This window comes from Alosa sapidissima, chromosome 13, assembly GCF_018492685.1.
Source record: "Alosa sapidissima isolate fAloSap1 chromosome 13, fAloSap1.pri, whole genome shotgun sequence".
NCBI lineage: Eukaryota > Metazoa > Chordata > Actinopteri > Clupeiformes > Clupeidae > Alosa > Alosa sapidissima.
This window is the reverse complement of record NC_055969.1, coordinates 33600128-33672216: the sequence shown is the minus strand read 5'-3', so window position 1 is coordinate 33672216 and position 72089 is coordinate 33600128. Positions and strand designations below refer to the sequence as shown.

The following is a 72089-nucleotide window of genomic DNA, read 5'->3' as shown; positions in this document are numbered from 1 at the left end:
GGAAAGATAGAGTGAGTCTTTTCTGCTGGGCATTGATGGGGTGTGTGGTGGTAGTAAACACTACTCAGCTGAGGCACCATTAGATCTAATGACTGATCTAATTACTATAACACTGCACATCCTTAGCCATCATTACCGCCCAGCTTACCTCCTGCAGGACTCAATATGTCAGTGGCACACACACACACACACACACACACACTCACACAGACACACACACAAATACACACTCACACACACTCACACAGACAGACTACAGATCCACATTTAGGGACTCCAGGACACACACACACACACACAAACACACACACACACACACACCACACACACACACTCACACTCCTTATTTGCGGGGTCTTTGCATGCAGTTAGCTCCCAGGTTTTACACCACTAACACTTTCTGCTGCTATCTAGGTGAGCTGGGGTTTGCAGTCTGCTACTCCAGACAGATCCATGAGCCTGGTTGGACAAGTCATGATGGGACTCACCATCCTTTACACTCTAGTGTTGATGCTCTTTCAGCACCATACACACACACACACACACACACACACACACACACACACACACACACACACACACACACACACAGACACACCCACACACACACACACACAGACACACCCACACATACACACACACACACACACACACACAAGCTGCTTTTAGACATGTCCTCCGCAGTATATGGGATATGCAATATATAACGGAGGTCCGACCCTTCGGGTGATTCAGATATGATGCTTACACGCTGACATTATGCGGTCATATGTGTGAACGACACTGACGCACATGAACAGAATCTCTGTGTGGTTTGAACAGGTTGAACGTTGTTGAACACGCACATGAACAAAAATCTCTGCATGTTCTTCACTTCATTCAGACACGAGCTCATTCACATAATGCCCATCAGAAATACTAGGAGGGGAGTAGGCTAGTGTAACAGCCGGCTAAGTTCGGAATTCCAAATGGCCGGTTATGCTGTTCGGATATACGGCCCAACCGCTTGATATCAGCAGAACATGCGGACTTACACATAGGTATTCAAGCAGCTATAGTGAACAGACACCAGGCCACGTTCCTGGGTGACATCCTGGCAGTGTGCCCATGGAGGAATTTGGCACACACACACACCACACTGCTACGATTAGCATGTTACAGTCCTCACACCCTGCCCCCCCCACCACCACCACTGTGCTGCCACGATGCCCAAAAAAGATAAAGAGACACACTTCCGTTCGTGGCCCAACCGGTAGAGTAATGGGGAGGACAAACTGTAAGATCATGAAGTACATATTGTCTGGAGATGAAATTATACACTGCTCAAAAAAATTAAGGGAACACTTACAGTTTTCCACAATTGTTAAAACACATTTTTTGAAACCTTCCACCCTTTTCTCAATTCTCAAACTACATTCACAGAATGTCTGACAGTTCTTGCAAAATAAAACACTCGCCTCAAAAGTTTTACCTGTGCTCAAAACCAAACAGTGTCAGAGTACCGATCCAGTGTCAGAGTAAGTGTTCCCTTCATTTGTTTGAGCAGTGTGGAAAGCTTTCAAACCTTTCCGTTTGCTTTGAATTCAGTGCAAACTTGAAAACTCACAAATTTTCTAAATATGTACTTCTTAGTTGGAGTAGGGTTCACTGTTTAAATAAAACGTTCTGGAGATAAACGTGTTTACCTGGACCACACAGTTCTTTTTGACCAATCTGGAGATAAACGTGTTCACCTGGACCACACACTTCTGTTTGACCAATTTGAGTGCACTCTCAGCAGAGCACTGTGTCTACCTTGACAGCACCGGTCTCGGCCCAGTTGAAGTTCTGACCCAGTTCTGTCGTGTCATGTTATCTAAAACTCACTTACATACACACACACACACACGCACGGAAACTCACACACACAGACACACACTCACACACTCACATGCACAGACAGCTCTGTGTCTGTCGTGTCATGTTATCTAAAACTGCAAGTCACCCTTCACACAGCACCATAGCAGCGCTGGTCCTGATGCTGGGGACTCTCATATGGTGCTGGCAGTCTGTAGGGAGGGTGAGACGGTGATGGAGTGCTGTGTGTGTGTGTGTGTGTGTGTGTGTGTGTGTGTGGTAGAAAGAGAGGAGCAGAGAAGAAGAGGAAGAGAGGAAGAGAGGAAGAGGGACAGAGAGAGAAGAAGAGGACTAGGGAGAGATGGAGGGAGAATAACAAAGAGAGAGAGAGAGGGAGAGAGAGAGGGAGGGAGAGAGAGAGAGAGAGAGGGAGAGGGAGAGGGAGAGAGAGAGAGAGAGAGAGAGAGGGAGAGGGAGAGGATGAGGATGAGAGACCAAGGAGAAGAGGGAGAGAGCAAAAGAAGAAGAACGAGAGAGAGAGAGAGAGGGAGAGAGGGAGAGAGAGAGGGAGAGAGAGAGAGAGGGAGGGAGAGAGAGAGAGAGAGAGAGAGAGAGGGAGAGAGAGAGAGAGAGAGAGAGATGAGGGTGAGGAGCAGAAGAGAGGAAAGAATGAAGAAGAAAGGATATGAAGAGAAGGAGAGAGGAAGAGAGAGACAGGGGGAGAGAGGAAGAGTGACATGCATAATTAATAGTGTCTGTGCAACCTAACAAGAGAGAGCAGGACTGGGCCTGTGTGCTACACTGGGTGGGAAAGCAGCACACACACACACACGCACACACACAGACACACACACTCACTCACACACACACACACACACTTACACACACACACACACACGCACACGCACAGACACACACTCACATGCATGCTCACACACACAGACACACACACACGCACACACACACGCACAGACACACACTCACATGCACGCTCACACACACAGACACACACACACTCACTCACATACACACACACACACACACACGCACAGACACACACTCACATGCACGCTCACACACACAGACACACACAGACACACACACACACACACACATACACACAAACTCACACACACACACCGAGGGATAGCAGGTCAGGAAAAGAACTGCCAAAAGAACTGACTGCTGTGGGCCCTGTGCAGCATACATGCTCATATATATATATATACTGTATACAGTATATCTCAATGATCATATACATATATATATATATATATATATATATATATATATATATATATATATATATATATATATATATATATATATATATACAGTATATCTCAATGCTCATATATATACAGTATATCTCAATGCTCATATATATGTAAGGGATAATGGACGACACGGTGGTCTGTTCACAGAAGTTAATGCACGGTCAGGGTTGTAAAACGGCCCCGACGCGAAGCGGACCACCGTGGAGTCCATTATCCCGCTTATTCCACTCCATTGCCACTTGCGTTCTGTTCATTTCCTGTTACAATTTAAACGTTTTAATCGCTAAAACTGTCTTGTTTGTAGAACTAATTTCTTCCGACACATATCAACTAATTTCTCAACTTGCAGGACAAACTGCCATTACTAGTTCTAAATGGATGGTTGCTATGGCCAAAGGCCAGTCGTTAGTTCTATCTCTCCCGTTGTCAAGCGGGCGTATCCCAAGATTCTGATGAACTTTAGCTTTGAAACATCGCTACTTTACTTGACCTGCTGTCATCGACCTAGCTAAAAGCCACCTCAGTCATATGCTACAATGTTGCCATGTTCTGAACGTCTGCATTTTACAGCTCGGATGCAACGTGACAGTTCATTTCAACTTCAAATTCATCAACTTCACAACGAGTTTGGCGAATTAATATACAAGTGTGACGTGCCAACAAAATGGATCTACTTCATAGGTGTGCAAATAACATACGGTTAATGGTCGTTCTAAATTACATAGGACAATGGGAAATTCAACCAAGCAGTGGAATAAATACAGTATATCTCAATGCTCATATATATATATACAGTATATATACATACATACATACATGCAATGCTCCAGTCAGCCACAAATGCTCTCTGTCCTCCGGAACTGAGATCATGTAGAGCACTTCAGGGAAAGCCGTGGTAACAGCATCAGGGCAACCTGCTGTGTGGCAGTATAGCCACAAAAACACATTACAGTGTGTGTGTGTGTTTGTGTGCTGCACAATGTTCGCCAATCTTACCTATTTTATTTGTGAGTGTGTGTCTGTATTATTACCCCTGTGAGCCTCACACTCACACTGACCACACACACACACACACGCAACCACACACACACACACGTATGCAAGCACGCACCCACGCACACACACACACATACACACACACACACACACACACACACACAGACACACACACAGTGTCAGCCGAACCCCTCTTTAGGCAGGCTGCTCATGCGGAACGCTGTGGGCTGCCGATGTAAAGGAGCGGGGGCAGTGTGATGAATAATCCATATTGTCTGCTCCCCTGCACTCCAGAGCCAGCAAGGTCCAGAAGCACACACACACACACAGTCACAGTGGCTAAACACACACACCCACACACACACATAGGGGCTAAACACACACACACACATACACACACACATTCACATAGAGACTAATCACACACACACACATAGACTAAACACAAACACACACATGCATACACACAAAATGGCAGTAGCAGACCCTGATGGGATCATCTTACATACCATATCACACACACACACACACACACACACACGCACATGCCTTCTTCCCATGCAACCAAGGACACATTAAACCATATCACTAAGCACACACGTAACATCTCAAATCTCTCACACAACTCAGACACACACACACACACACACACACACAGGCATGCATACGTCTCACAACTTATAGGGCACAAGCAGCATCTCACACACCTCACATCTCATAGAGCAACTCTTATCTATACCACACACACACTCACACACACACACACACTCCTCAGAGGCGCAGGGGACCGAACATTGGCTTCGGACTCTAAGAAGAGAGATGGGTGGCCACAGCGTTCTGTTCTGCTCTACTCCACAAATAGAGCTCCTTGCGCTTCATGTGCTTCTGGAGTGAGCTGGTGGCACAGAAAGTGTGTTACCGGGTAAAAAGTGATGAATTAGAGATGAGCTCCTTCAGGCTTGCTTGTGCTGTAGGGACACTCACACAGCAGGAGAGAGAGAGAGGCTCTGGGAGAGGAAGAGACAAATAAACACATGTACCGGCGTATGACAATCTTGTAGCTCGGCTTGTGTGTTTGTGTAGGCCTATTGATGTGTGTGTAAGTCTATAAGTGAGTGTGTGTGTGTGTGTTTGTGGAGTGTGTGGAGTGATTTAGTCATTCAATTCTGTTGACTCATTGTTGTTATCGTGCCAAGAGAACTAATGGTTGTGTAGCTCTCCACAAAGTGGCGTCATTTATTCTGATGATAATCATGTATTTGTGGGGTCATTTATTCTGATGATAATCATGTATTTGTGGATAATCATGTATTTGTGGCGTCATTTATTCTGATGATAATCATGTATTTGTGGGGTCATTTATTCTGATGATAATCATGTATTTTATCATTTATTCTGATGATAATCATGTATTTTATCATTGTTTTATCATTTATTCTGATGATAATCATGTATTTGTGGGGTCATTTATTCTGATGATAATCATGTATTTGTGGATAATCATGTATTTGTGGCGTCATTTATTCTGATGATAATCATGTATTTTATCATTGTTTTCACTGAAACTAAGGGCAACATTATACACACAATAGCATGTTAGCAATACTAATGACTCAGACATGAGACTGGTCAGTCCAGCCATCCTGTTGATTCACTGTAATGTTGGAGAACAGCCTCCTTTGAATGGCTGGTTCTGATCTGAGACTTGTCTCTCTCTACGGGTCCAGTTTTGACACTGACTGACTTCTGACATTTGCAGGAGAATATTTGGTTCCAGTTTTCCCAGGAGTTTCCCCAGAATCTTGTGGTGGAATGGAATGTCATCTTCTGTTCTGAAAGAAACAGCAGTTGAGAGGAAAGAACGAGAGGAGGAAGAATGGAGAGGAGAGGAGAAGGGGGGAGGAGAGGAGGAAGAATGGATAGGAGGAGAGGAGAAGGGGGAGGAGAGGAGAAGTGGGGAGCAGAACGAACAATGAACACAAGCAACTCACAGGCCTACATCAAGGGTGACATTTTAGTTTATTAAGCCGGCATTGGGTGCATTTATCTTTTCATATGAGAGACTGTTTATGCATTGTATGTGTATTTCACGTGTTGCATTTGAGTGTTGTTTGTCACTGTTAGGTATTACAAATCAGTCATTTGGGTTTAAATGTGTAAGAGAACTAGATGATTAAAAGACGTCTTTGCAATTTAAGGATTATTTGAGTTTGGTAATAATATTCCATTGGGGATTTTTTCCTTTAAACTAAAGTGTTTAACATTAGAAAATAAGTTGATTTCATGGAATTTAATTTATATTTTTTCTGAATATATTCTTCTTGAAGTGTCAATTAGAGGTATTCTTAGTTAATTAAAAGCAATTTACAAGTATATAGTACAGTAGTTTAAATCTCAAACCCTAAAAAATGATTTACATTTAAGTTAAAAGAACTCAGGGCATCCCAAAGGCAAAGAGTAAGATTTAGTATATTTATGTCACATGCCCATTACATTGGGGCGCTACACTCGGCTAAGTGTGGACATTACATTGGGGCGCTACACTCGGCTAAGTGTGGACATGTCCATTACATTGGGGCGCTACACTCGGCTAAATGTGGACATTACATTGGGGCGCTATACTCGGCTAAGTGTGGACATGCCCATTACATTGGGGCACTACACTCGGCTAAGTGTGGACATTACATTGGGGCGCTACACTCGGCTAAGTGTGGACATTACATTTGGGCGCTATACTCGGCTAAGTGTGGACATGCCCATTACATTGGGGCGCTACACTCGGCTAAGTGTGGACATTACATTTGGGCGCTATACTCGGCTAAGTGTGGACATGCCCATTACATTGTGGCGCTATACTCGGCTAAGTGTGGACATTACATTGGGGCGCTATACTTGGCTAAGTGTGGACATGCCCATTACATTGGGGCGCTACACTCGGCTAAGTGTGGACATTACATTGGGGCGCTACACTCGGCTAAGTGTGGACATGCCCATTACATTGGGGCGCTACACTCGGCTAAGTGTGGACATTACATTGGGGCGCTACACTCGGCTAAGTGTGGACATGCCCATTACATTGGGGCGCTACACTCGGCTAAGTGTGGACATGCCCATTACATTGGAGCGCTACACTCGGCTAAGTGTGGACATGTCCATTACATTGGGGCGCTACACTCGGCTAAGTGTGGACGTGCCCTGTGTCTGTGGCACGATTTCCTATCACTGGCACTGAGGGCTGCATGTGAAGGATCAGGAAGGCAAAACTTTCCAGTCATAGGGAAGTTTGCTCTTCATTCATTTATCCAGTTTTGCATTCTGACTTTTTTTTTTTTTTTGACTTTTTTAGTTCTGATTTATTCAGCAGAACAAAGACTGGTCTGTGTGTGTCTCTTATTGTGTGTGTGTGTGTGTGTGTGTGTGTGTGTGTGTGACCCAGAAACAAGGAAGTAATTGGCTAGCTGGTGAGCATGTTTGTGTTTCTGAGTGTACCACGATAACAACAAACGACACATGTGAGATGATTCAGGGTTCACCCGGTTTGCATGTGGTTTTGATTCTGTGAAATATCCATCTATCCATCACCAACGGCCAACACACTCATTGATCTTTCAAGATAGTGTTGATAGTGTTGCTTCAAATGCTTGTGTGTGACCTTGCTTTGCGGTCGGTCGCCTGCATGGGCTCTCATTGCCAGGTGTGAGCCCAGGGGCTCAGAGAACACAGCCGCACCAAAACCCACCGGTCAGAATCATTACGTGGAGGACAACAGGCTTAGGAGGAATGGATGGCTCACATCACACACAAACATAGCATAGTACATCACAACACCTCCAAACACAACACAACACAACACAACAAAACACAACAACACAACACAGCAAAACAACAGGACACAGAATGGCACAAACAGCATCTTACAACACAACACAACACAACAACATAGCACCTCACTACACAACACAACACAACAACATAGCACCTCACTACACAAACAACACAACAATCCAGAAACACATCACCAGCTGGATCAACAGCTCGGAAAGGAAGAGTGTTTCTACACCCCCCCCCCCCTCTACCCCCAACACACACACACACACACACTCACACACACACACACACACACACACACACTCCTGCTCATCTCCTTACAGCTCCATTCATTTCCCAACAGTATTGATCCAGTCTCCTGCCAGAGGAAGTTGCCTGGGGGCTGGGAAATAAATGCCCTCTCTCTGCCTCCCTCTCTCTCTCTCTTTCCTTCTCTCTCTCTCTTTCTTTCTTTCTCTCTCTCTCCCTCTCTCCCCCCCTCTCTTTCTCTCTCTCTCTCTCTCTCTGCCTCCCTCTCCCTCTTTTTCTTTCTCTCTCTTCCTCAGCCAGTGAGATGGAGACAAGAGAGGGAGAGTCTCAGTCTGTCTCCTACTCGCCCATTCATTACTGACTGCATCTGCAGTCTATATACAGAACGTATTATGTGACAGACAGACACACAAACACACACGCACTCACACCGTGTCTGTGTACTGTAACTTATAGACTCTTATATGAACTGGCCCTTAGAGATCCCTGTGAGAGGAAGTGGCGCTCTCTACAGCATCACTCATCATCCTGTGCAGGCATCACACTCAGTGGATGGGCATCTATTTACCATATTTATGTTATACACAGTGGGCATCTATTGGCCTTATTTATGTCATACACAGTGGGCATCTATTGGCCTTATTTATGTCATATACAGTGGATGGGCAGACATCTATTTATCACTTTTATTTATGACAGACAATGAATAAGCAGAGACATCTTCTCCATCATGTTGCCACTCTGCTTCGATGGATAGGTGGTCAACTTCTCTACACGTATTGATGTCAAACTGCACTCTCTACGCTGCATGCTTGCAGGTGCTTACACAAAATAGACAGGTAGACGTCCTACTAGCAGTGTGCTCAAAGTCACACACAATGTAGACATCTTTACACCAGGGCCGGCGGAAGGCATTGGCATTCTGGGCAACTGCCCAGGGCGCCAAACTACCAGGGGTGCCACAGCGTGGCAAGCTATAGGCTACAACATGGTAAACACACTGATTGTCAAATAATGACATAGACGGTTTAAATGCGGGAACAGTAATAATAATATGTTTATGTTGCGTGAAAAGCCTAATTGCTTAATTGCAGGCTACCATTTTCCCCATCAGGCCTGGTCGCAATTGTCCCGCAACATTTTTTTTTTTTTTTCCTTGCGGTCCAGTAGCGCTGGAAAGTAGCAATGTTGAGCTCCCCGACATTGAAACCAGCGCCGATCCGCACGCTGCAGCCAGGGGCTTCTGTGAAGGTAGCACACAGTCGAAAGTGGCACACAGTCTATGAACATGGAGGCGACATACTGTATTCCTATTTTGCCCAGGGCGCAGGATTGCCTTCCGCCGGCCCTGCTTTACACACGTGAGTCACACATAGGGTTGCCACCTGTCCAGGATTTTCCTGATTGTCCAGGATTTTCATGGTCTGTCCAGGAAAATAAAAATAAAAATCCTGGACACTGAATGTCCCGGATTTTTGTACATGATGCGCAAAATGTGTATTTCAGTTTAATTGAAGCGTGCCTACGTCCATAAACGTATGCACAGCCTTATTGGCTCTACAAAAATGACGTAGCATAACATGGGTGGTGGTGGTGGGGGCACGCACCGTGGAGGTTCATTATAAATGGTAAGGTGCAGACGGAGAGTGTGTGGGACAAGAAGAGACAGAGAAAGGAAAGTTTATTCCACATAAGCAAAAAAGCAGAACCTAATTATGTATTCCCCCTTTTTTCTCAATACTGCCCTCAGGTGTCCACAACTAAAAACTGTTGAAAATATAACAAAATAACAAAGGTCTGCTATTAAATAAAGCAATTAACTAAACAAATAACTAGAAATTGTCATTCTTACTAATTTTAGCTATGCAATTGTCACTTAGAATGACAGTTTTTATCTTGGGTTAGATGTGCGAAAGGCGCCGTTGCTTACAAACAAAAAGGTCGATTGGATGGTCAAAATGTCCAGGATTTTTGTCAGACACAGGTGGCAACCCTAGTCACACACAATGTAGACATCTTTACACACGTGAGTCACACACAATGTAGACTGTTTTTAGTGGCAGGCTAACACATACCGATGACTTGCGCTAGTCCACCTGCGAACTCTGCAATTAGAAGGACTGGATGAAACGTGTTGAAAACGGTCTCCACTGATAAATATCACACTTGCTTACTTGGAAATGAGGTCCTATGTCCAAAATCCTGAACCACCCCTTTAATTGATAAGCAGACATCTTCTAAACATCCGTATGTATGCCATAGAGAGAGGAGAGGTAGACATCTTGTTCTCACTACGTGAAACACATTGCCTGGATGTACAATGTATCTTCTAACAAGGCTTTGGAATGGAACAAATTTGAAAACCAGAAACAATTGATAGATTGCTAGGAACAAAAACAAAACCAGGAACTTTATTTTTATGTTTTTAATGTTCTGGAACAGAAACGTATATAAAAATAATGGTAACCGGTTCATAATGTTTTTTTTTTTCATTCTTTTATTATTACAACAATTAAAATATTTTCTGATAGATAACTGGTGCAGAGATTGCGCATGTCTAAATGGTGGGCTTCCTGGCTGCAGGCAACTGTCTCTATAAAGTTGAAATGTCTCTCCCTATTTGCAACCAGAGGAGGTAAATATTGTGCTTTGTAGGCCTACCTTATAAATGTTGGTCTTGGTTATTATCATTCTTTTCATTTTGTTCTAACCGGTTCGGAAACAATAATTTGAAGGTGGAACACAAAACCGAAAACGTAAAAATATACTGATTCTGCTTGGAACGAACCGATTGAAAAAAAAACATTTTATTTTAAGCCCTGCTTCTAACCACTAAGCTTGACGTAACACACAAAATGGACAGAAAGACATCTTCTAAACTCTTCTATTTATGCCACAGACATCCTTGGAACTCCTTCATTTGCAGAGAAGGATGCCTGTATATCATACATATCATAAATAATATGATCTGTCATCCGATCCTGTCACTGTGCCTATATCATACATATCATAAATATTGTGTATGATCTGTGATCCGATCCTGTCACTGTGCGCTGACAGATGACAGATGCTAACTGTGAGAGTCAGTGGTGAGATGTGAGCATATGTCCCGGCCTGGCCAGGGCTTTCTTTATCACAGTCCGATCAATAATCTATTTCAGGGGGCAGGAAGTCCCGGTCTTAATTGCTGGTTGGACGATTAGCCGCTTGTGTAAACACTGCTTTGAAACCGCCCGATGACCCTTCGCTGACCGGTCTCATCTCCACCCGTCACCCGTCAGTGGACGAGCAGCCATGGTCAATCAATTTCGTTGTCAGGTGTACCCACACGTTCTCAGTTCAGCTTGTTTATATATCTATAAAGAGCTCTTGTATGGCGTCAATTTAACGTCATATGTAATATTGAGAACCATGACGTCACGCCAGCCCAGAATACAAAGAAGCAGAACTGAGAAGGACCCGTGTGTAACGAAGCAGAACTGAGAAGGACCCCTGCATAACGAAGGAGGTTAGCTCATTGTGCTAGCTTATTAGCTTATTGGGTTAAATACAAAATGAAACAGCTACACATTAGGAATATTTTGTAGAACAGAACGGGTTTTGTTCCCCAATGCTTTTTCACGGCAATACCTCTCCCTCCACACAGGAAATACACACAGAGGCACTGACACCAGCACACACATGCACCTATTCTTCATCCTTTATTAAGAGTACTCGTGTGTGTGTGTGTGTGTGTGTGTGTGTGCAGGCGTCTTGCCTTTTCTTCATCCTTTATTAGGAGTACTTGTGTGTACTGTGTGTGTGTGTGTGTGTGTGCATGTCTTGTCTATCCTTCATCCTTTATTAGGAGTACTCGTGTGTGTGTGTGTGTGTGTGTGTCTCGTCTATCCTTCATCCTTATCAGGAGTACTCGTGTGTGTATGTGTGTGTGTGTGTGTGTGTGTGTGTCTCGTCTATCCTTCATCCTTTCTTAAGAGTACTTAGAGGTTCCAGGCTGCTCATCTCTCTGGGGGAGTTGAGTTTGGGCCCAAGACAGATGTGATGATGAGAGATTACTCCCATCGACCTGGCAGAGGAGGCGGCCGGGGGGAGTACTGGGGCCGGGCTGAGGGCTACACAGCGAGACTGCCCGTGTGTGTTTAGAGAGTGTGTGTGTGGAGGTCTGCCTGTGTGTGTTTAGAGAGTGTGTGTGTGGAGGTCTGTCAATAGGCTGCCACGCAACGCCTCAGGGGTGCTGTGCTTCATCTACTGTCAATGAGAACAAGGCGGGGTACTGTGTCTCCCTCGAGTATCTCTTCCACAATGAGAATTGATATATCAATCATCACACCTCTCCTCTCCTCTCTCTCTTCTTTACATCTCCCTCTCCTCTTATCTTCCTCTTCTCTACATCACTCTCTTCTCTACTTCTCTTTCTCTTCTCTTCATCACTCTCTTCTCTACACCTCCTCTCAAATGTGTCAGGAGCAGTGTTGTATAAAGTACTAGAAAGCAATACTTGAGTAAAAGTACAAGTATCGTACTAGAAAAAGACTTTGGTAGAAGTGAAAGTTACCTTTTAGAATATTACTTAAGTAAAAGTCTTAAAGTATCTGATATATACTGTACTTAAGTATCAAAAGTAATTTTCTGATATTTAATGTACTTAAGTATTTGAAGTAAAAGTAAAAAGTAAAAAGCAAGCGGTTTTATTTTGAACTTCTATTGTGAACTTTATTTTGGCTTTCTAGTAAAGCATAAAGCATATTCCCATATCTTCTTAATCTCACTCATCAAACCAAAATCACATTCTTTTCTAGGACTTTTTAGGCACAATTCTCTTAAAGGGACACCAGGCAACGTTTTCGTGTTAATTAATCATCTTCTTAAGTCGGTATATGGTTAAATGACTCATTACGGGGCGAATGAAGGCTCTCTCACCCGCCCCTACTGCCTGTAGGAAGAATATCCCACTTGCAAGTTCGGTGTATCCTACCCGCCGACCGAAGCAGGATCAGTTTACAGCACAGAGCCAGGCTAACGAAACGCTAGAGATTGTTGCAAACGTGTGTATAATGGCAGAGCCGACGAAGAAGCAGCGAAAACCCTTGACGGAAGACGCAAAGAAAAGGAAAAGAGCTTCAGACCGAGCGAGGGGGAGTTTCGTAGAGAAAAAGCATCAAGCTTGCCTGGTGTCCCTTTAAGTTCAAAGAACAAACAGCATATGTTTAGAGCTGACATCAAAGAAAAAAACAAACAGAAATGTCACTTTTGTATGAACTTCAGATAAAAATGAAAAATAAATAACTTATTTCTTTAAAAAAAAATGACCTGCTGGTAGGGAGACCATTTTGGTCATGTGGTATGAGCATTTCTAGGGCTTACTCCCCAGGTCACCATCTCACTCTCACACACACACACACACACAGGCCACCTATGTCCAGCAGCTACTAATATGCCAGTCATTAGTTGAAACTGAAAAGGTGTCTGTTCATCTTCAAAAGAAGCTGGTTTTCAAAGTTGCCAGAATTCAGTGCCCGGGAGTTTCAGGCCCAAGACCGGCCCACGTTTTCTATAGTGGTGGAAATTGGATAAATGAAGGAACATTTCAGCTCTTAGTATCCTGTAGTTTTTATTAGTACCATGGTTCAACAAATGTGTAAAGGTTATATAATAATTCACTTCAACTGAAAAGTTAACAAAAAATGTTCCACTATTCCACAAGTTAACAAAAACAGAAAGAAAGAAAGAAAGAAAGAAAGAAAGCCTTTGAAATGTAGCCTATCCCACGCTTCCACAAATAGGCATATTGAACTAATGTTTAGGCTACATGTTTTTGCATGGGTAGGCTATATTGTTGTTTGGTGATTTAGCCTACTCCTTTGCTACTCCCTCTACAAGGCATATAGGTGTATCATGTAGGGTAGTTGCTCTTTCTTACATTAAATAACTTTAATTTATCCTCTCTACTTGTCCCTGTATCTGAGAAAAGACGGGCTATATGGACCCAACCAACTCTTTTTGGGAGGGGAGAACTCCCTCACGTAGGCTACAACCAATGCAGAGGCATTGCATTGGTGTCATGCACAGAATGCGGAACGTGTCCTACTTTAAGAAAAAAAAATAGACTAACGTGACCAATGTCAATATTTTTTCCCTTGACCGGCCCAAAAGTGAAGCGGCCCACCGGGAATTCTCCTGATTACTCCCCCGGGCCCGATTCAGTCTTAAGGCTCTGGCATGCTCCTGCGTCACATTTGCGCGTGTCCAAGACGTGCGTCATTTTTGCCGTGGACGTGAAGCATACTCCAATTTCTGCTGTCCTGAATGCGCGTTAAATTGTTAAGGTTAGCGCCTGCGCACTACGGATTAACTGTGATACTCTGCCCCACCAACTGGGGGCGGTACGTCGAGCCTGAAAGTAGGACACAACCACCAAAGAAGCCTGAAACGCCTGAAGAAAAGAAGAACTTGGGATGTGCGAGCACTAAACGAAGGAAGAGCTGATGAAGGAAAAAGCACCACGAGTACGTTCGCCTGTCTGCTGGGAAGTTTGATAAGCTGGCCCATCGCATCGCTCCATTTATCATCCACCAGAACACACACAGCACACCTGTTGGTATAGCTGAGAGACTAGCTTAGCCTACTTGCTTATTAGGCTACTCATGTAGCTAAGTGACTCGGTGCTGCGAGGGCAGCAATATTGGTGCGATACAAAGTAAAGACATTTTTCTGAACACATGCAGCAGTGTCATGGTAAGAAAGAGTTGTGCGTACAGATGTCCTCAATTAAATTTGTATTGAGTCTTCACACCTGCCTCATACCAAAAAGTATGAACCAAAAACCTGTAAATATGACGTGTCAATAAAAGTTTTGAAGTAACTATTTGTGTTCATAATGTATGTCTCACTGTGATAATGGGTGTGTTTAGAGCGAGCGGTAGCCTAGGTTATTCCTTCAATTATTATTATGATAACATTATCCGGTGTTGACAGGCGAGTTTCGAGATTGAGTTCAGCATTGTTCAGGAGTAGGCTAGGTGATAATGATTGCACCTGGGAGAGGTAGGCTACATTCCCTTTATTATTATAATCACTATTGATAACGCATTATATAAGGAACAGGCGAGAATGCATCTCGATCAGCAAGTGTTACATGGGTTTCGCCTGAGCGTTGTAGATAGATACCTTTAATTGGCTCTGGGTTTTGCGATTTGATTTCAGCATACGCTCATTTTTAAAAGATGCATTTAATCCGAAGTCATGTCAGCTCTCTATGCAGGGAGTAGGGCTGTCACTTTTATTCGAACATGACGTGAAATATCCGTAGTCGAACTATAAATAAACTATTCGGTTTTTAGTGCTGTGTAGCGCATTTCCCGGTGTTGACAGGCGAGTTTCGAGATTTGAGTTCAGCATTGTTCAGGAGTAGGCTAGGTGATAATGATTGCACCTGGGAGAGGTAGGCTACATTCCCTTTATTATTATAATCACTATTGATAACGCATTATATAAGGAACAGGCGAGAATGCATCTCGATCAGCAACTGTTACATGGGTTTCGCCTGAGCGTTGTAGATAGATACCTTTAATTGGCTCTGGGTTTTGCGATTTGATTTCAGCATACGCTCATTTTTAAAAGATGCATTTAATCCGAAGTCATGTCAGCTCTCCATGCATGGAGTAAAGGCTGTCACTGTCTATGATTAGTTTTATTTTATTGTTTACCATCTCATTCAGTGCTATATGATCCAGGGCTCATGACCAAATCAAGCCAATATAATAGCCAGTAGCCACAATGAGCCCATGCAGCCACCCTGTTTCGACAATCAAAGGTAACGCACAGAACGACCAGCAGACAGATAATTACGTCCCCAACTCATCTAAAATGTGGTGTCTTGAAATACGTTGGGTTCTACACCATAGATGGTAAAGTGACCGTTAAATATAATGTTAAAGAATGTATCTGTGGATTGTGGCTTTACATCAGTCGAAGTTGACTCATGTCGTGGTGTCTCACGTAACTCAAAGCCAGGCAAGCTGAGGACAGGCGCTCTGTTCCATCGTCGTTATGGTAACCAAACAAGTCTTCTTCTGTCTAGGTTTGTTTCTACGTTTAAGTGTTGTTCTTCTATGTGGTCCACCTACTGGAGGGGAGTGTTTACAGCAGTTCCGTTTCACACATGCGCAGTCTACGCGTCACTTTGACGCGCGGTCTTAAATTTCGGTCGACTCAAAGACGCGACGCATGCTGTGAAAATGACGCAATTCTCGTCACGCGCTCACCAGTGCCGCGTGCGCGTGACGCAGACGCGGGAGCATACTTTGGGCTTTAGTCAGATCCTTGGACTGAAGACCAGTCCTGAGCTGCTAAATAGCCTTTCACAGGCCGCTGAGGCAGGTAGCGGGGTGTTCAGCTTCACAGAAGCTGCCAATGTACAGAAATATTTCTTGCAAATATGGCCACGGGTGTATGACGTTATCTTCACCCTTACCCTGTTCACCACTATCGTCGGGGTGGTCGTCTATGATAACGGGAGCTCCTCCAGTAGATGCTCGTGCTCATGGCAGTTTCAGTTGTGCGTCCTCCTCCTTTAGCAACAAACACGTGCTGAAATAGATCGCGCAGCGTGCGTAATAATTTAGGAGCATTGATTCGCAAAACCTCCCTTATTGCAGTAGCACACATTTCTTCTAATTTTATGTTTTAGTAACGAGTAACGAAGATGCTTAGTGGAAATATAACGGAGTAAAAGTATACATTTTATATAGGAAAATTGCCATAAATTGAAATAGCGAAGTAAAGTAGGCTACAGATACGTGAAATTTCTACTTAAGTACAGTAACGAAGTATTTGTACTTTACAACACTGGTCAGGAGCATAACGAAATATAAGATCTGCATTTAAACCTACATAGAATGAACATTTGGGTGATTCTTATGAAGCTGTAGAGAACATGTACAGGTCCTATTTTCCGAAAACAACATTTTATTAATAGTAGCCTAACTATGAGATTTTCTACAAATACGTTAAAGAGCACTAGAGCGTGTGTGAGCCCAGTGTTCATGGAGCACTGGATCTGCCTGGCTGCTTTAGCTTCTGGAACTAGCAACTCGATCTATCTTTATACGGCTCTGGGTAAAAACGATTGTTTTCGTACCAACAGTAGTCGGTGACCTTATGAAACGGAGATCTGTGTGAAAGAGCTGTGCGGTTCAACACAACGCAGGTTATATTTACATGTGCATGTTTTACATGTGTACACTATTGTTTACACTATATACACAAGAATCACCTCACCTTACATACCCACTGTATTAGCTGTCATTGCAGCCCTGTAGAGACATGAGGTCATAGTTCAGAGGTCACTGAGCATATTTGCTTGTGTCCATCAGGCAGTCATCAGGCCGGTATCCCCAGGTGGTCAGTCCTGGCGTGCTGAGAGCAAAGTGCTGCTGTGCAGTGTGTGTGTGTGTGTGTGTGTGCAGTGTGTGTGTGCAGTGTGTGTGTGTGCGCAGTGAGGGTCCAAGAGCATGCGGAGTGACCTGACCCCATCATCTCCCTCCATTAGTCTAATGGTACTCCGGCTCTGACCGTCCAGCCCTCGTCCCCTCCTCCCCCGGCCGGCTCTCCTTCCTCTCCTTTTTCCACCTGTAACCCCTTTTTAACGGGTGTGCACACTCAGCACAGTAAAGCTTAACTTAGTTACACTAAATAATGGCGCGACAGGATCCTGAATTCTCAGCGGTGGAATAGTGAATTGGCTGAGATTCCTGATACCATAAATATAAATGTATAGCTGTGTAGTAGGATTATAAATGGTAAATATGAATATGAGTAATTATAAATACAAATTTAGTAGCGCGGTGCCTCCACTGTAAAAATACTACACTTACCTTAGGCTAGTGTATTATGCACTTCTACAGAATTTAAATAACAATGTGAAAATAATAATCAGACTAGTGAATGTAGTTAAATGAATTGCCAATACACCCTGGATATAAAGAAATATAATAATTACATTTTTATTTGATAATAGCCACGTCGTGAACGTGACAACCCAAAAGCTGACAAATGTGGGAGCGAACAATTCACTCAAGGGTAACGTTAGGTTAAAACCGAACGTTAACAAATGGTAATGTTAAAGATTAACATTAAGACATATAATGCTATGTTAGCTTAAGCTAAACAGACACCAGTGTGGAAAGAAACAAACAGTCAGCGATACAAACAACATACCATATAATCACAAGAATAATCACATTAATATAGTATTAACCCCATAGAAGCTACTTATTAAAATAAAGATAGCCCCAACCCCCCTTTCGCTGGCCGTTGGAGCTCGGTGGTGCACAAGTGGCAGCTCTATGAGCTGCAGGCAGGACAGCAACCGCTGGGGGTTCACTCTTTATTACGACATCCCGTTATTACGACAACCCTCTATTACGACATACCGTTATTACGACATGCCCCTACTCCGATTTTTTTTAGTACCGCTATTCCGACATTATAGGCTACCCATCCTCATTTTCAATTTATCTCTGCAGTTCCTGTATCCTATCAAATTCCAACATCCTAGATGCATGGATGAGCTTTAGTCATGTCATCTGCACCTGCAGCTACATCAACAATCCACCCGCCATCCACTAAACAATGTTTTTTCCCAATAATTGATATCGGCACACATTTCAGTCAAAACCTTAGGTGATTTTGAACTGGCCATGTGAATAAATGTTAAACATTATGTAAAACACAGGTAGCTCTCCTCATTTTATTCTCTAAGCTCTCAGGGGAAAACGGTCTGAAACTCCATGCATCAAACAAACTCTGTGCGTGCAGGCCACCTATATTAATTAATTAGGGCCTAATGGCCGTCAATCAAAGACGGGCGGAATTCTTACGCTCCAGTAGCCTAAACCACTTCAGTGAACGTTCAAATAACCCCCAGAGTTCAGTGTCCATCAGGGTGTTCAAACTGGATGTGCGATATAGTTGCTTATATTGCATTTTAGAGGACAATGATAAAACCATGTGCAACGCATTTTGGCCTGCCAGCAGGTTGGATAAACTCAATTTACTACACAATAATGTAGGCTAGGCCTATATACCTCAAACAAGGATCCTCGACGTCAGCAGTGTAGCGGCAGGAGATGTCCGTGATGGTTGTCGACCTCCGGTGGGCCCAGCACCGGAGGAAGAAAACGAGTCCCGACAAGTATCAGGCAAGTCCCAGAGGTGAATTAGCTAAGGCGGCAGCAGCTATCTGCCCCCTAGCTAGCCGTCTGCCTTAGCTTGCCAACAGCCCAAAAAAACGCGAGCTTCTAAATGTCAACACTGCCGCAACACAGCAGTGGACAGAATAACAGTGATCCTGAGACCTCCGAAAAAACGTGATATACACAGATACAGATTCGCAATGGGCATAGCACTACACACCAGAATGGCATTGATGGAGTAGCCTATCAAAAACAGGACTTCGCTCCTCCGAACTTTGACTGGGACTGCACTCTCAGCTCCTCTCCTGAGGCGTTCGAATGTTCAGAGAGCTCACCATTTCGTGGGCATTAAACATTTATAAATTATCATTGGACGATATAAAATTCAAATAAAAACACAGAGAACAAACAAATCTGATTGGTCTGTACCGAATTCCATATCAACATATTGGATTTATATCAACGTAACAAAAATTAAACAGTGCGGTGATAACCACTATAAACATATTTTACAGGTGCTTACACACCCATTTTCCTTTGTGGCTCTCAGTCTTTCTCTCTTTTTACTTCCCTTCATTCTCTCTCTCGCTCTCTCGCTCTCTCTGCTCTTGCTGAGAGACAAAGAAAAGAAGAAAAAAACAGATGGGCCTTGCAGGAGGCTGTGCCTTTTTCAGACTCCTTAGCTCCCACACTCTCTCTCCCTCTCTCTCTCCCACACTCTCTCTTCCTCTCTCTCTCTCTCACACACACACTCTCTCCCTCTCTCTCTCTCTCCCACTCTCTCTCTCCCCCTCTCACACACACACTCTCTCCCTCTCTCTCTCTCTCTCTCTTTCTCTCTCTCCCCCCTCATACAGTAATGGCCTCAGAGACACAATAGATATCACACAAACATTACAGAGGAGATCGACAGACCAATGAATAGATGTCAGACTGGATATATAAGAGAGATATGGAAAGAGAGAGAGAGAGAGATGGAAAGAGAGAGAGAAAGAAAGAAAGATAAAAAGTAAGAGAGATGGAAAGTGAAAGAGAGAGATGGAAAGAGAGAGACCAAGGAAGAGGAATCCTGCCAATCAAGAGCAGTTGGGGGGAGAAGCCATGTGCAGAGATGAATTACACATCAGAGTTGGGTCAGTTAACTCAGAGTAAGTGGTAAACCACCTAATAGAAGAGCTTTATGGCTTCATTCTCCTAACAAAACAATGCCATAGGGCTCTTGTTGCAGGAGGTTTACCACTTACTTGAGTTAACTTACCCAAGTTTGTCACTAAACCACGTACTTGGAATACCCGCCAGGGCTGCAGAGTGTATGACTATGTCTGTATACTGCTCAGTGTGTGTGTGTGTGTGTGTGTGTGTGTGTCAGTGTTGTGCGTGAACGAGTTCAAAAGAACGCGTTCATTGAACACACTCATTTTTTCGTGTTTTCGCAACACATTTTTTAATAAAGAACTTGAACGTGAATTAATTCACATTATGTGTCATGAACGGCAGACATCACTGTAAATGAACGTTGGAATTTGTTTTCCATTGAAAACTGAGTGACATCTGTTTTCTCTTTTGAAACGCAACGAGAGAAAGTTCCTCCATCCTGTATTCTCGCTGGTGCCGCTTAAATCATGTATCACCAGACAGAAATGGTTTTGACATTGTGTGCGCAATGCATTGCGGGCAACATAGTGTCTGGCTGAGAATAGTTGAATAGCATACTGGCTTCCGCACAACGTTACCCGTGATGAATTGCAGCAGAGCGGGGTAGGCATAGCAACGCCGCGTAGCAGGCAACGACGAGAGCGCAGCGGGCTGGAGGAGCGAGAGAGAGAGACATACCAATGACGAGAGTGAGAGAAAGCGCTGCAATTTAAAAAAAAAAATGGCTAGTGGAAGTGATGGCACGGAGACTGGTCTACCTTGTCTGTACTGCTGCAAGTTTCATCACCTGATAAGAAACCCACAATTACAGTGTCATGAGCAAATGTCTACAATGAGCAGCTTCAAAGAACGTACACTGTATAGTGATTTCTAGCTCGTAGTGTGAAAAAAAGTATTTATTTGAATATCTCACGAAAAAAGTAAAATGAACTGAACTTTGAACTAGTTCAGAATTAAAATTGTGAACTTTGAACGTGAACTGTTCACTTTGAGCATGTATGAACTGAACTTGAACTAGTTCAGAAAAGCTTTGAACTGGCACAACACTGGTGTGTGTGTGTGTGTGTGTGGCTGTGAGAGTCTGTGTTTGTGTGTGTGTGTGTGTGTGTGTGTGAGTGTGTGTGTGTGTGTGTGAGTGCTACAAAGAGGCCCTCCAGCAGGCAAAAAACTCTTTTTTTTTCTCTTTTACTACTCCACCACACATCCATAACCAACAAAATCATCCCATAAGGCTCTTCTCAACTATCAACCGCCTACTCCACCCTCCTGATGCCCCCCAGCCCTGTGACGCAGCTGACCTGTGCTCCAGGGTCCTGGACTTCTTCCAGGAGAAAGTGGACACCATCCATCAGCAGCTTCAGCCGTCTGGTCCACCCTCCTTATCCATGCTACACCAGCAAGATGATAACCCCCGAGCTGCCTACCTACAGCTGCAGGACACCTCCACCTCTGCTGCCCACCCGCTGCAGTGCTGCCTGTCCTCCTTCTCACCCCTGGATGCTGACCAAGTCTTAGAACTGGTATCCAAAGCCAAGGCCTCGTCCAACAAACTGGACCCAATGCCCACCACCTTTGTGAAGGGTCTCCCCACTGTATGGCACATAATCAATAAGTCACTGGAGAGTGGAGTGGTGCCCGCCAGGTTTAAAACAGCCTGGACTCGACCCAGATGACCCCAACAACTACCGCCCAATCTCCAATCTCCCTTTCCTCAGTAAAATCCTGGAAAGAGCAGTGGCTGCCCATCTCCTCGAACCCCTCCACAAATGGCCTCATCGCCACTGACAACGGTCTCATCAGCATCCTCATCCACCTGTACCTCTCTGCAGCCTTTGACACAGTCTCCCACACCATCCTCCTCCAACGCCTCTCCGAACTCATTGGCCTCTCTGGCATAGCACTCTCCTGGTTCCGGTCCTATCTCTCAGACAGGAAACAATTCATCACCGTAAAGGACACCAACTCTGCCCCGGCACCAGTTAAACATGCCTTGCCCTAGGGATCTGTGCTTGCCCCCCTTTTTTTCACTATTTACAAGCTGCCCCTTGGCCAGATTATTCGTCAACATGGACTCAGCTTCCTCTGCTATGCTGACGAAACTCAGCTGTACATCAGCACCAAACTCTCTACCCAGCTCCCACTAAATAGCAAGAATACCAGCTCATGGTGGTGGCTCCTGCAAAACAACTAAAGAAGGTCAGTGACCTCCTACTGGATGTGGATGGCTGCTCCATCTCTCCATCCCCAGAAGTCCGCAACCTGGGCGTCATCTTGGACTCTTTCATTCCAGTGACATATTGAACACATCACCAAATCTACCTTCTATCACCTCAAAATCATCTGAAGACTTCGACCCTAACTCGGACTCTCGGACTCTGTCACTGCAACTCTCATCTACTCCTTCTGGACTATTGCAATGTTGTCCAGTCTGATCTGCTCAGCAAGACCCTTGACAGGCTACAATATGTCCAGAACCCAGTTGCCAGGGTCTTAACATGCACAAAACCCTGGCAGCATATCACCCCCATGATTCTCCTACAGCTTCACTGGCTGCCAGTCAAGTCACAAATCACTTTTAAAATCCTCCTCCTCACCTACAAATCCCTCCACGCACTTGCACCCTAGTATCTTACTGATCTCCTCCACGCACTTGCACCCCAGTATCTTACTGTCCTCCTCCACGCACTTGCACCCTAGTATCTTACTGTCCTCCTCCACGCACTTGCACCCTAGTATCTTACTGTCCTCCACGCACTTGCACCCTAGTATCTTACTGTCCTCCACGCACTTGCAGCCTAATATCTTACTGTCCTCCTCCACGCACTTGCACCCTAGTATCTTACTGATCTCCTCCACGCACTTGCAGCCTAGTATCTTACTGTCCTCCTCCACGCACTTGCACCCTAGTATCTTACTGATCTCCTCCACGCACTTGCAGCCCAGTATCTTACTGATCTCCACCCCTACAGGCAACCGCGGCCCCTGCGGTCCTCTGACAAGGATCAGCTTGCCATTCCCCGCACCAGACTCCTGACCTTTGGGGACAGAGCCTTCTGTGCTGCAGCCGCCGGTCTATGGTACAAGCTACCCCCCTATTTACGCGCTGCCCCCTCCCTAGACGTGTTTAAACAGCACCTAAAAAACACCTGTTCTCTGAAGCCTTTGGCCTCTGACCCCCATCCCATCCCCTACCCATCCCATCCCCTACTCATCCCATCCCCTACTCATCTACTCATCCCATCCCCTACTCATCTACTCATCCCCTACTCATCTACTCATCCCCTACCCATCCCATCCCCTACTCATCTACTCATCCCATCCCCTACTCATCTACTCATCCCCTACCCATCCCATCCCCTACTCATCTACTCATCCCATTTCCTACTCATCCCTTTGTTTGTCAAGCGACCTTGGGTATGCTGAAAGGCACTATATAAATTTAAGCTATTATTATTATTATTATTATTATTATTATTATTATTATTATTATTTATTGAGTGTGTGTGTGTATGTGAGCATCTATTATGAGGGGCCTTGCATATACACATGTAAAACCAAACTCATTGACACACTATAGTGAAAATCTCACTCACATACCAGTGAAACACTTGGATGTCCCCTCATAATCCCCTCATAAGAAAGGCTCAACCCATGCAGCCTCTGGCACAGCCTCAAATCATATGCCAAGCAACGCATGCAGGAGCTCATCACACACACACACACACACACACACACACACACACACACACACACACACACACACACACACTCACTCACTCTCTCCTCTCTCTCACACACACACACACACACACACACACTCACCCAAACACACACTCACTCACTCTCTCTCTCACACACACACACACACCCAAACACACACTCACTCACTCTCTCTCAGACACACACACACACACACTCACACTCACCCAAACACACACTCACTCTCACACACACACACACACATACACACACACACACACACACACACACTTACACATACACACACACATGCACCCACAAATGCACACATACACACACACACGCACACACACACTCAACTCTCTGCTCCACTCTTGGCCAGCCTGCCTCCTCATCAGAGTTTAAGGGAGTAATCAGTGCATTCTGTGCCATGGGCACAAGATTCAAGACATCTGGAGTGTGTGCGTGTACTTGTGTGTGTCTGTGTGTGTGTGAGAGAGAGAGAGAGAGAGAGAGAGAGAAAGGTAGAGAGAGATGGAGTGAAAGAGAGGAGCAGAAGAAGAGAGAGAGAAGGAAAGAGAGGCTCTATGAACCCCCTTCGGAAAGAGTAATCAGAGACCCCATCTCCAGCTGAGACTCCAGAATTACCCGCCAGCTGAGAAATACCCCCCCCCCTCTCTCTCTCTCACACACACACACACTTTCACTCTCTCTCTCATTTACAGACACACACACTTTCACTCTCTCTATCTCTCTCACTCCCTCTCTCTCTCTCTCTCACACACACACACACGTTCACTCTCTCTTTCTCTCTCACACTCACACACTTTCATTCTCTCTCTTTCTCTCTCACACACACTCTCTCCCTTAATATCCCACTCCCTCCCTCTCTCACACACACACACACTTTCACTCTATTTCTCTCTCTCTCACACACACACACACACACACTCTTTCACTCTCACTCACTCCCTCTGATTTATTTCTCTCTCTCAAATCAACTTGCTGTTTTAGTGAAGTTTAGTACATCCAGAGAATAGTGATTCGCCCTCAGTCAAGATTTATGCATGTAAGAAACTTTGAAGTACAAGGAAAGAATTGGGTAGAGAACACTTGGTTACCATGACCAACAGAGGGCGCAAGATCCCAGTTGTTTCACTAGATGGCTGTCCAGCACACTGTCCCTGGTGTGGTGGTCATATAACATGGCCAATCAGAGGTAGGTGAAGAGGTAAATACTCTGCTTATAGTCCTCATATCTAATCTGAGCGAAACCTCTCTGGATAATTTGAAGTCCCTCAGAATTACTTAACAATGGTTCCCACCCATGCATTACCACAGTGTATCAACAATGTTATCTGTGCTGCAGCCATGACCAGGGGCACTGTGCTTTTCCACTCTAACGTAATATTAAAGAACCTTTCATACACAGGATGCAGCTCAAAGTGCTTTACATTTGAAACATTTAACACAATAATAGAAAAGAAAATAGTAATAATAACTAGATGTACCGCATAGAGGTACAAAATATGGCCGCCGCTCAGTCCTGTACATCCTCTCCCACTTGTCACGCTTGTAAATTTCTCTCCATCTCCTACTCCAACCCCTACTTTTGACACGTGTGTGTGTGTGTGTGTGTGCGTGTGTGTGTGTGTGTATCTGGTTGTGTGGATGTGTGTGCATGTGTGTCTGTGTGTATGTCATGTAAATCAGGTTTCTAGGCCAAGTATATTTACGTAAAGGAATGTTGCAACCGATTTCGATATACCATAATAATTTCTTCATCCTCAGTGATATGGTTCAGGTAGTTATTTAGAAAAAACATCAGAGATTTAGAATTAAGTATTTCCCAAGAGATAGATACAACAACACATACATCACAAGCAGTGGAAATAGGAAGACCCTGTACATAGCAGCAGTAAATAGTATCAGTAGAATGTGAATTGATGTGAAGAAATAGATTACAAGTTCAAAGTGAGTTAACTAAAAGCTCTCATAGAGGTATGTTGTTAGGTCTTTTTTAAAGACGTTTACAGAATTTGCCTGTTTGATGAACCGAGAAATGGTGTTCCATCGCTTCGGTGCATAATGGATAAAAGTAGCTTTTCCACTTTGTTTGTGGAGCACTTTGGGCCCAATTAAAAGATTACCATTGGAAGATCTAAAGTTCCTTTGTGGTTGATAAGATATTAAAAGCTCAGCGATATACATGTCAGAAGGTGCTATGCCATTTGGAGCTTTGTAAGTCATTAACAGTAGTGCTGTCTACACTGTATATACTGTATGCACCACCTGTATACTAGTGCTGTCTACACTGTAACCACCTGTGACCTGTATACTAGTGCTGTCTACACTGTATATATGCACCACCTGTATACTAGTGCTGTCTACACTGTATATATGCACCACCTGTTTACTAGTGCTGTCTACACTGTATATATGCACCGTAACCAACTGTATACTAGTGCTGTCTACACTACTGTATATGCACCACCTGTATACTAGTGCTGTCTACACTGTATATATGCACCACCTGTATACTAGTGCTGTCTACACTGTATATATGCACCACCTGTATACTAGTGCTGTCTACACTGTAACCACCTGTATACTAGTGCTGTCTACAGTGTATATATGCACCAGCTGTATACTAGTGCTGTCTACACTGTAACCACCTGTATACTAGTGCTGTCTACACTGTAACCACCTGTGACCTGTATACTAGTGCTGTCTACACTGTATATATGCACCACCTGTATACTAGTGCTGTCTACACTGTATATATGCACCACCTGTATACTAGTGCTGTCTACACTGTATATATGCACCACCTGTATACTAGTGCTGTCTACACTGTAACCACCTGTATACTAGTGCTGTCTACAGTGTATATATGCACCAGCTGTATACTAGTACTGTCTACACTGTAACCACCTGTATACTAGTACTGTCTACACTGTAACCACCTGTATACTAGTGCTGTCTACACTGTAACCACCTGTATACTAGTGCTGTCTACACTGTAACCACCTGTATACTAGTGCTGTCTACACTGTAACCACCTGTATACTAGTGCTGTCTACACTGTATATATGCACCACCTGTATTTTTGCTGTTCTGTTTTATCATCTCTGTTTTATCATCTAGCTTTTAAAAAAATATTGCTTATCCACTGATTAATAGAGGCTAAGCATGCGAGAAGGGAGCAAAGGCCATCTGGGTTTGTTGGCTCCACAGAAATATATAATTGGGTATTGTCTGCATAACTGTGGAAGTTTACATCAAAGATCCTTAATATACATATACTATATCAACCGTCTCTGTTTACATTATGCTGATTATGATGGTTCCTAACGGAAGCATAGGGGGGAAAAGCACACAAAGCACACAAAGCAAAATAAAGAATATATATACTGTACAGCTATAGGAAACAATAAGCACACAAAGCAAAATAAAGAATATATATAGTGTACAGCTATAGGAAACAATAAGCACACAAAGCAAAATAAAGAATATATAGTGTACAGCTATAGGAAACAATAAGCACACAAAGCAAAATAAAGAATATATACTGTACAGCTATAGGAAACAATAAGCACACAAAGCAAAATAAAGAATATATACTGTACAGCTATAGGAAACAATAAGCACACAAAGCAAAATAAAGAATATATACTGTACAGCTATAGGAAACAATAAGCACACAAAGCAAAATAAAGAATATATACTGTACAGCTATAGGAAACAATAAGAGACCACTGCACATTTTTCTGATGTCATCCTACAGTTGCGGAGTGACATTCGAATGAATGATGGTCATTTTCAAATTTGCAGTGGTCTCTTCATACTCATATACACAGTATTAAGGTGATCCTTATTTTGATAGACATTATTTGCAAAGTGTTATGAGTTTTAGAGAATATTTAGAGGTAGCTAAATTGACTTCTATGGCATTTTCATGGGCAACATCAAAAATATCATTATAGTCTGAGGTAACATGAGGTACATGTTTTCTTTCTTTTGCTGTGTTTCTGACCTTCTTTTGGCGTTCTTTTTCAAAGTTGTCCATTCTGTGAATAGTTTTTCAACCTTTTTTATTATATCTTGCTTGTGGCACAGAGGAATTCTATCCCTATCCCAGAATTCCTCCACTTTCTCCGCTGTTCTAGTAGCAGCTAACCTAACTGTCTCCTTCTGCTGCAAATGACAATGGAGGAAGTAGCTAGGACCTGCTGTTTAGAAGGCAGCGTTGCTCCTGTGATATTATCCTGAGTGGTTATCAAATACAACTTTCCTCTATTTGATGCCATCTCACACAGGAATGCCCACCCACCACTTGGTGAACAGTTCTCTGAGTCAGTGTGTAATACTGTTCAATGTGCTCAACTTCAGCAGTAGGCTTCTTCTTTCTTGAGAAAGCTTAACAGTTTTGCTGTACTTTATGATATGAGACACACGTTAAGACATTTTCAGTGAAAGTTTAAACATAAGTACTATTATAACCAGGCAACACTTCATTTCAACAAAACTACTCATTGAGACTTGATAGAAGAATTAACAGTTTGACCATTATAAGAAATGTCAACCTCTTTGAGGTATCTCTAAATTTTAATTGATTTACACGAAACTTTTTCTGCTTACTTTTCTATGAAAAAGAAATAAACTTATATAATAATAATAATAATAATAAGTTTATTTTATATAGCACCTTTCTCAAACCCAAAGTCGCTTTACATAGTAGGAAGGCAGGGAAACATAATAACAAACAAACAAACAATACAACAGAGACAAAGGCAGGGAAATACAATAACAAACAAACAAAACAATACAACAAAGACAAGTTATCTGTAGGAACTATGTGTTGGGTGTGGAGGAGAAGTGATCATTAAACAGAAAGGTCAGGAGGTCGCAGATGTAGGGGGGAGCAAGGTTGTGGAGGGCATTGAAGGTGAGTAGTAGTACTTTGTGGCCCACTGGTTAGCACGCTGGAATTGTAACTGGAGGGTTGCCGGTTCGAGCCCCGACCAGCTGAAGTGCCCTTGAGCAAGGCACCTAACCCCTCACTGCTCCCCGAGCGCCGCCATTGAAGCAGGCAGCTCACTGCGCCGGGATTAGTGTGTGCTTCACCTCACTGTGTGCTGAGTGTGTTTCACTAATTCACCGATTGGGTTAAATGCAGAGACCATTGGCCAGGAAGGGGAGGTTGGAGATAGGGCGGTAGTTTATTAGTGATGTGGGGTCGGAGTCAGGTTTTTTGAGAATGGGTGTAACTGCAGCAGTCATTAGGGCATCAGGCACCACACCAGAGTTGAGGCAGGTGTTAACAATCAATGTAATGGGTTCAGACAGGGATGTGGAGCAGGCTTTAAGTAGAGGGGTGGGGGCAGGGTAGTGTCAGTGATAGTGAGGGAGTGAGTCAGTAGCGGTGAAATGAGAGAGCTGAGGGCCCAGATAAGGAGGAGAAGAAGAGAGAGAGATAGCATTGGGGTTGAAGGAGTGGTAGATTTGGCTAATTTTATCGTCACAGAAGTGTAAGAAGGCTTGGCACTGCTCAAGGGTCATAGGACAGGCAGTGACAGGGGGTTTTAGGAGTTTGTCCACAGTCCTGAATAGAGTTTTTGGCCTGGACACGGAGGAGGTTATGAGTGATGAGTAGTAGTTTGAGTGGGCAGCATTAAGTGCATCCCTATATGTCTGAATATGTTCGGTGTAGAGCAGGGGTCGGTGTACATCAGGGGTCGGGAACCTATGGCTCGCGAGCCACATGTGTCTCTTTTGGGAACTGCATCTGGCTCTCGGACAAACCTGCCATTTGTACTCAATAAGTCATGAATAATTTTTTTTTCTCTGAGGAGGGAGGAGGAGAGATCATATGAAAACGGCATACAATGGAACCAGAGACAGAGATGTCATTCAGACCAGAAGAGCAGAGCAGATCCAACGTGTGGCCATGAGTGTGAGTGGGAAAGTCAACATGCTGTGTCAAACTAAAACAGTCCAATACAGAGTTAAACTCTGAGGTGTAAGAACAATTAGTATCCACATGAATGTTAAAATCCCCTAACATAATCATATATATATATTATATGTATTATATATATACATTGAGAGAGAGAGAGAGGCAGTCTTAGCCTCATTTTATTTGAAACACATTTTCCAGTTTTCATGGTGTGTACATCTGGCCATCCCAATGTATCAGTTCCTTCTCATAACCAGCCGAACTGAGGAACCACAGGAATGCTGGATCTGGTGTTGGGTGAGCTCTACTCTGGGAATGTGATCAGGTATCTTGGCACCTACATCATGAGGCAGCCCCTCTGCAATAAGTCCCTATCAATCTCATCTCTTGCATAACCCAGCGGGCCCACCTTGTGTAACAATAAGGATCAAGTGTCTAAGAACAAGGTAATGTTGAAACCCTCGAGGGAAGAATGTGGCAGTTTTGACGCTCATTCAGAGGTCTGTAGGTATTCATCACATTCTTTCATCAGAAACTATTAGCCTCTCATTTGTAAGTCGAGTTACACCTTTCATGCAACTGTTCCTGAAAAGTGCAGCAGTATAGAATTTGTTATATGTAAGGGATAATGTATAGAACGCCGGTCATTATGTAAGGGATAATGTATAGAACGCTGGTCATTATTGGGAAAATAAGTCCCGACAGGGCGAACCGGACCGATCTTGTTCCGCCCTGAAGGGACTTATTTTCCCAATAATGACCCGCTTATTACAAGGCTACTTGCCAAAACGAAACAATAAACTCCCCACGATGTGACTCTTTAGCCTACATAGCCTAGGCTATAGCCTATTTGTTAGCGTTTCATTGTTTTTTTTGTTGAGAAACAAATAGTTCGCAACACCACACGCAGAACTGGAATCAAACATTCTTTAGAACACAGCTGATCAACCATCTGCTTTAACTTATCAAAATGAAAAATGTGTAACGCTACTAACTCTACTTAGAAATGCACTAAAGAGACACATGTCATTAAATATAAACCTTTAATAGATGTGCAGTACAAAAATATACACAACAGTATATCACTGTATTATTTATCAAAAAATTACAACCTCTGACAGAGAAGAACATAAGACGTCTAATGTGCTACAAACATGGACTATAGAATACAGAGAGTGCTTTGATAACCTTTAAAAGGAGTAGCATCTTAGAGCAATTATTTTTCTGAAAGAAAAGTGCATGTAGAAATGATAGTTACACATCTATACAGTAGGTGACACACATAATCGCAGCAGCTTTTCAACTGGTTCCACTGTGTCTCGGGCAGCCGTCAACGCATTGGACTTTCTGCCAAATGGCATGACAACAGATGTGACCTATTCAACTGGCACCAAACACTAGTCCCCTATGATTGCAGACTCACTTGTCTACACACACACACACACACACACACACACACACACACACAGTATATATACAAAAACACACAACACACCACGCATTCACACACACACACAAGGCACATTCTCACACAGTCACACACAAATGGATCTGCTCACACACACACACCCGCGCGCTTCAGGAGTCGTCAGCGCAGTCTGCTCACACACACACCCCCGCGTGCTTCAGGAGTCGTCCGCGCAGTCTGCTCACACACACACACCCGTGCGCTTCAGGAGTCGTCCGCGCAGGAGTCACACACAAATGGATCTGCTCACACACACACACACACACACCCGCGCGCTTCAGGAGTCGTCCGCGCAGTCTGCTCACACACACACGTCCGCGCGCTTCAGGAGTCGTCCGCGCAGTCTGCTCACACACACACGTCCGCGCGCTTCAGGAGTCGTCCGCGCAGTCTGCTCACACACACACGTCCGCGCGCTTCAGGAGTCGTCCGCGCAGTCTGCTCACACACACACACACCCGCGCGCTTCAGGAGTCGCCCGCGCAGGAGTCACTGCCTGTTTCTGCATCTTCTTCCTCGCTTCTGGTTCTTTCCTATGAGGAGACAGAAAAGTTCAGAAGCCGGTTAAATGAGCGAGCAAGTTCCAACTTGAGCAACTTGAATTTCCCCTTGGGGATAAATAAAGTATCTGTCTACTGTATCTATCTTTCTATGCAAGTGTGCAAGTTAAGTATGCAAGCAGGCAGGTTCAGTGTAGCGTGTAACGCACAGCAAACATCAGATTAAGACCGTTTAGACTAGATAACTCCCCCCAGGACACACACACACACTCTCTAAGACTGTTTAGACTAGATAACTCCCCCCAGGACACACACACACACAGGGCGGATTCTTTCCCCAGACCCCTGATACTGTGTGAGGTGTACACACACACACCTTTTCTGCAGCCTTTTCCCACACGCGGTGATGATTCCTTGTTAAGACGCTTGAGGATGTCTCGCACCCACTTCTCTCGGGAGGCAGGTGGGGCGCACAGTTTCTTGTTTCTTTTTGTGGTGAACCTGTGTGTACAGAAGAACACCATCATCAGATCACCCGCATCCTCATCCCAACCAGAACACATCCAGAGCAGTAGCTACGCACACACACACACACACACACACACACACATAACTCTCCCTCCCTCCTTGTCATTAGCGCATTAATGAGCTTGGCAGAGTGCACAAGATAAAAAACGCTAATTGCTTTGTCAATAAATAATCATCTGCTGAACCATCCCTTCCTCTCCCATGATCCTCTCTGTGCTGCGCTGCGTACTGCTCTGCTAATTGAGCCTGTGATGGAGAAGTGGGGGGTAGCTTACAGCGTTGCGTCGACTTTGCATCCTCCGTCAGTGGTCTGGACTTCGTAGGACTTCACAATGTTACGAGGGATGCGAGCGGAACTTGTCGTCAGGCAACAGTCAATGGCCCCGTCTGACCCTGTAGCAGCTACCCAAAGGGGAGAAAAAAGAGTTAGGATGTCCCGCTTGCAGGCATGACTGAGACTGACCCTAGCTCACGGGGGTCACATGAGACCTGGGTGAGACAGAGAGAGGGAGAGTACAGTAGCTCAGGTGAGTTCTCAGAGTGCAGGTGTCTTACCTGTTGCAGAGTCCCAAAGTCCACCAGCCAATAGGAGCAGAGTAGTGACTCGTAGCAGCATCATGTCTTCTGTGTGTCTGTCTGGTTGAGTGTAGTCTACCTGTCTACCTGTAGAGTCTACCTGTGTCTGTCTGGTCGAGTGTAGTCTACCTGTCTACCTGTAGAGTCTACCTGTGTCTGTCTGGTCAAATGTAGTCTACCTGTAGAGTCTACCTGTGTCTGTCTGGTCAAATGTAGTCTCTCTCTCTCTCTCTCTCTCTCTCTCTCTGTGAAGTCTGCAGGTGCTTGTGGTCCAGAGGTGAGTGCGGCAGGTTTATATAGACCTGGTGAGTTTCACTTTCCCCTGCCAGGTGGAGCCAACATGATTTCCCGTAAATCAGTGACTGAGAGGAAATGCCTGGAAACACATCTGTAGGTGTCGCTACAACTTGTTATCAGATTTCTGGAGAAAGTTACAACACTGAGGGCCTGTGCTCACATATACCTGCACAGGTACAGGTACGCCTGCAGCGCTCACGTGTACTCTATTGTATGGAGTGTGTAGATATGTGTGTGTGTGTGTGTGTGTGTGCATGTGTGTGCATGTGTGTGTGTGTGCGTGCGTGTGTGTGTGTGTGTATTTCCATTAATCACCTCATCTAAGTGCACATAATAACGGCACATAATTACTTTTGCACTTCTCAACATGTACTGTAGAGCAGGAGCTGGTGTACGTGTGTGTGTGTGGTGTGTGTGTTAGGGGAGGGTAATGAGGTCAGGTCAGTGTGTCAGATTAGGTCATTAGATTGTGTGCAAACAAGGCATGCATGGTTTGCCATGTCTGCATGAATATATAGATAGATAGATAGATAGATAGATAGATAGATAGATAGATAGATAGATAGATAGGCACGGCTGAAGTGCCCTTGAGCAAGGCACCTAACCCATTGCTCCCCGAGCGCCGCTGTTGTAGCAGGCAGCTCACTGCGCCGGGATTAGTGTGTGTTTCACCTCACTGTGTGTTCACAGCGTGCGTTTCACTAATTCACGGATTGGGATAAATGCAGAGACCAAATTTCCCTCACGGGATCAAAAGAGTATATATACTTATACTTATTTACACCAGATTGTGTGCATTCATGTGTTTGTTGGTGTGTGTGTGCACATCCCTGTCTATGGGCAGCATATAACCCAGCACCAGTGGTGTCGTTAGGTATGGGCAGAATGGAGCTCTCTCCCTCCCTGTCTACGGGCAGCAGATAACCCAGCAGCACCCAGCACCAGTGGTGTCGTTAGGTATGGGCATCCGAGGCTACAGCCCCAGATGTTTTTTAGTTGTATATTATATATTTTTTAGTTGTATATTATATATTTTATTATACAGCCCCAGGTGTTTTTTAGTTGTATATTATATATTTTGTTATACAGCCACAGTTTTTTAGTTGTATATTATATATTTTATTATATAGCCCTGGATCTCTCACAACACTTTCTTAAGAGCTAAGAGCAAATAACGCAGAATTTATTTATAGTTTATAAACCTTGAGATGAGATGGACCTATTTATCAAACATACACGTACCGTAGGATGCAGGTGTCCTCTCACTCTCCTTCATGCAGCAGATCTAACGTAGGCTACTGCGGTGTCAAATTGTAATTATACAACAATTGGGTTCTATGGAACTATTTATTTGTTTCTGATTGGCCGAGAGACGTTCCATGAGTTGGAATATCCCTGGACATTTCAACTCAGACTTTGTACATCTAAAAATAAATCACTCCGTAATACAATGCGAAGATTCGACACAATGTTCTCATATCCCAGCTCTCCACTATTTTAAGCAATGGGTTACTCCTTAGCAAACCATAACGAAACAGTGCTTCACCACATCTGTGGATTAAGCCACACAGTCATATCAATGTAAGTAAGATAAACGAGGATGCTTGTTCTCAGCATTGCCAGCATTGTGTATAATATGATTGTCACTTGGAGGAGACTTATAGCATGAGTGAGAGTGGGATTGGTCATGGATATTCCCACGGGTGTTGTTCGGCCGTGGACACGAGGCCGGATAAGAGAAGATAAGACTTATTGATCCCACAGCTGGGAAATGTACTTGTCACAACAGCCCAGTAGTATATGAATAAAAGAGTAAGAGAAAGTTGTATAAAGTATGCCCAGCACACAAGCACACCTAAAAAACAAAATCACACAGTGATTGCAACACGCCTTAGGGTTTTACCAATACGTTGAGGCAGAGTGAACCAATACATATCTGCATGGTGGAGAAAAAAAGCTTCACATCACATGTACAGTGCAAAATGCATATTAAAACATATGTAGGTAATACATACTGTATGCACCTAGGTGTTCATTCTATTTCCCTTTTAATGATCTCTGACCCGGTTGTCCAAATGCTTAGGATGATCAGTCCCTATATGCTAGTGGAGGTACAGTATGCTCCTGGCGCCAAGCCTATTTATGTTTAGCTAAAATTACCCCTGCTGTTTCACCAGTCAACCTCAGACAGTTTTCCCACTTTACAGAATATCTTTTCATAAATCACTACTACCATATCATAAAACATCACTTGGAAGGTAGATTACTTTGAGCCAGCCAGTTTCAGGGAATGTCATTGTTTGCATTCCTTTTTGATTTAAGAAAGTGATAAGGAAATCATGAAGGCAACCAGGAGAGGGAGGTGGCCGAGTTCTCATCATTTAAAAGATGTCAAAGAGCGCTATTCAACCTGTCCTGCACTCACTAGCATATACTATTCAACCTGCCCTGCACTCACTAGCATATACTATTCAACCTGCACTCACTAGCATATACTATTCAACCTGCACTCACTAGCATATACTATTCAACCTGCCCTGCACTCACTAGCATATACTATTCAACCTGCACTCACTAGCATATACTATTCAACCTGCCCTGCACTCACTAGCATATACTATTCAACCTGCACTCACTAGCATATACTATTCAACCTGCCCTGCACTCACTAGCATATACTATTCAACCTGCCCTGCACTCACTAGCCTATGGTTTGGAACATGGACAAGCAGTGTCGGACTTTACATATAGCAACTTTAAATAGCGTTATTCAAGCCGAAGCATTCCGAACTCCAGTTCTTACCGATTCTTCCTCTAGCTTATGGTCGTGCTTAACATATCCAAAACCCATTTAACACCGGATTTAGGAGACCAGTGAGAGCTGGAATCAAAGCCCAAAATGCTGCAGCAAAATACTGAGACTGTGTCACTGTTTTTGATTTTTCTTTCTCTCTTCCTTTTCTTCTGGTCAGGAGCCGCCTGTTTGCCCCTACAACCCCCCCCCCCCCACACACACACACACACACACACACTCCCCCCCCTACGCCTGCACCAGGCCCCACTCTCCCCTCCAGGCTGCTTCCCCCGAGCCCCCCCCGAGCCCCCACTCTTCTTCACACAGACTGCTGCTGGAGATGAGGCATGAAGTGAACACTGAAAAACATGCTGTTTACTCTGATCATGTGCAAAGGCTAAATCTGTACTCTCCCTCCCTCCCTCCTCTCCCTCCCTATCCCTCTCTCTCTCCCTCCCTCACTCGCTCCTTCTCTTGCTTGCTTTGGCGTGCTTTTCTCCTTCCGCATCGGGTTACACATTGATCCACGAGAGCAGAGCACAAGCCATCCCATGCACCCAAATCCATCAATTCCAAACCTTTTTTGTCTTTTGCACAGCAGCTGAAATAGTAACATGATCCTGAGCTCTCAGCTTAGACTTCACGGTTAACGCATCTTTAGTCTTTTATGGACAGATCTCTGTTAGGGTGTGGACAGATCTCTCTGTTAGGGTGCGCCGAGATGTCAGGCAGAAAAGTGAACAACAGGATCATGTGACGATCACACTGGCACGCCATGGCACCGCACAGAACATCACATTACAACAGGGGTCTCAAACTCAATGAGCTGGGGGCCAATTCTGCCAACGTCATCGGATTGGAGGGCCGGCTATTTCTGAAAATGCAATGTTCTTTTTTTCAAATACCACACAAAACTGCAAACAGAAAGTGCAAGTGTTTTTATCTAGTTTTAGACACCTGTGCTAGCAACCTTAGCCTATAAATAAAATAATGATAAAATAAATATTAATACAAATTATAAAATAAATGAAAAACATAAAAACAGGTATGTGTGTGTGTTTCACACCAAATAAAAATATTTCCTCTCATAACTTTTTTAAACCTGGCAAACTAGGCATCAGGGTTAAGAAAGCCATTGCCAACACCATTGGATTTTTATATCAAAATTTCAAAAGGCCATGGCTTGAAAGTGGTCAGAGATAAAGTCCTACTGTAAATGTAAAAATCTTTGAGTAAAACAAAAGTTTATGAAGGGGGTAAATTTACCCATCTAATTTGTCACTGGATGGCAAGCACCTCAAATTATGCACCTTTCAGTAAATACTGGATGAACATATTTAAGCAGGTTTACTTTCCTTTTTTCATATTACCCACATAACAAATTAACAGGAAAACACCTAAGATGTTGTGGTTTAGTAATAGATTACTACAATATAGGCCTACAATAAAGTATTCTGGTCAAACAGTTCCTATCGCGGGTAATCTGCAGTACCCAGAAGTTCGCATCATATTGCGGGTGACGTTGTAGTTCTTTAGAGCCCTATTTCTACTAGCCCTGCTGTCTGTACCACATCCATTACGGACACTATCATCACGATTACCACTGCAACCTCAACCGCTATGTTGGGCAGAGGGTCGAAACAAGCATGGTATGCTTAGTGGACACCGTTGTATACACGCACCTCCATTCACAGACGCACCGTGACTATCACGGTCATAGACGATCGATCATAATCTCCAAAAGGATATTCTCCTTCAGAATTAGAATAGGTGAATAACATAGCTTACCTAAGACTTCATCACACGTGAACGTTTTTCAACATTTGGTGTAGGCCTATTTCTGCTTAATTTCTGCTTCAATTTCTGCAACACTATGGCCTGCATCGCTTCCGCGTCATTACATATGCACGTCTTTGTGTTTCTCGCGTGTAATACAAGTATTTCCTGAAAACTTTGCGCAGCGATTTTGGGTTTGAATCAAGCTCTGGATGTCTTGCACATACGAGCAGAGTAGGCCTACAAATGAGATTTGTCACCGTACCTGGATCTATCGTCTATTTTAATCAGTATCGTTGTTTGTCGCAATTAATAGCCTCAAGGGCCGGATTACATTATTATTTTGTCATACGTCGCGGGCCGGAATTAGGCAGGACGCGGGCCGGATTTGGCCCGCGGGCCGGGTGTTTGAGACCACTGCATTACAAGCTTTAGAAATCACAACAGCACACAACACAGCGTCAGCGAGAGCAGGGGCGGAAGATGACTCACTTGTGATAGACATGGTTACTGACCCTGGAACGAATTTGATTATGAGTAAGGAAAACATGTTTGTGGAAGCCATTAGTTCAGAGAAAACTGAGAAAAAGCTGCAGGTGTGTGTGTGTGGTTAGCAGAAGGTTACAAGTCTAAAGGGCCTGAAAATTCATCAAGGGAAAAATAAGTGCCTGGTAGAGGGAACACAGGGTCCCCGCATTGATAGCTATTTAAGAAGTGCATCAAGTCAGTCGGTTGAAGTTCAGCGACAGGAAGAAACCCACAGTTCGCAGGACCTCAGTACCCCTGTTGTTGAGGAAAGTTCTAGCTCTGAGGCAGAAAGAGAGGCCAGTCAGCCAAGGAGGGAGAAGATTAATGGTCATAGGCCTGGGGTTAGATGGCCAGGTGCAGCAGAATGTAGAATGTGGGAAGATGTTAATAGTGATTTGGTCAGTATTCTGGGTCAGCTCAAGGGGACGGCTGAAAGCAAATTAGAGAAAATGGGAGACATTATTTATAGCTATGGTAAGGAAAGATTTGGGACTATTGAGATAAGGACAAAACGGCAACATGAGGTAGTCAAATCTAGGCGCCAGCAGGAGATAGATACTGTAAACTAGTGCTGTCAGTTAAACGCGTTATTAACGGCGTTAACGTAAACCTATTTTAACGCGAGATTAACGTTCTTTTTGGTTAAACAAACTTTGTAGTTTTTTCACATGCTGTTGCAACAACTACTGTAGTAACGTTAGAACAACTACAACACCACACTGGATTTAGCTAGACCGGAAACTAAACAATACGCACTGACGAATAGAATGGAACGTTGTATGTGCTGCCCTCTTTTAGGGAAAAGATGACTGATATAATGGAAACCTATGCTGCATCGAAGTGGGGAGCGAAAAGGGCTTATACTTACTAAATCTTGAAACAAACGTGAATAAAAGGCACAAAATAAGGTTGGTGTAAGAGTTATCTGTGTGTTTATGGGATTAATGTGACCATGTTCCTATGGTTTGCTCTTTCTAGTTTACACGTGTCACGAATGTATTGATAGGCACAGTCAAACTGTGGCTGACTAAAACTAAGTTCAGCAAGCTTAACTTTACATGTCATAACATCAACTAAACATAAGTCACACATTCATTCTATTACTTGTAATATGAACGTAGCCTATTTCCTACAACTAGGTGAGATAATTGGCTATGTTATACTGAAGTTCCACAGTTAGCTAGCTAGCAAGCTAACCGTTTTGCATGGGATATTATGGTAAGTGTACATGCTAAATTTGTTCTCAACATGAGGTATTGCAAACGAATTAGGTTGGTAATGTACATAGTTTCGACATGAGTAAGTTACATAAACATAATTCTTCATAACTGCCGTGTTAGTAAAATGATTGAATGTCCTGTGAATTAAAAAATAGATGTAACGTCAACGTGTGATTACTAGCTGTCTTTCCCATTGGAATCAATAATATATTGTTAACTTGTTTTCCTCTAAAATGGGGCGTGATGCAGATTAAATGTATCTTTATGATGATGCGCCGTTAGTAGGCTACGTAAAGGCATGCTGCACACACTTGTTTGGTCTTACGAGCCGGCCAAAGAGTAGTAGCCTAGGCTGACGCATTAAATGTGTGCCGCCAAAGATTCTTTCACCGTCACTTGTTCTGTTATCAACATTCCTCTTTGGCTGCTACTATTTGCGATGCACTCTGCTTTCGACATTCATTTACATTAGATTTCATTCTTTTCAATACAACTCCGCACACCAGCATCGCACTTTGCCGCCATGAAAATCACGAATCAGTTATATTTGGTCGACGCTGCTCCATAAAATCCATTGTTCATCCAGTGTTTGCCTGTTAAGAACTTTGGCGCTGATGTGTGTGGCAAGTGACAGTGCTCCATAGACTGTAGGCCTATATAATGGCAATGCACTCATGTTGAAAACTTCCTTAATTTCAACTGAACTCAAAGAAAATTAATATAGTATGAATATAATATTTTCTGTTTGTTATGCCCTTTGTAATGTGTGTAGGCCTACATTTTGTGCACGCACTTCTGTAGCATTTATTTCAGTTTATATCAGCTAGATTTCTGAAGAATATATTGTGTTGCCTCAGGTCTAATCAAATAGACCTACGTCTTAAAGTTCAGTTAATAAAGTAACTTGCTTTGCTTTCATTTGAATCCCAATCAAGATACATAATAATTGCTTTATTGTTAATATGGACTCCTGGAAAGTTCAGAAATGCAAAATAATAGAATTTTAACCATATGATAAAATATGTGATTAATCGTGATTAATTATAGGAATTCAGCGATTAAACGCGATTAAAAAATTTAATCGTTTGACAGCACTAAGATAAACTTATCGAGGAGAGGAGGCAGCTTAAGAAGCAGTGGAGAAAAGCTACAGATGATGAGAAGGAAGGTATTGACTGTCTACAGGCAGATGTGAGGGCGCGGTTGGCAGTGCTAAGAAGAGCTGAAAATATTAGGAAAAATAGGAAGAAGAAATCACGAGCTCGACTAGCATTCTATAAAGACCCATTTAAGTTTGTTAAGTCTTTATTCGTAATACAGAAGAGTGGTAGTCGTTTGGAACCTAAGCAGAAGCTTGAGGAGTATTTAGAGAGAGTGTACAAAGATTGGGAGAGGTTCAGAGAGATGGTACTTCCTGTGGATATCCCACCTATTGGTGAATTAAGTAGCCAATGCGACGATAGTCCACCAAGGTGGAAAGAGGTGCAAGAAGTAATAAAACGTGCAAGGGCCTCTTCAGCCCCGGGACCTAATGGAGTGCCCTACCGGTTGTATAAGAGTGCACCAGATGTTTTAAGATTTCTATGGCAATTAATGAAGATAGTTTGGAAAAAGCAGAGTATTCCCAAGGCTTGGCAGAGGGCTGGGGGAATATTTATTCCCAAAGAAAAGGACACAGTGGAGATTAATCAATTTAGGCCAATTAGTCTACTGAATGTTGAAGGGAAGGTTTTCTTCAGTGTGGTGGCACGGAGACTGACAAATTACCTTGAAAGGAATAAACTAATTGATACCACGGTGCAAAAAGCTGGAATTCCTGGCTTCTCCGGGTGCTGAGAGCATACCAGCATGATTTGGCACCAAATTCAATTAGCAAAGCGTGAGGAGACCTGCACGTTGTGTTCTTGGATTTGGCTAATGCTTTTGGGTCTGTGCCGCATAGTCTGTTGTGGGAGGCCTTTGATTATTTCAGAATCCCAGGTAGCATTAAAAGCCTAGTAAAAGCATACTTTCTGGATATTCAATTATGTTTTACTACAGCTGATTACACCACAGGGTGGCAACAACTTGAGATAGGAATCATGGCCGGATGTACCATCTCCCCACTTGCTTTTACAATGGCAATGGAGGTCATCATAAGGGCCTCAAAATGGGTAGTGGGTGGGGGGAAGTTGCAGGGAGGGCCACGCCTCCCCCCGATTAGGGCTTTCATGGACGACATGACAACCTTGACGTCAACCGTTCCACGCACCAACAGGTTGCTGGATAAGTTAAATAGTAATCTGCAATGGGCCAGAATGAAGGTGAAGCCAAGTAAGTCTAGGCGTCTCTCAATTGTTAAAGGGAAGGTAATAGATAAGAAGTTTGCTATAAATAAGGAGGTGATTCCCACAGTTCTGGAGAAACCAGTGAAGAGTCTGGGAAGGTGGTATGATGCAAGCCTTAGTGATAAATCACAGGTTGAAGACTTGAGACAGGTCACTAGGCAAGGTATTGCAAAAATTGACAAGTGAGGGCTGCCAGGTAAGCTCAAGCTGTGGTGTTTGCAGTTTGGTTTGTTGCCTCTGCTAATGTGGCCATTGACAGTTTATGAAGTTCCTCTGTCAAAGGTAGAGAGGTTGGAAAAAATGATCAACTCCTTTGTCAGAAAATGGCTCAAGCAGTGTAGCCTTGTATGGGAAGGGTATTGTAGAGTTGCCAATATCTAGTCTGAGTAAACCCTTGTGGAGTAAGCAGGGCTCCGAACCGGTTCAAGGAACGAAAACGAAAACCGAAAACGAACGGAATTTTACGAGGAGCGGAAACGGAAACGAAAACAAAATGGTCTTCAACTGTTCCGGAACAGAAACGTTATTCTGAAATCCACAAAACCGGTTAATAACGTTTTTTTTTCGTTCTCTATATAACAGCCTAATAATTTGATTTCTGCAGTTTGAATAAAAAAAAAGAAAAGTCCCTCTTACGAACGTCTTAAGATTTGCCGACTGTTTCCCGAAACCATCGTAGCTGAAGAGCATCGTAAAAACACTCGTAGATCTACGAGTGCTCCAGAGTACTCGTTACCGGCTAAGAGCGTCTTAACAGTACTTCTCACTGAGGTCACCAACAGGACATACAGAGGAATTACAATTTAGAATACATAATCCAATTTACGTTCCCATTCTTTATTGTGTTTACCTGTGATGAATCAGATTTTAGCGTGCAAAATAGCCTACATTTAATGGTCATAATAATGTGATGAAAAGCGGACAAAAATGCAATCAAGTTATGAAACGAGACGTTGCCAGAATAGTTTGACATTATCTTTGCTAAGTGAATATTTTATTAGGCCTATGAGGTAAAAAGCAGAGAAAGCAACATGTGGTTTAGTCTGTAGCCTACTGCATCAAAATCTAAGCCTACACATTTCCTCTCTTTCTTACTCGACTTCTTTCTTATCTTCAAACGTGTTCTTAAGTGGCACCGCGGAAAATTATTGCATGGTGCAACAATCTAATCTTAAAATAATTACAATTATTTATGTCTCTGTGTGGTATATAACCTACTTGGGATGCTTACATGCAGATGTCAAAGTGTTTCTATTTTCGTATTGATGTGAATTAATGTGTAGATCCGAAGTTTAAATGGTAGGCCTATAGCTGTGACGTGCAGTCACCTGACATCACCGTCAAATCAGAGGATATTTCAGAACTATTAACGTGGACAGCTCCCCTTAAGAGCATCTTAAGAGCAGTGCATGCGCGTTCACGCTACGAGCATGTTCGGGAAACAGTCGGAAAAACCAAACGAACGATCGTAAGATGAATCGTAGAAAACCCTCTTAAGAGCATGGCTCCGTCATTATCGGGGAAGTGGGCCCTTGTCAGCAACAGACAGGTTCGTTTATAAACAGGGTTGGAATTATAGCGCAAGCCTTTGAAGATCTCCATATGGACTTAGGCTATAACCAGGTAAGGAGTTTAGCACGTATCCAGAAATATTTTTGATAAGAAATTATTTATAGGCATAGGTTAGGCCTACAGTAAGTCTGTAGGCTATGGGATGGATAGCCCATCTGAATGTTTTTGGATGCCGCCTGTGATTTATTATTTTTGGGCATAGCTACGGTATAGGCTAAATCAAGGGGAAATAATGAGTAGCCTACGTCTATTCTCAGGTAAAGTCCACAAAAATAGACTTGATAGGCCCGCCAAACACTGCCGGAACATTAAGAACGAACGATATTTTGCGTTCCGAACCGGTTCAGGACCGATATGTTGGTGGCGGAACGCATGCAAGAACGAAAACGTTAAACATAGGCCTACCTGAACCGTTCGGAACGGAACGTTTGAAAAATAATTTTGTTTTCAAGCCCTGGGAGTAAGGCTTCTGCAGGAGAGTGGAGGAACATGGTAGTGGAGGAGATGCATGACAGGAGGAGGCTGTAAGATGTACTAAGGCAGTGTCGCAGGCAAAACAAGGGCAGTGGGTGAACTGGGAAGGGGTGGAAAAAAGACGGATTAAATGGAAAGATCTATGGGGCATGGAAGCTGGTAAGATCAGATTTATGTTAGGTGCTACATATGATGTGCTCCCATCTCCCAAGAATTTAAGTCAATGGTTTGGTGAGGATGATAAATGCATACTTTGCTCGTGTGTGGGCAGTCTCCACCATATCCTATCAGGGTGCAAGGTAAGTCTCACCCAGGGGCGGTATACGTGGCGTCATAACCAGGTATTGAAATGTGTGGCAGCGGCAATAGAGGATAAAAGGAGAGAAGTCAATTCATTAGCAGCTAGTAAAGGGGTAAGGCACATTAACTTTGTACGTCAGGGGGATAAACCTTGTTCCGCGAAGGCCAGGTGTAAAACCGGCCAGTTGAAAAATGGGGCGGGCAAGGAAATGAAGGTTGATCTTGGCCAGCAGATGGCGGTACCTCCACATATAGTGAGTACTAAGCTACAACCCGAAGTAATTCTATGGTCGGATTCAGAGAAGATAGTTTACTTCATTGAACTCACTGTTCCTTGGGAAGACAGAGTGGAAGTGGCCAATGAGCTGAAGAGAGCTAAATACACTGAAATAGCGGAGGAGGCAGCTAAGTGAGGTTGGAGTGTACGATTAAGGCCTATTGAAATCGGTGCACGTGGGTTTGTGGCCAGATCTGCTATTGGCTTGCTGTCTGAATTGGGCATTTGTGGTCGAAGTCTAAGGCAGGTGGTTAGTAACATGTGTTTAGCAGCAGAACGTGCAAGCAAATGGTTGTGGGTAAGGAGAAGTTCCTGGGGCGCAAGCTAAGGTAAGCTAACTGGCTCATTTGTTTTGTGTTTGTGATGGACTGTGCCTAGGTTGATGGTACTTGGCTAAGGTTTTTTATGGTTTATGGTTCAGTCCGCATCAACGGGACGGACCAACCTAGCCAACTTAGACCATGCCTAGGTTGGTTAAGGGTATTTGGATGTTTGTTGTGGTAATATGGTGGCAGCATGGGGCGTAAGCTAACTGGCTAATTTGTTTTGTGTTTGTGATGGGGCCTAAGCTAACTGGCTAAGCTAACTGGCTAATTTGTTTTGTGTTTGTGATGGGCTGTGCCTAGGTTAATGGTTGGTTGGCCAGGATTTTTATGGCTATGGTTCAGTCCACATAAACGGGACGGACCAACCTAGCCAACCTTGACCATGCCTGGGCTGGTTAAGAGTATTTTGGGTATTGGTAGTGGTAATATGGTGGCAGCATGGAGGGGAGTGTCTCCAGGACGCTGGTTTCACTGTTAAGCCTTCATGAGGTGTCGTGGGCCTAACTTAACGAAACATCGGTGAATGAGGGTGCCCACTTGATAACCCCAATGACATGCCGCATACTATATACTGCTGTTGGATGGGCCATTTGTGCTGTGTTTGTGACCATTTGTTGGCGGATTTGTGGGTAGTGTGCTTTTTAAAGTTAAACTTGAGCAGGGGCTTCTGAATGTGTTTTTACCTTGGATTTTGGCACAAGGGATTTTAACATCTAATCCTGTGTATTAATGTAATTACACAACACAGGAAAATACAGCACAGCACAATGCATTAGAAAACAACACAGGAAGATACAGCACAGCACCACCAACACAGCACAATGCATTACAAAACAACACAACATATTAGCCCAGCTAGCAGTCACGTAGCTGCTTTTCTAAGGGGTCATCCCTATGTTCTCCGGGTCCTATGTTCCCCGCTCGGGGTTAGGGTTAGGATTATGGTTATGGTTTTAAAAAAGGGTCCTATGTTCCCCGGTCCCATACAAAGCGGGGAACATAGGACCCGGGGAACATAGGTACGCTCCCCTCTCTAAGAACCACACCTGTGTTGCAGACAGTGGCTGTGTGTGTGTCTGTGTGTGTGTGTGTGAGAGAGTATGTGTGTGTGTGTGAGTATGTGTGTGTGTGTGTGCAGTGGCTGTGGTCAGCAGCAGATGTGCTTATGGACAAGAAAGAAAATCAATAAACTGACAGAGACATATGGGCTTACAAACTGCATGCGACTGATGCTCACTCACCCACCTGCTTGCAAAGTGGTTTTGTGTGTGTGTGTGTTCTTCTGTATGGGTTATTTTACATCAGAGGTTCCCAAACTGTGAGGCGCGCCTCCCCTGGGGGGCGCCAAATAATTTGAGGGGAGGCGCGGAAGGTTTATTCAAAAAAGAAGGAAAAGCGTTTATTTCATGTTAGAACTTTTTTTTTCAATGATTATGTAATTTTCAACATTATAAAATCTAAATAAATAACAGGAGAGATGTATACTAAATCTTTGGGATAGTGGAAAGTATTATTGATCCCTATCCTGATCACTTCATAACGTAATTTAGCAACAGTGCCGCCAGCCGAGCTAGCTGCAAGTTACCAGTGAATGGTAACTTGCAGCTTGGAGCTCGAGCTCCAAGCGGATTTGTACACACAGCCTTACAGCACTGTTTACAGCTCTTCGAGTCACGGTAAAATGTATTTTTTGGTATATAGCTAATTTAGATAAACTTATGGTGTGGGTGCTTGCGTTTCTTTAGGAACGCCGCCATGGTTTGTATAGAAATGAATATTAAGTGACAGATACAAGTAAGAGGTTGGACATACGTGACGGTAATATGTGACGTTCCGATAGCTAACTTAAAATGGACAGATTTGTCACATTTTATCGCTGCACGGCCCGAGCCTGATATGGGCAACAAAGCCAAACGTCGAAAATATGATGAAAACTCATTGCATTGCATAGCATAGTATAGCAGCAATTTAAGTGGCTTAATTGAAGTGAATATCATTATTTGAAAATGATTTGGGGGGGGGGTGGAGGTGTCACTGTTTTCAGAGGGGAGGCCCACATTGATGGAGTTTGGGAACCCATGTTTTACATTATTTTAACTCCTTCAGTCATTGTCTTGTTGCCCTTTTCACTTTTTATTTTTTTCCCTTCTGCCTTAGGTCATTCTTTTTGTATTGCACTTAGCACTTTATTGTGAAGCACTTTGGTGCGGCTCAGCCGTTCTGTAAATGGGCTATAGAAATCAATTTGGACTTATTTGTGGGTTGGGTGTCAGTATAGCAGTCCATATTTGGAGAAGATGTGCTGGGTTCCCCGTGCTGGAGTTAAGGCTTGTGAAGTGAGTGAGAGTGTGTGTGTGTGTGTGTGTGTGTGCGTGTGTCACAAGAGCAGTTTGGTGGACAAAGGGTTTGATCCAGGGCATGATCAAAGGCTGGGGTGATGATTAAAAAATGTTAACAGGTGTGTTCATAACATTCAAAGATGAATTAGAAAAGCGAATATGAAGAAACTGTCAAAAAGCCTGCTCAGCAATTCCAGACAAATTCTGACACTTGTGTGACTGCACCAACTGACAGTCAGCTCCAGATAGCAAACAGGGTAGGGTTGCCAATGAGCGCAGTCAGGAGTACCCTTGACATGACAAACCAAGGTCATTCAGCTACGGCTACAGTGGCCACAGGTAGCCGAGAGGCCACAGAGATAGACCGCGTTGTGCTAAACAGCTTTAGCAATACCTGAGTGAAGTCAGGGATGTAGTGTTGTAGTGTTACTCATTACTTTTTTATGAGGTTTCTTTATCATGATAAAATCATAATAATCATACAATCAGGGATGTAGTGTTGTAGTGTTACTCATTACTTTATTAGGAGGTTTCTTTATCATAATATATCCTTCATGTCGTTGCAGTTTATAGATCCTAAGGACTTTTAAATGGATTTATGGATACCTCCATTCTTGGTGGCCTGTCTCATTCAAACACAATGTTGTCTGAGATTAAAGTCTGGACACTCGAAATCGAAAGGAGCTGGGTTGCCAGGTGTGTGCATGAGGGTGTCTTAGTTAAACAGCAGTAGCTCTCCCATGACTGCTTAACACAGGACAGAATACACAGGATTTCTCTGCACATCCCTGAGATTTGCGCTCTAACAAATAAGAGAATACGTTTTAGCATGAAGTGAGCCTTTTCTAAAAAGCGACACACTTTCACATGGGGGTATATAGCTTATAAAGATCAGCAGCAGAACATGGAATGCAGATGCTTGTAATAACGGGCTTATTAAACAAACATGGTTTGAATGCAGATGCTCGTAATAACTAGCTTATTAAACAAACATGGTTTGAATGCAGATGCTCATAATAACTAGCTTATTAAACAAACATGGTTTATTGGGAAGAGAAAAATAATAAGTAAGATTAATGGACCTGAACGAGGATGAACAGGGATCCAGACGATATCCCATTTAATCCACGCTTACACAAAGGACTGAGACAGACTCCTCTGAGGATACTTTTGTCCGTCTCACTGGCTTCTTCTGAAGTTTTGTGTGGTGAAGAGAGACATGCGGCAGAACGAGCTATTCTTATCTCTTCTTTTCCCTGAACAAAGTGTTTTTATCAACATGTGTGGCACCAAGCTAAACTAGACTCGTCACACGACTTAGACATGCTTTGCTGAGAAAAGATTTCAGATAGTCAGATCTACTCGAGTGGAGTGAGCTGAGTTGGAACATTGAGCTCATCATCCTGCACTTTTATCTCCTCGCTGAGCAGGTCACGCTTAGAAGGGAGACATAAATAATCTCCTCTGAGGAAGAACTGGCCTGCACCAACTTGCATTCAAGGCGCTAATATAAATGACAGGTAAATCTTAAAGGACCATTTAAGGTGTCACTCTGTCAACGGCTTTTTGAGATATATCGCCCATGATGCAAGGCTGCAATTCTACTGCAGGTAAACGTGCAACAGGTTTACACAGGTGAGCTGCTGAGCCTACAGGCAGAAACTGTTTCCTTGGCTACCAGCCAGGTAATCATGGTGATTTGGCTGGGTGTTCCTCCTTGGCACGGCCGATCATTTTGACTAAGGCCATTCATTAACCTGACACCTGCCTATTGTCCGGTCATGAGCATGTCCTGTAGGAGAGGTCAACCAAGGGAGAGAAGAACAAACCCATTAAGGTCAATCATTGTGTGCGTTATTGTTTTATACGGACTGCATTGCACTTGGCAATCAAGTTAATCTGCGCTTGGCTCTCGGCCGAGAAACGGAAAGCCCCTCAGAGAGTGCCAACTTCGGAGAAAGGGAGTGTCGCTCTCGTTTTCAGGAAAAGACCTTGCCCTGTGCCAGCAGTGTTTACCGCCAGATCCTACTGTACTGTGCCTGTTTGGGGGGGGGGGGGGGGGGGGGGGGTGGGGAGCAGAGCTGCGCTGCTGAAATAAGGGCTGTGTGTGGGCAGGCGCTGGCCTCATCTCAGTCTGCTGCCGTCGGTCCAGGCTGGCTGCACTTTCACACGACACGCATCTGAGCAGCACACCGTTCCAGTGTGTCCCGGAAGAGCAGAGGTCTTACCAGAAGCTTTCCTGCGGGCAGTGCAGGGCACATTCTTTGTCTTGCCAGGTCCCCTATCAAGAATGTTTGGCTTCCATCTTCACATAACCTTGTGGTTATTAAGTAGCCAGAACTGACAGAGATAAGTTAATATTTGTCCACTCTGGACAGTAGCGTAACTCTATTCAGGGCATTAGGGCTTATCCATATTCAAAAGGATGTGACATTTTAACAGGCAAAAACACTCAAGTGTTTTTTTCAGCAGGTCACTCAGTATGTGTTAGTATTGAAAGTGCCATCAAAGCAGCGGCATGCATTTTAAGTCCTTGATAATGTACCCACGCAAGCAGAGGACCGGTGAACTTGCACACTAGCTGAACTACTGTTCTGGAACATTCTGGAAAGCCCCGCGTAAACGCCCCCATGCAACAGCCTCTTTACGACACGGCGGCACGGCGATAACGACGGCTCCTGAAGCCTCCGGGATTTCCAGCTGGTCCGGAGCAGCAGATAAGAGATAACACAAACAATCAACAATCAACCAGCAGATAAGAGAGATAACACACCAATCAATCACCGCTGTCATCTCTTCTACTTCTTCGTCCTCCTTTTGCACGAGCAACCTTTGTCGTCATCACCTCTGATTCCAGATAGTGCCAGACTGTCGCCCAGCTGTGAGCCAGATCTGAGCCGGATGAGGCACGGATTCACTCCAGTCCCTGCTGTTGACTGCAAATCTGACCACAGTGCCGGATTGACTGTATCCTAGACTGTGCTCTTCATGTCTGTATACAGTAATCAGGGTTCCCAGTCTGAGTCAAATGTAAAATTCCATGACTTTTCCCTGATAAAAAACTTAATTTTTTTCCATGACCTACTATACAATGAGTGATGCAATATACTGTCCAAATATTTCAGAGCAGCTGCGTGCGTAGCGTTCAAAAATCTTTTACTTTTTTAGAGCAGAATAAATGGGCATGAAATAAACAGCGTTCAGCTAACTACTCAAGCCAGCAGTAAAGCTAATAAGCTATACACCAATTCTGCATGGACATATACTTGTATTTATGTATTTTGGCAAGTAAATTCTAAACTGCTACAACAAAATTCCCTGATATTCCATGACTTTGACCCAAAAATAATCAAATTCCCTAACTTTCCATGAAAATTCCATGATATTCCAGAAATTCCATGACCTGTGGGAATCCTGAGTAACGGTACTGTAAGTGGGGTAACTGGGGGTAAGCATGTCGTCAAAGCAAATCGCTTTGAGCAACTGACAAGGCTCAAAATATCATGACACTTCTACGAGACTGTGATGATGGTCCCTACTGTAAATCAGGAGCGTGAAGAGGGTCCCTACCGTGGGTCAGGACCGTGAAGAGGGTTTTGGAGGATTAGCTTCAGCCAGTTAGCATCCTAGCAGGCCGCCACCATCTTTCAAAATGGCGACTGAAATGTGAGATTTCGGTAATTGACTGAAACGTGAGAGTTTGGTAATTGACTGACATGTGAGAGTTCGGTAATCAACTGACGTGAGAGTTCAGTAATCGACTGACATGTGAGAGTTCGGTAATCGACTGACGTGAGGGAATTCGGTAATCGACTTGGACGGACCTTCATCTTAAGAAGATGGTGACTGGAATACTAGTAAGGTAGTGCACTGACTTCAGAGTCCCTTTCTTCAAACTTGAGTCTGTCAGCAGAGACCCTCTCCATAGTCCCAAACCCAAGTTTACGCTCTTTATCCAAAAGTAGAGCCCAAGTTATTCTTAGACCGGAGGTGTGTTTTAAACATATTAAAAGGTGCCATTATGTGGTACATCAACACTTGATTTAGAATATCAAAGTATAAGCCTTTCTGGACTGTTCTAGGGTATGTGTCGGTGTGAAGTATAATCCTTTTCTGGACTGTTCTAGGGTATGTGTCAGTATGATGTATAATCCTTTCTGGACTGTTATGTGCCAGTGTGATGTAGACACTGGGTCCAGGACTCTAGAGAGGGATTTACAAGAGGGCAGGAGGAGAGCAAAAGGTAAAAAGTGCACAAAGAGTGCCCTCTTCTGGCCACATCACTGCTGAAGTGTGTGTGTATCTGTGTGTCTGTGTCTGTGTGTGTGTGTGTGTATATATATGTTTCAAACGGACACAGGTATTTGAGGTTGTACAAAATATTTAATCAGATATTCATTAGTAAGATTTTCCATTTCATTTCGACACAATTCATTTTCTGGAGAATTTAACACTTTTTCAACATCACCCTGTCTTAAGATCAATGAAACCAAACCAAGCAGCCCAAACTGAAGAAAACGACACAACCCACAAACAACACAAAGGCAGCCTCCATCAGCTCACACCACCAAACAAACAACACAAAGGCAGCCTCCATCAGTTCACACCACCAAACAAACACAAAGGCAGCCTCCATCAGCTCACACCACCAAACAAACAACACAAAGGCAGCCTCCATCACTAATCAGCTCACTCCATGCAGACCTAACACACAGCTATTGCGTCAGGGCAAATTCACCCTGAGCTCCCAGACATTGGCAGATCCAAGCCAGAATTAGACCAGAACCAGGTCAGGATCGGGTCAGAACCAGGTCAGATCCAAGCCAGAACTAGACTAGAACCAGGTCAGAACCAGATCAGAACCGGATCAGAACCAGATCAGAACCGGGTCAGAAACTGGTCAGAACTAGGCTAGAATCAGGCAGCGTCTGGTCAGTGATTTGTCCGACTCCCCTTGCCATTCCCCTTGCATGCGGCAGTTACTAGCAGAAGCCAAAGAGAAAACGGTGACCCTCCTCCAGGAGGACCGGTAGTAGACCCCACACTTAAACAGCACACAGAAATAAATAACAGTCCAGTCAGGAGAGGCGTACGGAGTGGACACTTCATTCAGGACGTCACTCAGAAGGCATGGCATGTGTTAAAGCTTGTGACCTGTAAACCGTCATGGTGAAGAGTTATGCTGGCCAAGTCGAGGACACAGAAGACAAGCTGCGTGTTTCATTTAACACATTAAAAAACACACTCAATTAATACCCGGGTGAGATACGTAACGGACGGTCCAGATACAGACCAAATAACAGGTGATTATTGCTGTGAGACCATGCAATTTATTAAGTATTCCCCAAACCCCCCACACATTAAACACACAGTAATAAGACAAGATTTACATGTGTAACCATCCATCCATCCCTCCATTCATTCATTCATTCATTCATTCAATCATTCCATCCCCCTTCCATCCATCCATCCTTCTTTTATAAAAGTGACTCTTCAGATTCTTTCATTCTTCAGTCCAGCAGTAGCAGACACCGAGCAGACCACCAGCCCTTCAGTGGCTCAGGACACACACTGACCTCCACTGGCATAGAAATGGCAAGTATCATGGAGAGGACAGAAGAGAGGGGAAGAGAGGAGAGGAGAGGAGAGGAGAGGAAAGGAAAGGAAAGGAGAGGAGAGGAGAGGAGAGAGAGAGGGGAGGAGAGGAGAGGAGAGGAGGAGAGGAGAGGAGAGAGAGGGGAGGAGAGGAGAGGACAGAAGAGAGGAGAGGAGAGGAGAGGAGAGGAGAGAAGAGGAGAGGGGAGGGGAGGAGAGGGGAGGGGAGAAGAGGAGAGGGGAGGAGAGGAGAGGAGAGGAGAGGAGAGGTCCTCGTACCTCTCTTATTAAAAACAAGTTCGCTTCCGCTTCCAGACGGGCAGTGCAACTTCAGATCAGACGGCTCAACGCCTTCAGAGAGTTTGAGTTTCAGTATAAAGTGTTTTTTTAAAAAATGACAAAACGTAGTGTCTCACAACAGCAGCTTATGTTTATCAGGGAGTTCTCGTACAGTTTCTGGCAACCGTTGTGTGTGTAGGGGTGGGGGGGGGGGAGAGGGGGTAGAGGACGAGACCTTTGCTGTCCACACTGAAAACTTGATCATCTTCCAAGTCCTGTTTTTGGTTGGTCCTGAATGGCAGTTGAAGTCGACTGAATTGTGACCATTCCCATGGTAACCTCCGAATTTCCAGGGTTCTGAGTTCCCAAGGCAGAGGTACAGGGCAGTAATGGCGGCAGAGGTGGTGCATTGTGGGTATTGTAGGCAGTGTTACCTGGAGGCATCGGGCAGTAGTCTCTTAAACCAGCCGCTCACTGCCACGTCCACTCGCAGAACCAGTGCCACGCCCAGCAGTAGGAACACACTGCCCACCAGAAACCCACTGGCCTCAAACATCAACCTGCAAACACACACACACACACACACACACACACACACACAAAGATGATAGGACTTAGGGATAGGATAGGGCATAGATAAGGCTATAAAAAAGATACACGAGTATACACAAGGATCTCTAATTTATCTCCAGTGAATACATTAGTCAACTCCAGAAGCCTGCCAGGTACTCCAGCATATGAGGAAGAATAGATCATGTGATCATGTGATGGCATTTTTGAATACAGTACATGGAAATGAACCAAAATCTATAATTTCCTATCGACAACAGACCCCAGTATTGAATTGAATCGTGTCGCTGCAAATATAAAAAATAATCAAATCATTGGCTTAAAGAATCAATATCGAATTGTGATGAAACTGGTGATTTACAGCCCTCTGTGAGATGGTGAGGGTGTGTGAGGGTGTGTGAGATGGTGAGAGTGTGTGAGAGGATGAGGGTGTGTGAGAGGATGAGGGTGTGTAAGAGGGTGAGGGTGTGTAAGAGGGTGAGGGTGTGTGAGATGGTGAGAGTGTGTGAGAGTGTGTGAGAGTGTGTGAGATGGTGAGGGTGTGTGAGATGGTGAGAGTGTGTGAGGGTGTGTGAGATGGTGAGGGTGTGTGAGATGGTGAGAGTGTGTGAGGGTGTGTGAGATGGTGAGAGTGTGCTTACTTGGGCGCGAACACCTGCCACACCATCAGATGCCTCCGGAGAACTGCTGCCGCACACACAGACGCAAACACCTGCACACAACAACACAGAGGGTGCTCAACATTGTGTGTGTGTGTGTGTGTGTGTGTATGTATGTATGTATGAGTGAGCGAGTGAGTGTGTGAGCGAGTGTGTGAGCGAGTGAGTGAGTGAGTGAGTGAGTGAGTGAGTGAGTGAGTGAGTGAGTGAGTGTGAGTGAGCGTGTGAGTGAGTGAGCGTGTGAGTGAGTGAGCGAGTGTGTGTGTGTGTAACACACCTGGGCTCCACAGACAAAGAGGTAGCGTGCGGCTAGCTGGAGCAGGGCGGAGCTAAACTGCTGGGGATTCTCTCTCAATCGCATCTCCATGACGACATCCTCAGACTCCTCCCCTCCAGACCGCACACTTTTGTTACAGCGCACCTCAGTCACCAGGGGCCAGAACAGCAGTAAAGGACACGCAACTGCACACACACACACACACAGACAGTCACCAGGGGCCAGAACAGCAGTAAAGGACACACACACACACAGTCACCAGGGGCCAGAACAGCAGTAAAGGACACGCAACTGCACACACACACACACACACACAGACAGTCACCAGGGGCCAGAACAGCAGTAAAGGACACACACACAGACAGTCACCAGGGGCCAGAACAGCAGTAAGAGACACACACACACACACACACACACACACACACACACACACACAAACTCACGGGCAAATAGGATGTGTGAGGAGAAGGTGTTGAGTGTGACGAGGGTGGCGGGCAGCAGGGTTCCCGTGTGTCCGTCGGGGAAGCCCACGAACGCTGCGCCCCACTGCAGCGACGCGAAGGTGGGCAGGTGCCCCGTGGCATGGAAGAACTGGCACGCCGCCAGGGACCACAACACCACCGGCGCCCAGGGCACCCTGAAACCAGCTGGGGCAAGAGAGAGAGGGAGAGAGGAGAGAAAGGGAGAGGGAGAGAGAGAGGGAGGTAGGAAAGGAGAAAAGTGGAGGGAAGTAAGAGAGAGAGGGAGGAAAGAGAGGGAGAGAGAGAGGGTGGAGAGGAGAGGGAGAAAATTAATGCATGTTAACTCTCTGTAAGAGTGTAATTACCAGGGACTACTGTACAGCACCACCAGTGCCCACGGAGCTAACGCCTGCTGTGGGGCCCAAGGAGCTAACGCCTGCTGTGGGAGTAGAGATGCCAGTTATTCTTAATGACATCAGCATTCAAGACTCTTATTCTTAATGACATCAGCGTTCAAGACTCTTATTCAGCATTCAAGACAGTTATTCTTAATGACGTCAGCATTCAAGACAGGCTGAATAGAGAAATTCCTGAATAACACACTGAAGTGTTCTACTGCAGAGGCAGAGAGGGGACAAATGTGACCCTGCAAGGCGAAACCAGTCACTTTGGTACATTTTAGAAAATTAAGTTATTGTGCTCACATGAACGGCCATAAACTAAGCTTTCCAACGATATGTATATCGAGGGCATTGCAAGTATCGCTAAGATACCCGCATCCAAAGTTGGCATGGTTCTCCTGTCACGATACGCCAGAAGAGGAGAAAATCACTTTAAGTAAATTGTCACGTTCGATAGTGTGAGGGCACAGCTATGATTAGCCTTACGGTAGCGTGACTTTGAAGCGAATGGATGACTGACTATGTGCAGTTTCATCAACCGTGCAGTGAATGTCCTGGGACGGTCATACTGTATGGTGTCACTACAGAATATAAGTAATGTATTTCAGGGGAAGTGAGGGGAGAGGAAGTTCTGTGTACACAGATTGTGTATACTTTTAAAATGCGCTACGTCAATGGAAAACTTCTCCTGGTCCCTAAAATGCGCCAGGATATTTCTAAAAGTTTTAAAAGTTGTACTTTTGGCCGTTCGTGCCCTGAAAGGCAAGTCTTTTACAGTCATATTCGGTTACATTCTGCCAAGAACGAGAGAGCTGACACATTGAGTAAATTTGAGCTCTACCGTAAAACCTTACAGCGGCGTGACTGCTAATGTGTTGAATCTTCACCTAAATAAAGTCAGGGTTTAACAGTGAAAACGTATGTTTTTTCGTGAAATTTGTTCATAATATGAAAGTGTAGACTGTATACTGTTGAATTATGCGAAAATGTAAAATTTGACATTTTAACCCGTAACATTTGTTTATCGTGGATTTTCTCAAAAAAGCACCGTGCGCAAAGCGACTGGTTTCGCCTTAAGACAGACGCTTAAAGCTGTCTGTCTACGACTAGTCCACACTGCCCCTGACTGACTCTGACTGACCGCCTGGCTGAATGAGTGGGAGTGACTCACTGGCGTGGTCCCCCTGCTGGCCGGAGAGGGTGGTGCAAGTGGCGTGGATGTGCAGCAGCGCGGCGGCCTCGAGCAGCATCAGCAGGAAGGCGGGGGCCAAGCTCTCCGGGTGGAGCAGCAGCACCCCGGTGCCCAGCAGGCCGACCAGCAGCACCAGGGGCGCCGAGTACACCGTGCCCAGGCCGTAGGCCTCCACGGCGGGCCGCCCGTCCTGCCCGCTGCTGCCCCCTGCAGCCTCCGCGGCCGACGCGGGTCCGTCCTCCAGGGAGTGGCGGATGCGCTGGTAGAGCTGCGGGATGAGGTGGTGCAGCTCGGCCTGCGGGCTGATGCCCGTGCTGGCGCGGTAGCGCGGTGGGGGGGGCAGGTGGTGGGTGGACGCTGACGCTGGCGCTCGGTGCTTGACGAAGACGGTGAGCGGGTCGAGCCAGAGCAGCGCCACCCCGAGGCCGAGCGCGGCGTAGGCGGCTCGGGGCAGCACGGACTGCGCCAGGCGGATGAGCTCGGCCAGGCTGCGGAAGCTGTCCTCGGGGGTGGCGCTGACCGCCCAGTGGAGACCGGTCAGCACGGCGGCGGCAGGCAGCAGCCAGCGGGCGGCGAAGACGGCGGGGGCCCCCGGCGCGTTGAGGTTGCCGTAGTGACGCAGCCAGCGGTACAGCAGGTGCGTCCAGGCGGCGAGCGCGGCCAGCGAGAGCAGGTAGTGCAGGTTGCGCAGGCGCTCGTCCTGCATGCGGGCCAGCGGCGCCAGGAAGGCCGAGGGCTGGCAGGATGCGCCCTGCTCCTCACGGCACGCGTGCAGAGCCAGCGACAGGCACAGCGAGCCCGCCAGCACGGCCAGGCTCAGGCAGAGCGCGACGCCCTCGCGTCTGACCGCCCAAGCGGGCAGCGGGATAGCGGGCAGGGCCCCCGGGGGCTTCTGGGAGTCGGGCGAGGGCGGCGGCAGCAGGTGTCCGTCCCAGTTGAGCCGCAGCGGCACGTAGAGGCCCAGCGAGCAGAGCAGGAAGGTCACCACGCGACCCTCGGCGATCACGTAGCTGTCCGACAGCAACGAGGCGCAGCGCAGCGCCAGCACCAGCAGGGCGGCGCCCACGAGCTGCGAGGGAGCCGACGGACGGCTCTTGGAGGAGTGCGTGGCGCGGCGGCGGTGCCGCCACAGGAAGAGGACCTCTGAGGAGCCCGCAGCCGCCGCGAGGCACCAGGGCGCGTCCAGGTGGCCCTGAGACGCCAGCTGTGCAACAGCGACGCACACCCCGACACACACCCCGGCCACCAGGGGCGCCCTCAGTGCCCCCTCCGTCAGCACGGCCGAGGACAGCTCCGACAGCAGGTAGCACAGCAGGCAGGCGCCCGCCAACAGCACCATGCCGGCGGCCATCTTGAGAGGGTGGAAGCGGGCCCAGGAGGCGCGGCAGGTGTCCCTGACGGAGGTCAGGTAGGCCTGCATGGAGCGCAGCAGCTCGGGGGACGCCGGCGCCCCCTGCTGGACGGAGGCCAGGTATGCAGAGGACACATAGGCGAAGGCTGCCCGCAGCTCTGACAGGCGATCTGGGGGGATGTCATTGGCCATGCTGGAGTACGTCTGCAGGAAGCGGTTCACCTGCAGGGAAAAGACAGAGACAGAGACAAACACACACACACACACAACACACAACACACACAACACACACACCACACACACCACACACACACACACGATAAGGACTCATTAGTGTACAAAAGCTATGATATAGGACTCAAATGGCACCAACACACAACTGACTGCTAACAACTACTCACTCACTGTTAATTTCTGAACTATTGTGTTGTTTTTATTTGTAAGTCGCTTTGGACAAAAGTGTCTGCTAAATCATATAACCACATCCACCCCATATCCAACAACAGCACTGCACTGTATATAGCGCTTCTCAAGGCACCCCGAGCACTTTACCGAACTTCATCCACCACCACACAGATGACTGACAACTTCTTACCACACTTGCACAACAATGTCCTTCTCCCAAAGCTATGATCATATACCAATGCTATATCAATTACATTAATATTGCAACCATACAATACTTTGGTTATTTTCGCCTGATTTACTTCAAATTAAGACACAATAACTTGTGAGTGGACACATAATAACTTGTGAGGACACATACGTTAAGCCACAATAACTTGTGAGAGGACACATATGTTCGTTTTGGGTCCACTGGCCTCACCTGCTTGACGTTGACCCACAGGGCCTCGGACTGATCAGGGCCACTCCTCCCGCCCTGTGGATGCCCCGGAGGGGGGAATAGGGGCAGTAGAACCTGCCCCACGCTGCTGTAAGGGATGGGGATGCCCAGGAGGAGAGCCAGCGTGGGCACCAGGTCAGTCTGGGGTACTACGGGGGGCTCAGCCTGTGGAGACACACACACACACACACACACACACACATCTGTTTACTTTATCATTACAAAAGTGTTGATGCTACACTATCACAAAGAAGCATTACACAGTTTTAACTGTTACCTCACAGCAAAAATCACAGCACACCAAACATAAATAAATTATGAGACGTGACTTGACACACACACACACACACACACACACACACCTGTGAGGCGGGAGCAGGGAATAGGGGGGCGTGGCTGTAGAGGAAGAGGGCGGCCTCCGTCTCCTTGGCGCTCTCGCCCCCATGGTCACCTGTGTCCGTCATGCCGTGGTCCCCCATCACCACCAGCAGCGTGTCATTCTGGAGGTGCTCCACTACGGACCTACACACACACACACGCACGCACAGAAACAGAGTGTCATTCTGGAGGTGCTCCACTATAGACCTACACACACACACACACACACACACACACACACACACAGAAACAGAGTGTCATTCTGGAGCTGCTCCACTACGGACCTACACACACACACACGCACAGAAACAGAGTGTCATTCTGGAGGTGCTCCACTACAGACCTGCACACACACACGCACACACACAATCGCACACACACAATCACGCACACACACACGCACAGTCGTACCCATAAGCTCAGGCGTGAACCCCCACTCAGGTGCACCCATAAGCTCAGGTGTGACCCCCCACTCAGGTGTGACCCCCCACTCAGGTGCACCCATAAGCTCAGGCGTGAACCCCCACTCAGGTGCACCCATAAGCTCAGGTGTGACCCCCCACTCAGGTGTGACCCCCCACTCAGGTGCACCCATAAGCTCAGGTGTGACCCCCCACTCAGGTGTGACCCCCCACTCAGGTGCACCCATAAGCTCAGGCGTGACCCCCCACTCAGGTGCACCCATAAGCTCAGGTGTGACCCCCCACTCAGGTGCACCCATAAGCTCAGGTGTGAGCTCCCCACTCAGGTGCACCCATAAGCTCAGGTGTGAGCTCCCCACTCAGGTGTGACCCCCCACTCAGGTGCGCAGCGCACCCATAAGCTCAGGCGTGAACCCCCACTCAGGTGCACCCATAAGCTCAGGTGTGACCCCCCACTCAGGTGCACCCATAAGCTCAGGTGTGAGCTCCCCACTCAGGTGCACCCATAAGCTCAGGTGTGAGCTCCCCACTCAGGTGCACCCATAAGCTCAGGCGTGACCCCCCACTCAGGTGCACCCATAAGCTCAGGTGTGAGCGCCCCACTCAGGTGCTCCGCTCACCTGATGACGCCGTTCATCTGGGTGAGTTTGTCGGCCATAGCTGGGTGATCTGGGCCGTACCTGTGGCCGCAGTGGTCCACACCCAGGAAGTGAGCGATCAGTACATCCCAGTCCTCCCCCTTCACTGTGGAGATGGAGAGAAAGAGAGAGAGAGAGAGAGAGAGAGGGGGGGAGGGGGAGAGAGAGAGGGAGGGAGAGAGAGAGAGAGAGAGGGAGAGGAAGGGAGAGGAAGGGAGAGAAAGAGAGAGGGAGAGGAAGGGAGAGAGAGGGAGAGAGAGAGAGGGAGAGGAAGGGAGAGAGAGAGAGAGAGAGAGGGAGGGAGAGAAAGAGAGAGAGAAAGAGAGAGGGGGAGAGAGAGAGGGAGGGAGAGAGAGAGGGAGAGGAAGGGAGAGAGAGGGAGAGAGAGAGAGGGAGAGGAAGAGAGAGAGAGAGAGAGAGAGAGAGAGAGAGAGAGAGAGAGAGAGAGAGAGAGAGATGGGATCAAAGCTCATCCCTTTCACTGTAGTGGGAGACTTTCGATGCAATGTGGGTGATGTGTCCCCCAGGCCATCCTTAAAAATATTTTCGTTTGCCGTAACCCGACCGACCCTGTCAATTTAGAACCGACCCAAATATTTATTTTTTTCCCCTTTTAGTCCGACCGACTTGCCGGTTGTAAACTTGCGTTAATACCGACCGATTGTTTTTTTTACTCTAAACAACCAATACAAACGCAATAAAATAATATTTCTTTTAGTAGGCCCAAGTATTGTGAATATAAATTGCCTACATGCAAACGTGGCTCACTTAAAAAAAACCTGTGGCGTCATCTCTACACCATTGGTTTTACGCATGTCACACTATGGCCTACGCTTCGTTTCATTCACACAAACTGATAACGCTTTTACTTGGCACGAAGTTCTGGAAGAACTGTGGCCAGATCTTTTCTCATCCCTTCTCCCCCTAGTCTAACGGTGACCGTGTCGGAGTATTGAAATTGGTTGTGGTCTATTCAGCATTTCTCAAAATATGGGTCCGCAACATGGAGACTGCTGGTCCGCGGAGTCGTGGAGTGAAATTAGGATCATATGAGCATTCATTCAATGCGCGTCTGCGCGAGAGTAACTGAAACTAATCGATAACGTTGGTATCAAAGCTCCGCTTCAACCTGTTGGAAGGCTATTTATTTATTTAACGAAACTTAATAGAACGACGTTGTTTTTTAGAACTTCCTTAGAAACAGAGCAGAGACTGTATAATACACTGTATAGCATTGAGTATTGTATAGTCAAATTTCAATATAACGTGGCCAAGAGCTATTGTAGCCTTCTTTCTGGGTACATGTAGATGAGCCTTATGACCCAAAAGTCTGCCATGACCGGGCCTCAGGTCAAAGAAGTTTGAGAAAGGCTGGTCTATATAACCTGCATCAGAATGAGGTTTGCAATGGTGCGCCTGAAGGCACGGGTTGAAGACCCAGTCAGTTACGTCACGATATGCACATTTGTGTAAATTCATTCCTATGTAATCACCATGACCAAAATTGTACTTTTTTTTTTACTTTGAATCTTGAAAAAAAAAAAATATTGACCTACCTACCGACCCATTTTTATTTTTTTTTGGCTGTTACTGCAAACAAAAATATTTTTAAGGATGGCCCCATGAAGAGACAGAATACTGAACAAGTGGGAACAGAGTGTGTTGAATATGCTCCTATAGCACAGTACATACTGTATACGGAACAGCAGAACAGTTGAGAATGTGTTGGAAAATGCTCCTATAGCACAGTACATACTGTATACGGAACAGCAGAACAGTTGAGAATGTGTTGGAATTATGCTCTTGTACTGCAGTAGCAGAGTCTCTGATGGGGAAGAGGGCTTTGAGTTTGACAGAGCAGAGTCTCTGATGGGGAAGAGGGCTTTGAGTGCGACAGAGCAGAGTCTCTAATGGGGAAGAGGGCTTTGAGTGCGACAGAGCAGAGTCTCTGTTTGGGAAGAGGGCTTTGAGTCTGAGAGAGGAGAGTCTCTGTTGGCAGCGTCTATGGATGTCAGTGATCTAAACTCTGCCTCAGAAGGACTGTTTCTCTCAGGAACAGTTGTATCAGTAATGCAGATCACATCTACAGCTGGCAGCTCATTCACAGCTAATGATCTTAATGATCAATCACAGGGAGGCATGATATAGATCTCACTTTCTCACAACATAGGCTACTATGCACAGGGGGGCATGATATAGATCTCACTTTCTCACAACATAGGCTACTATGCACAGGGAGGCACGATATAGATCTCACTTTCTCACAACATAGGCTACTATGCACAGGGAGGCATGATATAGATCTCACTTTCTCACAACATAGGCTACTATGCACAGGGGGGCATGATATAGATCTCACTTTCTCACAACATAGGCTACTATGCACAGGGAGGCACGATATAGATCTCACTCTCTCACAGCATAGGCTTCTATGCACATTGAAGGATATTATGCCATTTAAATAGGGAATGTATGCAGGAAGACAGATTTGCAGATCATGCAAGTATTACAGTACAATTAGAAGTGTGATTACTGTGACAATGTTCTGACAATGAGTCCTCCTACAGTCTCATTCACAGTGATCCCTGGTAGTCACATTCACAGTGATCCCTGGTAGTCACATTCACAGTGATCCCTGGTAGTCACATTCACAGTTGGGAACTCACTGGTAGAGTAGATGTGTTGGAGGATCCCGTTATCCACTGTGTGCAGGTCCTTTACGTTGAAGGAGGGGAAGGGCAAAGAGCGATGGAACTTTTTCGGGAAGAGGTTCTCCCACGTATCATCCCCCATGAAGACAACACGTTTGCCTAGCAACAGAAACACAGCATCATTCAGAAGAGGATTCTGAGAACAGAAACGATTGATACACCAAGTGAATAGGGCTGCATGATACTAGTGAATAGGGCTGCATGATATTACTAGTGAATAGGGCTGCATGATACTAGTGAATAGGGCTGCATGATACTACTAGTGAATAGGGCTGCATGATACTAGTGAATAGGGCTGCATGATACTACTAGTGAATAGGGCTGCATGATACTACTAGTGAATAGGGCTGCATGATACTAGTGAATAGGGCTGCAGTGAATAGGGCAGCATGATACTAGTGAATAGGGCTGCATGATATTACTAGTGAATAGGGCTGCATGATACTAGTGAATAGGGCTGCATGATATTACTAGTGAATAGGGCTGCAATGAATAGGGCTGCATGATACTAGTGAATAGGGCTGCATGATACTAGTGAATAGGGCTGCATGATATTACTAGTGAATAGGGCTGCATGATACTAGTGAATAGGGCTGCATGATACTACTAGTGAATAGGGCTGCATGATACTAGTGAATAGGGCTGCAGTGAATAGGGCTGCATGATACTAGTGAATAGGGCTGCATGATACTAGTGAATAGGGCTGCAGTGAATAGGGCTGCATGACACTACTAGTGAATAGGGCTGCATGATACTAGTGAATAGGGCTGCAGTGAATAGGGCTGCATGACACTACTAGTGAATAGGGCTGCATGATACTAGTGAATAGGGCTGCAATGAATAGGGCTGCATGATACTAGTGAATAGGGCTGCATGATACTAGTGAATAGGGCTGCATGATATTACTAGTGAATAGGGCTGCAATGAATAGGGCTGCATGATACTAGTGAATAGGGCTGCATGATATTACTAGTGAATAGGGCTGCAATGAATAGGGCTGCATGATACTTGTGAATAGGGCTGCATGATACTACTAGTGAATAGGGCTGCATGATACTAGTGAATAGGGCTGCATGATACTACTAGTGAATAGGGCTGCATGATACTAGTGAATAGGGCTGCATGATATTACTAGTGAATAGGGCTGCATGATATTACTAGTGAATAGGGCTGCATGATACTAGTGAATAGGGCTGCATGATACTAGTGAATAGGGCTGCATGATATTACTAGTGAATAGGGCTGCATGATACTAGTGAATAGGGCTGCATGATACTAGTGAATAGGGCTGCAATGAATAGGGCTGCATGATACTAGTGAATAGGGCTGCATGATACTAGTGAATAGGGCTGCATGATATTACTAGTGAATAGGGCTGCATGATACTAGTGAATAGGGCTGCATGATATTACTAGTGAATAGGGCTGCATGATACTACTAGTGAATAGGGCTGCATGATATTACTAGTGAATAGGGCTGCATGATACTAGTGAATAGGGCTGCATGATACTAGTGAATAGGGCTGCATGATACTAGTGAATAGGGCTGCATGATACTAGTGAATAGGGCTGCATGATACTAGTGAATAGGGCTGCAGTGAATAGGGCTGCATGATACTAGTGAATAGGGCTGCATGATACTAGTGAATAGGGCTGCAGTGAATAGGGCTGCATGACACTACTAGTGAATAGGGCTGCATGATACTAGTGAATAGGGCTGCATGATACTAGTGAATAGGGCTGCATGATATTACTAGTGAATAGGGCTGCAATGAATAGGGCTGCATGATACTAGTGAATAGGGCTGCATGATACTACTAGTGAATAGGGCTGCATGATACTAGTGAATAGGGCTGCATGATACTACTAGTGAATAGGGCTGCATGATACTACTAGTGAATAGGGCTGCATGATACTAGTGAATAGGGCTGCATGATACTAGTGAATAGGGCTGCATGATACTAGTGAATAGGGCTGCATGATACTAGTGAATAGGGCTGCATGATATTACTAGTGAATAGGGCTGCATGATATTACTAGTGAATAGGGCTGCATGATACTAGTGAATAGGGCTGCATGATACTAGTGAATAGGGCTGCATGATACTAGTGAATAGGGCTGCATGATATTACTAGTGAATAGGGCTGCATGATATTACTAGTGAATAGGGCTGCATGATACTAGTGAATAGGGCTGCATGATACTAGTGAATAGGGCTGCATGATATTACTAGTGAATAGGGCTGCATGATACTAGTGAATAGGGCTGCATGATACTAGTGAATAGGGCTGCATGATACTAGTGAATAGGGCTGCATGATACTAGTGAATAGGGCTGCATGATACTACTAGTGAATAGGGCTGCATGATACTAGTGAATAGGGCTGCATGATATTACTAGTGAATAGGGCTGCATGATACTACTAGTGAATAGGGCTGCATGACACTACTAGTGAATAGGGCTGCATGATACTAGTGAATAGGGCTGCATGATATTACTAGTGAATAGGGCTGCATGATACTACTAGTGAATAGGGCTGCATGATACTACTAGTGAATAGGGCTGCATGATACTAGTGAATAGGGCTGCATGATACTAGTGAATAGGGCTGCATGATATTACTAGTGAATAGGACTGCATGATATTACTAGTGAATAGGGCTGCATGATACTACTAGTGAATAAGGCTGCATGAACTATTGATACAACTAGTGAATAGGGCTGCATGATACTAGTGAATAGGGCTGCATGATACTAGTGAATAGGGCTGCATGATAGGGCTGCATGATTTGAGGAAAATATCTAATTAAGATTTTTTTGACAGATATTGGAATTGCAATTTCATTTGTGATATGCATTTGTGAAAATGTGGAAGCTTTCAATATTCATAATTTCACTAAAAGTTGAGCCACTTCTGATTTGTGAGCACTTCTGACCTTTTGCATCTTTGACTGCAGATGTAAATTAGCCTAAGGCTAACTCTGGTGCAATGCATCAAATGGCAACATATATGTTAAGAATTGTACATGGTCCCCTAACATGAGAAGCACAACACTCCTGTTAGGTAAGTTTCACTGTCTGTTACACATTGATAATGACATGAATATAAAAATAGAAGTGACAAGATTACCCAATGGGATAAAGTTGTAAACTGCACAATTAATTGCAGCCTTTGCAATTAGCTAATTGAATTATTTCAGACTGTGATTTTGATTAAAAATAGATTCACTGTGCAGCCCCTAGGGTTAGCACAGTGGCATGACATGGCTAATGCCATCCCTCAGTTTCTCCAAAAGAAGATCACATTCACATGCAAAACAACCAAAAACAAAAACAGTCTTTAGGATTGTGTCATGTGTAAATAGCTGGCTAAGCCACTGCAAAATCAGCTAATCTGTGTCTGACCCTCTCCAGCACCTTAAACCAGAGACTTCTTAATGAGGAGACACAGCACTCAAATAATCTCTGATAGAAATGTATGGGGTTAATTCGTAACGCAAACATGGCAGTTGTCTACACATATTCCGCCCCTTCCGCTACCAAAAGTTGACATGTGAATATAGATTGTGCCAATCATGTGGTATGTTGTGAATACATCGTGCCAATCATGTGGTATGTTGTGAATACATCGTGCCAATCATGTAATCTCGCGGTTGGAGCGACGTTTGTGTCATTAATCCAAACAGTCCAATAAATGATGCTTCACTCTCTTACCCACCACCCAATACTCCTGGCATCTCATGCCACACTTTGAGGGCATTTCTACTGGTGTGTGGTACTCCTGGCATCTCATGCCACACTTTGAGGGCATTTCTACTGGTGTGTGGTACTCCTGGCATCTCATGCCACACTTTGAGGGCATTTCTACTGGCGTGTGGTACTCCTGGAATCTCATGCCACACTTTGAGGGCATTTCTACTGGTGTGTGGTGGTCCACTGGTATCACATTTGACAGGTATGTCTCAATCATCTCAATCAGTGTTTCATGCTCTTCAGAAGCTACACTGCGGAAAGCCCATCCTACATGCAGGCTTCTCTTTCTCAGCACCCAAATCCTAGGGCAAGACCTAAGACCCCATTGCCTCCCCTCAGCCCCCACACACACACACACACTGCTCTCTCTCCCCTGTGTGTGTGTGCGAGACCCTGGGAGCACACACACACCACTCTGCAGCCACACACACCAATTTAAGGCCCAACACAGCACACACACACCCACAGACTCCTCTCTCTCCCCTGTGTGTGTGACCCTGGGAGCACACACACACCACTCTGCAGCCACACACACCAGTTCAACCCACCTGCCTGGCCCAGCTGGTGAATCAGGTTGTCCTCCAGGATGGCGCTGGAGGCGAAGTTGTTGCCCACGTCGATGAAGGTGGGCAGGGAGCCGGTGGTGAAGCCCTTGATACGCTGCATGGTGGTGGTGGGGGGGTCGGCCTGGAAGGTGAACAGCCCGGCGTGGCTCCTGTCCAGCGACACCAGCTCCTGCAGCACTGGGAGCTTGTTCTCGTATGGGCGGGGGGACAGGTTGGAGTGGTCGTACCGGGCGAAATCCACCTTCAGAGCGTCGATGATGAGCACCACGGCCCGGTGGAAGCGAGGCTGGGTCCGGCAGAAGTCCGCCTGCGAGCCCGCAGATGGCGACAGGACATCCTCACAGGTGCTGGTCCGGTTCACCTCCAGTCGGACCAGCAGGAACCCCCCCACGAAGAGGAAGATGCCCACGTAGAACAAGGCACACAGCCACAACAGCAGGCCCAACACAAGCAGTCTCTTCATTCTGATTAGGGGGTGAAGAGAGCGAAGAGAGAGAAGTCAAAGACATGTAAAAGAAAAACCACCTGCACATGCTACCCCACCTAAGCTAACCAAAGCACCCCACTTCAAATCATGCCTGGGAACACTATATTAAGATCAACTCAGATGTATGGTTGAAGGGCACGGAACAAACTAGCCGATAAACCACTGCACTCTCAATCCAATCACTAGCCATACCGCATAACGTTACAGGAAAGAACGAAAAAGAGGCGCACCACCACTCTGCATGGTTATGGAACACCCTACTGCGGCGGCAGGTAACTTGTAACGCTTCAGGTAATTTCTATAAACGCTACACGTTAAATTCGAGCAGATATCGGTAAACTGTTGCCTTATCGTAGTTAAGGTTACCCCTTAAGGGTAGCTTCTAAGCTAATGGTCATTCAATTAGATGGTTACTAAAACAAGAGGACAGACCCATAGATGTAGGCTATCACTAGTAAATGACAAACCCAAACACTATAACACAAAAACAAGTCGGTGGATATCACTGAGTAATGTGAGTATTGAGAAGGGATGATCAAAACAAGCAACGTTTGCTAGTTAACGTTAGATATTTAGTTAGCTGGACTTCACGATTCTTTCCATGGTGCCGCTGACCTTGCTGTTCCGCGTTTCGTCCTCTCGTTCGCGGCCAGACGGAGTGTTTATGTGCACAGCACACGACATCCACACCAGGCGGTGACAGGTGCCTCAGGTGAGCGATATCTCACTACCCTCCAAATGTACCCTCATGTGGGCAACGGGCTCATTCAGACGCCTTACAACGGAAATACATGTCGGTCAAATTTGCACACATCACAGAACAACTTCCGGGTTAGTATTTTGACATACACCTATATCAAAATAAAAGTGGGTCTAGAGACTGTCTAGACCTTTATTTTACTGTCTATGGTCTAGACTGGTCTAGACTAGGGGCACCCCCACTTGAAAACTTGAAAGCAGCATTAAATAGCTAATTGCATTTAATTCACACTGTAGCTTTTTAATAGTTAATTAATTGCATGTAATTCATCGTAGCTTTTTGATAGTTAACTGCATAATTCACGTAGCTTTTTAAAGAGAGGTATTGGTTGTAAGCTAGGCCTATTATTATATTCTTTTATTATTAGAAGATATTGTTTTCACTTAATAATAGTACATCATTGTGGTTTGGGGTTTGATTACATTTCTAGCCACACAGGTCTGTTGGGCGCGGTTGGGTGCGTCTTCGTCTCCTGCGCTACCACTGCAGCTTGTTGTGGTAGCCTACAGGTTGTCAGCGCTACTGTTTCATCCAATCCATGCAGGAGGTCAACAAACGTTGTCTGGGAACATAAAGAAATGACAGTGATTAGCTAAGGGTAGACTACTGCTGACCAAATAGTTCGACTTTGCTAGTGAAATTAGTGCGCAGACATGAACATATCCACCTGTCCCAGATGCGACATGTCTTTCAAGTCTTTGCTATTGCTTGAAAAACACAAGGAAAAGTTTTGCATTGGTAGTGCCAGGCCTATGAGAGAGTCTGAAACACCGAAAGATCTGGTAAGCCATTAACCTTTTTAAACTTTAAAAATGACTAGTCTGTAAGATGTCAAACCTTTGTCTTAACACAATAAGCTTATGGAGTTATGAACTAATGATTTTTAGTCAGAAATGAGTTAATGAACTAATGATTTTTAGGCAGAAAGGTTGAATGGTCGTATGAGGCACCATCTGGAGCACAGAGGGCATCTAGAAACCGAAGCCCAGAGGAAAACAGAACCCCAAACTGAGTTTAAACTCAGGAGGGAACCAGTAAGGATGTGCCAATTCAGAAACATTTTCAGTATTTCAGCTGTAATCCGCTGTCTAATGTTATTTGTCCACTGAAAGACAGGATCCACAGTTAAACCTCTGACAATGGATGGACACAACTCTCAAATCAGTGGTCTTGCAATGCACCATGACAAGAAATTAGCTGACCTGTCAAATGCAACCAAACAACTGCAGAAGAAACACAGAGGTGGGTTTTGGTCCATCTATCTATCTCTCTCTCTCTCTCTGTCTATCTATCTATGTCTGCCTGCCTGCCTGCCTGTCTGTCTGTCTGTCTGTCTGTCCATCTATTCATTGTAGTAAGTTTTAGGGCTGGCTGTTGTTTGCACTGCTCTCAGACGTTCAAGCAATGGTGGGTGAATTTTGCCTTCTTGTGTGTGCCTGGTGTAGAGATAGATGCTAAGCTGCTGGAGATGGCCACTCAGGGGAAGGCCGTCTCTGAGATGGAGAGGATGCTGCAGAACCTGAAGGCTCAGGAGGAAAGGAACACCCAGCTGCTGGAGGCCATGATGACACAGCTGCTCACCCTGCAGGCAGACCCCAGGCAGCAACCCACACAGGACCACAAGCAACAGCAGCAACAGCAGTATGGGACTGGAAGTGATCGAGCACTTTCCACACACCTGGTCTCATTCCATTATCACAGAGCACTTTCACACACCTGGTCTCATTCCATTATCACAAAGAGAAATACTAAGTATAAGTGTACAGTAGGTATAAGTATAAGTATATATACTCTTTTGATCCCATGAGGGAAATTTGGTCTCTGCATTTATCCCAATCCATGAATTAGTGAAACACACTCTGCACACAGTGAACACACAGTGAGGTGAAGCACACACTAATCCCGGCGCAGTGAGCTGCCTGCAACAACAGCGGCGCTCAGGGAGCAGTGAGGGGTTAGGTACCTTGCTCAAGGGCACTTCAGCCGTGCCTACTGATCGGGCTTCGAACCGGCAACCCTCCGGTTACAAGTCCGAAGCGCTAACCAGTAGTAGGCCACGGCTGCCCAACCGGGTCTCACAGCATCATGACAGTTAAATACCATCTTTTTGTCATTAACATTACACTGATGGTTCAGTTGGCCTTGCAAATGTCTTTTTGTCATTACTATTACACTGATGGTTCAGTTGGCCTTGCAAATGTCTTTTTGTCATTAATATTACACTGATGGTTCAGTTGGCCTTGCAAATGTCTTTTTGTCATTAATATTACACTGATGGTTCAGTTGGCCTTGTAAATGTCTTTTTGTCATTACAGTAACATTACACTGATGGTTCAGTTGGCCTTGTAAATGTTGGAGGTTATGAAGCCCTCTCAAAACATGTGGTCTCTCTCACTGATAAAGAGAAAGACTAGCTCCTACTTTTTTGGGTTACCATTATACCGGTTGTGCAGTTGGCCTTGGAAATGTTGCTGGCTGAAAACCGAGGCTGTTTGGGAAGTGAACTGAATTTATTGCTGTGCGTCTTTTGCTTTGACCTCAGACGAGAAGCATCTCAAAGCAGACAGAATGATGCCCAGGAGAGAGGGGCACAGACCTTTGTTCCTCTCTATATGGGTGGATTACTGTCCTCAGAAATCAGGTGAATGGCCCATCCTCATACACTGTGTGTGTGTGTGAGTGAGTGAGTGAGCGAGTGAGTGTGTGAGTGTGCGTGTGCGTGCGTGTGTGTGAGTACTGTATTTATAATATTAGATTTCTATTTATGTATTTTTGCCCAACAAGGATTACATTTGGTTTGTGCAATTGACACCACATGATAAGACTTAAGACTTCAAATGAGGGTCCACTTATGAAATCTTGAGAGTGATCTGACATTTGAACCCATTCTCAACTACATTCTGTTTATCTGTGTAGTAATGTGCGTCTGTCCTACCTGCAACATGGCGGCCGCAGTCCTCAGGTGTTGGCCCAGCTGCAGGAGCTTCTGAATGAAGCCCTGCAGGTGGAAATGCATCATGGGAAACAACCCAACCCCAAGACGCATCAAAGAGAGCCGAGTAAACGTGAGCTGTGTTTGCTGCTACTTACCCAAGATTAAATCCTTCAGGCTCAGATCAGTAAAATGACTGCCATTGTTTTTCACAACAGACCTACCATTTGTGTTGGACCCAACGTTTTGAATCAACAGTTCAGATTGAGTTGTACTAATGATAACATTAATTTGATTGCCACAAATCGGTTGCTTGGTT

At 45.1% G+C, this 72089-nt stretch overlaps 3 protein-coding genes and 1 long non-coding RNA gene across 7 annotated transcripts in view; 2 read left to right on the top strand and 2 right to left on the bottom strand.

Annotated features, from left to right (window-relative positions):
- Window positions 1–17237: 17237 nt before the first annotated feature.
- Window positions 17238–33549, bottom strand: ccl19b (chemokine (C-C motif) ligand 19b). 3 transcript variants are annotated; one of them, XM_042059372.1, is made up of 6 exons: window positions 33459–33548; window positions 33246–33416; window positions 32966–33092; window positions 32539–32663; window positions 32109–32195; window positions 17238–17248 (listed from the first exon to the last, which is right to left on the bottom strand). In XM_042059372.1, the coding sequence occupies exons 2-5, from the start codon at window positions 33307–33309 to the stop codon at window positions 32152–32154; spliced, it is 360 nt and encodes a 119-aa protein (XP_041915306.1). In that variant the 5' UTR covers window positions 33310–33416; window positions 33459–33548; the 3' UTR covers window positions 17238–17248; window positions 32109–32151. The 3 variants fall into 3 exon arrangements, with proteins under 3 accessions (XP_041915306.1, XP_041915307.1, XP_041915305.1); XM_042059373.1 differs by having other exon boundaries at window positions 33246–33366; window positions 33459–33517; XM_042059371.1 differs by lacking the exon at window positions 17238–17248 and adding an exon at window positions 31221–31792 and having other exon boundaries at window positions 32145–32195; window positions 33459–33549.
- A 5396-nt stretch (window positions 33550–38945) lies between these two features.
- LOC121680154 lies at window positions 38946–45605 on the top strand. The gene is made up of 3 exons (XR_006021582.1): window positions 38946–39044; window positions 44475–44480; window positions 45578–45605. It is a non-coding gene; the product is annotated as an uncharacterized LOC121680154 (long non-coding RNA).
- Window positions 45606–53248: 7643 nt separating this feature from the next.
- pigo (phosphatidylinositol glycan anchor biosynthesis, class O) lies at window positions 53249–68908 on the bottom strand. Of its 2 annotated transcripts, XM_042059369.1 has the most exons (11): window positions 68694–68908; window positions 67574–68055; window positions 63230–63373; window positions 60546–60669; window positions 59488–59647; window positions 59108–59290; window positions 56910–58503; window positions 55320–55523; window positions 54877–55061; window positions 54582–54652; window positions 53249–53930 (listed from the first exon to the last, which is right to left on the bottom strand). In XM_042059369.1, exons 2-11 carry the CDS (start codon window positions 68052–68054, stop codon window positions 53801–53803), a joined length of 3276 nt encoding a protein of 1091 aa, XP_041915303.1. In that variant the 5' UTR covers window position 68055; window positions 68694–68908; the 3' UTR covers window positions 53249–53800. The 2 variants fall into 2 exon arrangements, with proteins under 2 accessions (XP_041915303.1, XP_041915304.1); XM_042059370.1 differs by lacking the exons at window positions 53249–53930; window positions 54582–54652; window positions 54877–55061 and adding an exon at window positions 55079–55167.
- A 348-nt stretch (window positions 68909–69256) lies between these two features.
- The window catches only part of LOC121680239 (coiled-coil domain-containing protein 17-like), an 8077-nt gene continuing 5244 nt past the window's right edge, over window positions 69257–72089 (top strand). Inside the window, exons 1-6 of the mRNA XM_042059477.1 lie at window positions 69257–69620; window positions 69759–69872; window positions 69951–70080; window positions 70284–70479; window positions 71381–71479; window positions 71755–71903. Coding sequence (XP_041915411.1) covers window positions 69492–69620; window positions 69759–69872; window positions 69951–70080; window positions 70284–70479; window positions 71381–71479; window positions 71755–71903 — 817 coding nt within the window. The 5' untranslated portion in view covers window positions 69257–69491. The remainder of the gene's footprint in view (window positions 69621–69758; window positions 69873–69950; window positions 70081–70283; window positions 70480–71380; window positions 71480–71754; window positions 71904–72089) is intronic.

Coding starts and splice junctions, on each gene's coding strand:
- ccl19b (XM_042059371.1), bottom strand. CDS start 33,309: ATGATGCTGCTACGAGTCACTACTCTGCTCCTATTGGCTGGTGGACTT. Junction 33,093..33,245: donor ACTTTGGGACTCTGCAACAG/GTAAGACACCTG, acceptor CCCTTTGGGTAG/CTGCTACAGGGTCAGACGGG. Junction 32,664..32,965: donor TGCAAAGTCGACGCAACGCT/GTAAGCTACCCC, acceptor CTGTACACACAG/GTTCACCACAAAAAGAAACA.
- pigo (XM_042059369.1), bottom strand. CDS start 68,054: ATGAAGAGACTGCTTGTGTTGGGCCTGCTGTTGTGGCTGTGTGCCTTG. Junction 63,374..67,573: donor TCACCAGCTGGGCCAGGCAG/GTGGGTTGAACT, acceptor TTCTGTTGCTAG/GCAAACGTGTTGTCTTCATG. Junction 54,653..54,876: donor TCTTTGTCTGTGGAGCCCAG/GTGTGTTACACA, acceptor TGTTGTGTGCAG/GTGTTTGCGTCTGTGTGTGC.